General features: G+C 41.4%; 3 protein-coding genes across 7 annotated transcripts; 1 reads left to right on the top strand and 2 right to left on the bottom strand.

Annotated features, from left to right (window-relative positions):
* Nucleotides 1–962: 962 nt before the first annotated feature.
* On the top strand, nucleotides 963–15,023 carry plekhg7 (pleckstrin homology domain containing, family G (with RhoGef domain) member 7). Of its 2 annotated transcripts, XM_031759295.2 has the most exons (17): nucleotides 972–1,305; nucleotides 1,839–2,616; nucleotides 3,306–3,328; nucleotides 5,567–5,685; nucleotides 6,848–6,888; nucleotides 7,254–7,355; nucleotides 7,768–7,917; nucleotides 8,172–8,267; nucleotides 8,598–8,696; nucleotides 9,983–10,096; nucleotides 10,504–10,678; nucleotides 11,694–11,809; nucleotides 13,466–13,553; nucleotides 13,648–13,727; nucleotides 13,834–13,978; nucleotides 14,169–14,266; nucleotides 14,738–15,023. In XM_031759295.2, the coding sequence occupies exons 2-17, from the start codon at nucleotides 1,945–1,947 to the stop codon at nucleotides 14,846–14,848; spliced, it is 2,229 nt and encodes a 742-aa protein (XP_031615155.1). In that variant the 5' UTR covers nucleotides 972–1,305; nucleotides 1,839–1,944; the 3' UTR covers nucleotides 14,849–15,023. The 2 variants fall into 2 exon arrangements, 1 of the variants encoding a protein (XP_031615155.1); XR_005613734.1 differs by lacking the exon at nucleotides 13,648–13,727 and having other exon boundaries at nucleotides 963–1,305; nucleotides 14,738–14,783.
* A 1,400-nt stretch (nucleotides 15,024–16,423) lies between these two features.
* On the bottom strand, nucleotides 16,424–36,794 carry eea1 (early endosome antigen 1). 2 transcript variants are annotated; one of them, XM_031759315.2, is made up of 29 exons: nucleotides 36,402–36,794; nucleotides 33,345–33,422; nucleotides 33,113–33,225; nucleotides 32,938–32,992; nucleotides 32,786–32,851; nucleotides 32,644–32,674; nucleotides 31,561–31,665; nucleotides 31,241–31,362; nucleotides 29,587–29,742; nucleotides 28,551–28,667; nucleotides 26,278–26,616; nucleotides 25,725–25,874; nucleotides 25,226–25,345; nucleotides 24,752–24,955; nucleotides 24,389–24,589; nucleotides 24,134–24,247; nucleotides 23,764–23,919; nucleotides 23,510–23,649; nucleotides 23,073–23,403; nucleotides 22,898–22,999; nucleotides 22,616–22,810; nucleotides 22,253–22,435; nucleotides 21,922–22,107; nucleotides 21,716–21,847; nucleotides 21,296–21,481; nucleotides 20,971–21,209; nucleotides 19,256–19,376; nucleotides 19,049–19,147; nucleotides 16,424–18,967 (listed from the first exon to the last, which is right to left on the bottom strand). In XM_031759315.2, exons 1-29 carry the CDS (start codon nucleotides 36,423–36,425, stop codon nucleotides 18,845–18,847), a joined length of 4,188 nt encoding a protein of 1,395 aa, XP_031615175.2. In that variant the 5' UTR covers nucleotides 36,426–36,794; the 3' UTR covers nucleotides 16,424–18,844. The 2 variants fall into 2 exon arrangements, with proteins under 2 accessions (XP_031615175.2, XP_039470581.1); XM_039614647.1 differs by lacking the exons at nucleotides 32,644–32,674; nucleotides 32,786–32,851; nucleotides 32,938–32,992; ... (1 more) ...; nucleotides 33,345–33,422; nucleotides 36,402–36,794 and adding an exon at nucleotides 32,210–32,618.
* A 107-nt stretch (nucleotides 36,795–36,901) lies between these two features.
* nudt4a (nudix (nucleoside diphosphate linked moiety X)-type motif 4a) lies at nucleotides 36,902–50,839 on the bottom strand. 3 transcript variants are annotated; one of them, XM_031759326.2, is made up of 5 exons: nucleotides 50,364–50,839; nucleotides 46,649–46,759; nucleotides 44,109–44,153; nucleotides 43,766–43,853; nucleotides 36,902–38,480 (listed from the first exon to the last, which is right to left on the bottom strand). In XM_031759326.2, exons 1-5 carry the CDS (start codon nucleotides 50,460–50,462, stop codon nucleotides 38,254–38,256), a joined length of 570 nt encoding a protein of 189 aa, XP_031615186.2. In that variant the 5' UTR covers nucleotides 50,463–50,839; the 3' UTR covers nucleotides 36,902–38,253. The 3 variants fall into 3 exon arrangements, with proteins under 3 accessions (XP_031615186.2, XP_039470598.1, XP_031615190.2); XM_039614664.1 differs by lacking the exon at nucleotides 50,364–50,839 and adding an exon at nucleotides 49,938–49,954; XM_031759330.2 differs by lacking the exon at nucleotides 50,364–50,839 and adding an exon at nucleotides 47,402–47,584.
* Between the last annotated feature and the right edge of the window lie 1,714 nt (nucleotides 50,840–52,553).

Below are 52,553 nucleotides of genomic sequence, written 5' to 3' on the forward strand. Positions count from 1 at the left end.
CGTTTTTAAAGTTTAAAAAAAAAGAGAAAGAAGAGGAGGAGTGAAGCGACTTCCACAGTCGCTAGAGGCCGGGGACTGAGCCTGCCTATTTGCCTGACGCGCTGTGAACTTTATGCAATAATGCGAGAGGTGGAATTGCTTCCTTGTTTATTAAAGTGCTTGAAAAGTTTACAGAGCAATGTGATCGGCTCGCGATTCAAACTCTTAAAACATCACAGGCTCTAATGCAACAAGGGAAACTCGTTGTGCTGCGGTCAACAAAACTACGGCTACCCAGCCCTGCTCTGTCAAAATCAAACCAGTGAATGACAGACTGACAACGCCCTCTTAATGTCACCGCTACCACCCACGTGACTCCTGTTACACATCACCATAGCAACCAAACAAATGAAAACCCAGTGATCATTAAAATTCAATACATTTAGTTATGGCTCCTACAAGGAGAAACGAGCAAAAGATACAGGTAAGCAGATGTGTCATTGGATAATGGCAGGTCATGTATCCTAAAACATTAAGAATCAGAATACTTTCTTAATCCCTAAGGAAATTATGTGGGTTACAGTTCCTCCAAGAAGAAATGGTAAAATAGTAACAGTAACAGACTAAACTCCAAACAATATATATATATATATATATTATATACAATAATATAATATTAATTAGTCAGTGTCAATTGTTGATTTGTCCTGTTCTCATTGTATGACGAATTATGATGTCTGTTTAGTAGCCGTTTGCATACAATGCATACTCTCTCTCTCTTCATGTGTGTGTGCGTGTGTGTGTGTGTGTGTGTGTGGGGGCGGCGCCAGAGGGGGTGTTCGCCCAGGGCGCCAAACAGGCTAGGACCGCCACTGCACAAGGGGAAAAGTGGAGATGAACCAAAACTGGGAGTGGATATTGAAGTAAAATAGTGTTAGGACACAAAAGACTGCGTTTCTAAGCAGGTCTTCATCCGTACCGTAATATACGTAAGAGTAGTGCAACCACATTTTAGGTGCGGCTGGCGGGGCGGCTAGCTTGACTGTGACTTCGTAAGTGAGGGTTCACTTGACCGCGGTGGCTGGAGAGAGAGAGAGAGAGAGAGAGCAGAGCAGTCGCACCTTTCAAAGCTCTGAACAATGAAACGCTCCGCTCCCTCCTTCACTTCTCTCTACACGGACCAGCAGTAGGAGCTCCACTCTGGAGGGAGAATTAAGAAATAAGTTAATATTCGGCCTTGTATCCAGAGATCCAGCAGGACTCCCCTCGGTCAGCCTTCACCGCGAGCGGTCGGTCCGAGTGGTCGCGAGGCACCGGAGGATGAAAGTAAACCAGGCTTGTTAATTTTTTTTCCCTCTTTCGGCGCTTGTGCGGTCTCACTCTTCACGTTAACGTTTATTTATTAAGATAACTCGTTGATGTGGTTAAATCGATATTTTTTGTCTTTATTCCCTTAACCTTTGTCCGCTCGTGGATGTGCCGAGTTAACTGCTCTTTCGGCTTTAAGTAAACAGTGAAAGACAGTGTGAGAGTTCATTAGGACAACGGAATAGTAAAAAAGAGAAAGGCTACATCAATATGCAAACGCAGGAGCAGATGGTAACCTGAGTCAGTAGAGGTAGTGCAAGGTGCGTGGCCTCTTTAGCGCCACATTGCCAAGACCTCTATTGCCACACTGGGCTATGATTCTGCTGTTGGATATGTGAGCTACTCCATCTGTATCGTAAACTATATAAACACACGATGTATTTTCAGGGCTTCTTTAGTGCCAGGCGACTTTTTTAAACTCATATTTGGATGTAGGCTTGTGCCTGGTTTCATTTGCTTTTATCTGATGACTAATTCTCATCTTTTCCCAGGAGAAGTAAAACGATGTGAACAGTGACTGGAATGCAGGATTATCATCTGAGCTCGAGTGGAAGGAGAAAAAAAAATCAGACTATAAGATTACACATTTCCTGATCTATGCAGCCCTACAATGCCTTTGAGGTTACAATGTCTTCGCTAAAGCACGTCATTCTGCAGGATAAGGACACGGACAATGAAAAGAAGCTGGACTGGAGCTACATTGAATGGGCTGAAAATGAAGTTGTCACAACAGGTGTGGCGGATGCTGAGACGCAAACGGACTCGCCATCTTTTGAGCACAAAGAGAGCCAGACCAGTAACCCAGTCATAATGCACATAGATCTCAAACGGACACACTCCAAACTGAGACATTTATCTTTGGTAAACCCAGACAACTCGGCTGCACCTTTCTTTCAGTTTGACCGCCAGGCTCCTGGACGTATCTCCACATCTCCCACCTTGAGGAGGATGAGGAGCACCCGACGTCCTCAAATAGATTTTAGAGAGCCTCAAAGGATGGGGAGCACTCAGGAGGAGCCATCATCTGCAAGCACAGGATCCCCCATAAGTCCCCTGTCACCAGGACACAGAGTAAATTCTCCTCTTGCAGCGAGCCCGCTCTCTGACGGTGAGGCCGATCATCAGCCAGTGTCATCCTCAGGCCAACAGCGAAGCAGATCGCATAGATCAAAGACTTTTGACAACAGTATCACTTCTGTGGAACAAGAATGTCACAGTGCTCATCCTTTTCTTATTAAAGACAATGGATTTCCTGAAGATGAAGTTCAGGTGAGCTTTTACTACGTATTTGTAAATTTAGTGTTTGCATATTTACTCAGGAAAAAGACTATTTTTCATAACCTTCACACAAACCTCTTCCCCATCGCCACACATAAATTTCCTGTAATCTAATGCAGATTTTTTTCTTCTTTTTTGGCAAAGTCTAAAAATTAAATGGTTACACATTCCTTCCTTGAGGAAAACCTTCATTCCCTCAATCGGCCTTGCCTCCCGCAGTGGTCACTCACAATGCGAGCTTTTGACAGCAAATGAATCAGCAGTTACATGCACTGACAGCTCTGACCAAGCCCACTGCCTGGAGAGCCCTGGGAAGTGCTCTCCTCGGGCCCCTATTCACCGCAGTCAGCAGTCACCTAATAATGGAGGGGTCAGTGAGCGATGGAAAAAGATAATGGGGAGATCTATTCATCAGCTCACGGTATTCAAGCGAGCCGATCCTCAATAGAGCACCGGCATTCTCCTCCAATATCAGAGGCTTTTGAATGCAAGCGACCACTTAAAATACTGATTCAAATTTGAATGTCTTTGAAAGTGATATAGTGGTGTTGTTAGCGGCAGGAGGTCTGTGAACCCTCTGCTTGGTCCTGATTGTGGAGCGAGACAGTGCTGATGTGGCGTGTAGTATAACTGCTGATTTGGAAAGATGAGGTCACTAACAAAGTTCTTTTTTCTTACAGGAGAAGGAACCCTGCCATGATAGGTAAGTGTACCTTGGACTGTTTTGCATGTTGTCTGTGTTACCCAGTCGTAAAACTCTTCCTGGAACAGATACAGCTGTCACATATGGTTTCTTTTTTTATTTTTGTCCTTCTGTTTCACCCACTCACAAAAACAACCCAAAATCCGAGTTACAACACGTCAGAGTGCCTCTGAATTGTGTGCTCTCTTGGTGCTTGAGAGCAAGCGAGGATGATTGGACCTTTGCTTTGAGGATCCCTATTGTGCACTCATTGTCACTCGTGTCTTTGTTAATGCTTCATAAGCTTGGTGGGTTAAGTTTTGAGAGTCCTATGGTTATGTATGGGCTAGACAAAGCCTCATTAAGGCTGTTTTCCCTTACTGCTGCCCACACCCCTCCTAATAGGCGTCCAGGCTCTTCCCCTCACCGGATAATTAGGCAGCTATTGTCCCTGTAATTACACCCTGGCACTGTGCCTCTTACAGTGACCGGGCCTTTGCGAGCCTCGGTTGGGACAGTCTTGTTTGGGGGCATCATTATTTCTCTTGTTATGCATGAACAAAGCGGCCATTTTTACGAGTGCTCTCTGTAGCAGAGAGGCGGACAAAGAGAAAGCTTTCTGAGCTGCCACAAACCAACAGGATGTCATTGTGAGGATGCTGTGGAATGAACTGCAAGGCGACACTGGCCTGGTATGAAGAGGTAATTGTACCTTTCGTGCCACATGTCCCCTACATTGCTCAGGTGCTACTGCCGACTGTTATCTGTCTCTCTGTTCAGCATCTTTACATTGATCTGGACGTGGGTGTCGTATCAGTTTACCAGGAAGAAAACGGCCCATCCAGTGAGAGCGAAGAACAGTTGGTGCTTTCACAGTTGAACAAAAGTGTCCTAGAGGAAAAACGTACCAGGTTACCCCCGCTCAGTTGTAGACTTACTTATTCTCCAAGTGTACGAGTTGGCCCTGCAGCCATGCGGCCTACATGTGCACTCGAATTAGTCTCGTAGGGTACTTTTGCAATTGTGCAGGCACAGCAGCAAGAATGCAGGTCCTGTGTGAGGGGATGTGATGTGCCGTGAGGGGAAGAACACTTCCTCCTTCAATCTAATGAAGAAGTTTTACATAAATTGTTCCTGCATTTTCTTCCCCTTGCTTTTACTTCTGCTCCACTGTATTGTATTGTTAATCTAAACAGGGGCATTAGCCCTCATCTGTCAGTCACACTTCCTTATGGTTTTTAGCCACATTGTGTGTTGCTGTTATCTCCCCTTAATCTGTTACTTTCATTACTACTGATTCCTGCTTAAATTCTCCTTTTTGAAGTCAAAGGCACTAAAATATTTAAAAGCCAAACCGCAGAGTGTTGACGTGGGTCACTGACCGCTTGTCGATCAGTGTCAGCATGTTCAAAGTGAGCCTTAGCTTTAGCAAAGTCTGGCTACTTTGCGCCCTTTTTTATAGCTGTATGCAGTCATGTTTAATGACTGCAGTTGTCTATTTAGCATTGGGACGGCTTAATGTCATGCTGTCACCAATCAAGTTCTTCCTTTTGGGCTTTTACAACAAATGAAAACATTTCCATGGCTGTGCCCTTTCTAGATATTTAGCCTGCATATTCCAGGGTCAACTTCCATTGCTTATGAAGATTTATCACTGGGCTTTTAGTTTTTAATTTCAACATGTGAACGTCCATTTTTGCTTTCAGCAGTAATCCCAGAAGTGCAGCAACAGCATAAGGATAAGTCAAAACACTTGAGAACAGTGGCCGTTTAAGCCCTGCCTGAGGCTGAGAGGCAAGCCTGTGTTTTTCCAGCCACAGCCATGCCTCCGTTACTAACTATGAAAAGCAGACCAAGCGGATTATAACTGGCACAAATTGACAGCTTGCCTCCTTCCACACAAATAGGGCGATCCATTAACAAGCATCTATCCACGGATAATCAGACACATAACACTTATCCTATGTTAATCGCCGGGTTGCTGCACAATGCGGATGGTATTTCAGTGGTATCCCAACAATGTAAAACCACAAATAGGAATTCTGTGATTTCCTGTTGCTTGTATGATTTCCATTCTTTTAGAATTTAATACACTTACAATGGAGTAAGAATCATTGAACTGTACATTTCTGATGAGCTTTTCTTCTTAGTATGAAGAACTAGTTTTTGGTTTTTTTGGTTGTTTTGTCTTTTCTTTGTTTGCGTATTTGGATTTTTTTCCATCTTAAATTGTCCACCTGTCTGCTTTTGTGTCCTCAGACTTTATCAGAGGAGACGGAGCTCCGTCGTTGTGAGTTTGCCCGGCTTGGATGTTTCTCCAGGAGATCTTTTCGTGTCCAATGGAGCAGCTGACTTACTAAATGACTCAAACTTCACAGGTACCTCTGTCAGTCCCAGCAGATTGCAGTCTGCCCTCTGTTTAGGTGATGCTTGCTCATGAATTAGTATGTGTCTGTTATTGAGTCAATATGTCTATTGTTGTAATGCTTCACAGCAAAATGAACTTCCTGCTTCCTGCTTGGTTGTATCGTGTCCTTGCTCGTTGTTGTGTTGATCGACTCAAATGTGTGCACAACAGTTAGATTTTTTTTTGTCAGTTTACTTTATGAATTTCCATGAACTTTTTATTTTTAGACGTGGGACTCACCAGGCACGCCACCATGCAATATCACTGCAAATTTTCGGCATGCGATATCCTGAGTATCTGCTAATTACATTTGTATCTGTTTTATCCAGTAACACAAAGATAAAGTTATCTCACTTCACTTATGTTTTTTGGCTGCAAAATGAGGCTGATTATAAACACCATCAATAAAACCTCCCATAAATGTTACCCTAATGCAGAGTCAATCTACTCTCAGTTTGATATCAATCAAGTTTGCTCAGCTAACATTATGTCAGATGATGGTGCATGAGCTGAGCCCTCCTGTTCATAGTATTCTCAGACTATTTAAATTTATGACTAAAATATACTTATTTGATGTTCCTGTTTAGATGCAAGTAAAAATACTACGAAAATACTGCAAAATGTTTTTCCCCCCACTATTACCAATTACTGAAATACTTGAAAGCTACATTGATTAATGTTTAATTTAGTACTTTAATAAAGGTTTGTGTTTTAGCTGAATTTCAAACCTCAAATTAACTTAAACTAACTACTATAATTACTTTTTTATAATGATGTTAATGGTTTTATAGCATTAAATTTATTCAAAGTCGAGATTATTGTAAGTTACATCCTATTTTATTATTACATCTTTGCTAAAAGTGCGGTTTATAACTTTATCTACACACCTGTAGAACAGACCGACTAGAGATAATCTGTAGAAAGTGCTATATAGAGTTATGAATAGACATCAGTCTAGTGTTGCTGTGTCAAAAAGGGAGCATTATTTGTATTTCTAGAATTTGAAAAAGCAAAAGGACAGAATTTGTGTTGGTCACTTTACAAAAAATAAAAGATTTTTTTTTACATTTTCAGTAAGCTGTGACTCAAACTTAAAATGCTCACGCTTCTTTTCACTGTCTCAACTTTTACAGATACCAAGAAGTCAAAGTGGCCTTTTTCGAGGCGTAGTACGGTAAGTGCATTTGTATTTCTGCTAGTCATCGATGTGTGTGACTGGTGCCAGTGGCATGCTTGTAATTTGTTTTGATGTACTTTGTTTTAGGAGTGAGCAGTTGGTTTGGACATTGTTCTCTGACCCACTTCCCAAAGCAGATTAGCGTGTTTCCTCTTATCCCTTTTGGCCCACACAGATTTTTGTAATTGGTCAACACTTGAAATGCAGAACTTGAGCCAAACTTGTTAATTTAGTTTTTGAGACTGCTGGGTTGTTATGTGAACAGATATTAACAACAATTAGGCACACACCCTTTTTTCTTGGCTAGTGCACAGCCCTAAAAATCTGCCTGTGTTGCCTAATTTTTTTTTTTTTTCTTTCAGAGTAAAGGGAAGCCGCAGACATGCACAGTGTCAGATATTGAGAAATATCTCTCAACTGCTCAGATTCAAGACTGGAGAAACTCTGAGCTTCAGAGATATAAGGCAAGAAATGAGCGCTATTAGCTGCTGTTTGTTTTGTAAATCATTATGTTGGTTCTGTATGTTCAGTGACTTTGTGATCCAGGCAAACTACTGTACTTAGCGATCCAGATTTCCAAGTCAAATACAACTCAGTGTTTGCCAGATGACTCAGAAATGAGAAGATGACAGTTACATGGAAGCTCCTACAATGTTTGAATGACACAGACTGTGTAAGAACCAGAATTTCAAGGCAGTGACTACACAAGTCAAACTGTATATGTACACAAACAAATACTGAGATACTCCTGAATCTATAATAGTGGCGGTAGGAAATTTACAGCCATAAAATAAACATGTTTGCTGAGATTTCTGTGGAGGATGCAGTCTTTTCTTTGAGTTATAGCTTCTTGTCTTTTTGTGTATCTGTGAGCAGGACTACTCTCTGGCTGAGTTCCTGCAAGACCAGTCTTCCCAGGTCAGTGCTTCCTCTGACCCTCAGGGCTTCAAGAGACAAGAGACCATCTGGGAGCTCTTCACCAGCGAGTGTGTTTACTTCGTGGATCAGCTCATGGTTCTCAAAGAGGTGACTCTTTCCCTACAGAGCCTCACAATGCACACAATCACAAAAACACACACAGGATCACAAATAAATAGACCAAACCCAAATGAAACTGAACACCTGCTTCTTTGTCTTCTTCTCACTGAATTCCCGCCTTTGGAGTTCGTGTAAAAGTCTCTTTGGATTTTCCCGTCTTTCCAGCAGAGGATTTGAAATTTAATGCTGGCACGAGAGAGGCCTCGGACCTATTCTCTTTCTGCTTTCTTTGTGCCTCTCAGGTGTTTTCGGCTACGCTCACAAACCTGCAGCTGACGAACTGCCTAACAGATATTGACTCATGGAGGCTGTTTGCGAATCTCAATGAGCTTTGCCTGGTGAGAATTGATGCAAATCATTTGCATGAGGAGTTTATGTAAATAATTTTTAACAACAGTTGCCTTCATATCCTTAAAACAACATGGTTTGGTGTCACATCAACATAAGGTTACTATGAAAGAGCTAATGATAAGTCGTTCCAGCTGTATTATTTTAAAATGCTAGCTTTTTATTTAAAGGTTATTTAATGGTGAGCAAAAAAAATCAGAAGATACAAAAATGTGGTGTAAAAAAACTTTGTTAACAATTATCTTAACATAATACCTCAGTGATATTATAACCATGTCACATGGCCCTGTGGTGACATTTGACACTGTTTTCTGCTCCAGGTGAGCTCAGGTTTCCTAAAGAGCTTCCTCCGCGTTATCAAGAACATGTTGGAGATTACTGAGGGTGGCAGGCCCACCCTGCTGGATCTGCTGGGGAAGGCAAGTGTGATTCACATTTGGACTCAGTGACAGCAGTATTCACTAGTCTGCTGATAAGACAATCAAAATAGATAGAAAAAGTATGAATGATATGTTCATCTGGATTAATTATTATATAATCCTTAAAGTATTTTTATAAACAGGTTTATTTTTTTCAAAGATTTGAAGAATAGCTGCATAGTTTGAATTTATTAACCTTAAGCTCTTATTTGGGAAGCATTTTTATTTTTTCCTAGCTATTAAGAAACAGCTGGACCTGATATAACGTGCAGAAAAGCCAAAATGTAATATCCTCGTACAGTTGAGGTCAAACATTTAAGTACACTGATCATGTTTTGGTAATTTTGGGCTTTTATAATTTCTTTGGATTGTTCATTTTCCAGGGTAGGCTGATTGTATAGCATATATCTTTAATGACTTCAAAAAACAAGAACTGGGTACACAAGTTGGACTTTATTTTGGATTTTCTCTAATCCACACAGGATTAAAAATACACATACAGATATTTAGGTGGAATTGGAGTTCATTGAAATTGCTTGGTTTGTCGGCACATACCTGGCCTTTAACCATAGCCACACGAGAGGAATTTGTTCCGAGGCTCCAGTCTGCTATGAACTGGTAACTGCACAAGCGTTTTACATCACCATGGACTGAGAGAAGCTCCTGCTCCAAAATCGACACCTTCAAGCTTGACTAAGATTTCTAGCTGCCCACATAGACAAACCAAATTCCAGGGCACACAGTTTTAGGAGATTAAACTAAATACAACCAATAATCAAGTGTGATAACTAGTACCCAGAAAAGTATCTCCTTAATGCAGATGTTTTTATGAGAACACAAATACACAGCTGACTTTACTTTTTTTTAAAAAAGAGGACGGCCATCAGGATGCTCTCACTGAGCAAATTTAGCACGCTTGCATTTAAACTGTACTTTGAAATCTAAGCATGTGCTTTGTTATTATCTGTTCCATCTTCCTTTCTATCATCACAAGAGTATGTTGAAAATATGGCATCATCCTCAAAGCTCGCAGAGAAGGAAAAAGGTTACCTAACTCTAGTTAAAATTACATAAAACTATTAAAAGTTTAACAGAAACATCACAGGAAAATCTTAGACGCATGTACCTCGACAAACACACATTTCACATTTCTGTGTGTGTGTGTGTGCATACGGATTAGCATCCTCTTTGTACTTTTTTATGATATGTTTATCTGCAGCTTAACAGCTGACGCGACCCAGCAGCCTGTATCCCAGTGTTTGTCTAACGCTACTGTCTGCTGGCAGGCTTTCCAGGAGAGCATATGCCGCTGCCTGCAGACGTACTGCCTCAACTACTCCACGGCTCTTCTGTATCTGGACAGTCTGAAGCCCAGAGAGGACTTTGGGACTTACGTGAAGGTACAGGAGAGGTCTTACTGGTGTGTGTCTGTGTGTGTGAGTGTGCCAGTCAGCACAGTGGGAAGGACGCTGTGTACCATGACAATGCAGGAGGTGTTGTGTGCCAGAGTGAGAGAGGACTCACAGGAGCATTGGTGCCCAAATAGCAAACAATCAGTTCAGTGTCACAGCGGCCTGCCAATGAGAGGAATGTCACCGCTTGTACCTTGTGTAACTTTCCCTGTCATCATGCTGACGTGCTTGCTGGGACTGTCATTGTGTTTTGGTCTTACACATAATTTCTTCTCACACGCATTTCACTGCCCACCCTCTCCCTCCCTTCCCTACAATGTCAAGTCCTTTCAAACATTTGACCTCACTCGTTCTGTCACTGTGCCCACTCTTTGTCCCTCCTTTTTTCTCCTCAGTGGTGTGAGAGGAGCGAGCAGTGCCGAAGGCTTCACCTGCGCGACTTGCTGGTGGCGCCGCTGCAGAGACTAACTCGATACCCGCTGCTGTTGCGGAATATCGCAAAGAGATGTCAGAAGGAGGACGAAACCCGCGGGCTGGAACTTATAGCAGAACAAGTGGACAAATCGATATGTGAGCACTGAATTCGAAAATTCCCTTCTTTTATCAAAATGCTCTCCTCTTGATACAGATTTCGGCTGACCTTATTTGGAGACACTACCTGACTAAATAAGCTTTTACTGTTTCAGGCCTGCTAAATTTAAGCACTCTGCACAGGTCTTGTCACCTTGCAAAATGAATGTTTTGAGTCAGGCGTCTGAGTAATGTTAATCAGCTGATCATGACTCACGTGTTTCTTCAGCACGCCTCTAGAGGTGTTTGCCTCCTGGTGGTTTACAAACATATCTAGATAGAAGGGCTTTTTAAGTGGACGTAAGTCTGTCAACATAAACAGGCCAGCTAGTATCAGTGCCTGTCAGCACACAGGTTGCATGCTTTGGATATCAGCCAGGAGGCCTTGACCATTTATTTTTCACTGCAAGCCTCTGCTTGCAGACCTGTTTTGGCAGTTTATTATATAACTGGAAGGACAGGCTGTGGGAAATGTTCTGCACCCGTCCAACTCAATGTCATGTTGCCGCGTTGAACAAATAACCGTACCAAACGAAACAGCGTGGGGTTCACAAATCTTTAATTAAACCCTGTCCCATAACCATTAAAAAGGCGTGTTTTGCCACGAGGTGTGTTTTACCGCACCTTTTAAAAGGTTATGATTGTGTAAAGCATAGGTGACAATGAGTATTGTAATCACAGCTAGGATGTGTAGACCAAAGTCCTCTGTGGGTGTGGGGGATATTTACTGTAAAAGCAGAGACAGCTGAAATCTCTCACGATATAGTCACGCCCATGTATGGCATCACTGTATAGCATTGTAAATGAAGGTAATCAAGTTCATTATCCACTTTGGTACATTATAAAATGCATATTTTACGTAGGTGTATGTTACATAAAATAAAAGGTACTGGAAATGTAGCAGGAGTTTTTTGTGATGTGTCAGACATGAATGAAGTTGCCAGTAATCAATTTGAGTCTGAGGACCCGTTTTTGTCCTTAATGACATTCAGTCGCCTGTCCTCTCTGTTTACAGGTGATTTAGAAGGAAAGGTCAAATGGCTGGATAACTACCAGAAAGTGAAACAGTTGAGAGATGCCCTGGTTTGGCTGCCTGTATGGGAGAGGGACAAGCGTGCGTTCATCCCTGAGGTCTGTCCTGTGTTTGTGTATATATTGCTATTTGGGTGTGTTTGTGTCTTCAGGAACTGTGTTGAAAGAGCAAAGTTTCACACAGATGTGCCAACACTTGATCCTCCAGTGCCTGATTATCATCAAATAAACTGATCAAATTATCTGAAAATCAGGTCTGAAAAGCATTGAATAGCAGTATTTAGAGTTTTACAGTTAACAAACTTGTTTTACAGTGCACTGTGTCATTTGCTAATGGTTCAGTTTCACACCTTTAAATATTAGCTTCAATTTGAATGGGAGGATGACAGCAGCACTATTCTTCTTTTTTTCCTAAGACAGTGTTTCTTCCCTGTCATTGTAGGTGGATTAACACTTCTGCTTGAATTCCCTTCATATTTTATCTTCACTTTTTCTCCTCTGCGCCGTACATGTGGCAAGGGAACGGGCTTTGCATACAGAGTGGAATAGAAAAAGTACCAAACACTTGGTGTAAGTGAGAGCAGTGAAAAGAAGACAGTTAATTTTCCTTTTTTGGGCAGCTTGACATTTCATAGCACTTATACTAAGGTAATAAGTCTGTCGTCCAGGTGCAGAGCACGCTGTGAAACTGAAAGACTCGGAGACCAAAGGAGAGAAACTTGCATGTGTGTAAATGCACTTATTTTTTTCCCTTTTGTTTTAATGGGACCAGTCCACTCAGCAGTTGTAGGGGCAAAGAGCTTCTGCTGTGAAACCACCTCCCAGTTTGCACTTGGAAGACAGATACCTTCTAAACACATTAAAATATTCCTTTTTCATAAAACTTATAGTTGCTGCTCGATCAATGACCCTGAAACACCTTTTAGTTATGCTGCTACAGGCTTCTGGGAGATTCCCTGTCATACACTGTGACACGCGTTCTCTTCCGAAATTTGTGTTTTGTCCTGTCAGTTTTTTCTCTTCTCTTTCTCCTCACCATGAAGCAGTTCCTTGATAGCTGCCCCTAAGTGAGCCTGGTTCTGATCCGGAGGTTTCTTCTTGTTAAAAGAAAGCTTTTCATACGTGCTTGCTCATAGGGGGACGGTATAATTGTTGGAGTCTTTGCTTTTACATTGTAAGTTATAATTGTAAAGTATAAATTGCCTTGAGGGGGACTGTTGTGGTATGGTGCTGTGTAAGTCATACGTGTAAAGGACTTGTTGCAGATAAGTATCGTGAGCATTTAACTATCATCAGTGCTGACAATACTTATTTGCACCTGTGGTACTGGTATTATCAGCATGTAACCGTAGTTAAATGTGACCACAGTTTTGAACATTTAGTTCGTTCCACCATTGTTATCTGTTTATGTGAACGTGTTTGTTTTTGTGTACTACCTGTTTGCAGCAGCTACCTCTAGCCTTCACACAGACAGCTCATCTGGATTTGAAATACCAAAGATGCATCTTAAATTAGACACGAGAGACTTGCTCTTTCGCTATCATGCGCATACTTATTTATTAATCCAATGGTATGCACTTAAGACGTGCTGTGCTTAAAGGGATATGTACATGTTACTAGTAGAGGGCCAGGGCGCTCATTCAGACATGAAGCCAACACACTGAGTTGCTGTCAGATTAATGGAAAGACCGATGTGTCTGAAAAGCGCTAAAAGGTGAAAATGTTTTCTGATGTGACTCACTGCTTTTCTTTCAGAATCTGAAACATCTTCTGAAGGCTGTCACACTGGATAATCTGATTTCTCACAGGAGTCTGCTGCACGAAGGGAAACTCGTCCTCATAGGTGTGTCAGCTGGCATAAATCCAACACATTTCACACGCTTCCTGCTTCAAATTGACTAAAAACTTTACGCCATCTTTCTGTGGTTAATTCCCAGAGAATGCAAAACTCATAGATGTCTATATGTTCCTCTTTGATGAATTCTTGCTGATTACAAAGATAAAGAGAAACAAAAAGGTGGGTCACTCTTTAACCTTTCCTCACTCTAACCTAGGCTAATGATAGATATTTAGTGCAAGGATGCCTTAACTACATATCCCTCATAACTTGACATCCTGTGCAGAGGTCCATAGGTCCAGAGCAGAATCCTCTGAAAAACCTGGAGCTGGATCAGATGCTGAAGGAGGGATGCACCTTCATGGTTCTCGACCAGCCAATCTCTCTGGATCGACTCCAACTTAGAAACATCGATCAACTTAATGCCTCCTGTAAGTAAAATTTTTAAGATTCTTCTAATTGAGTTTTCCAGCTCTAAACACAATTTAAAAAGAACACATGTTTGTAGCACATCGTAGCAAAGCAGTCAACAGAATCAAAATATCCTTAGGTTACGTCTCTCTGTTTATGTTTGCATGCCATGTGTGTTATTAAATGAAGGTGTTTGTACTTTCTTGACAGCATCGGGGTTGCCTCATTCTTTCATAGTAATGCACCAGAACCGCTACCAACAGTGTATTGGTGCATTCATCCTGCAAGCTGCGTCAGAGGCTGTCAAGGTAGATCAATTCAACTATGAATACCTGAAAAGTTTCCAAAAAGAGCATGCAGGACACAGATCACATTATGTTTAGAAAAACAATGTGTCATAAGTTTATCCAAACATTTCTGCCTTGTGCAAAACATCAGTGCAAGATGTGAACTCTACAGAAAGTGAAACTAAAATATTTAAAATGATTTCTAAATTCAGTTTGTATGCATGTCTGTTCAGATTTATTTATAGTAAAAATTCATAGCCATACATTTGATCTTTTTAAAGGTTTGTGTTATTTTGGTTTAGATAAACAATGTATAGGAAAATAAAAATAAATTGCTGTATTGTTTAATCTTACTTTTGTGAAGCTGTTTAAGACAGCTTACAGCAACAAACATTACAAAGAAATTTTAAGTTAAACAATTTATAATATTATCAGTTATTCAAACTGATAAATCTGATATTTCTCTTTCTAAACACTTGTTTTCCCCCCCAGAGAGCCTGGATGTCAAAGATAGAGGGCGCAGTGACGGCGCTGCTGAAGCAGGACTCTCAGCAGGCTCGAGTAAAGAGCTCCTCACTGTGGCTGGAGTCTTCACAGATATGACCCATCAAGCAGAACTAGAAGCCATGTGAAAATGTTTCTACTGTTAATGTGCACTTCACTGCCCCCTGGTGTCTTGTAAATGACTGCACTAGCACTAGGATGATTTTGTAAACTGTTTGCCTGTGAAGGCAGCTGCTACAGTAGTGTAAAATAAACATCTCATTATGTAGTAAAACGTTGTGTTTAGCGTTCCACACATCATTTCATCCAGTTTTTAAATCGTCTGTGAGCTATTGATCACTTCTGATGTTTCATAATGCTTCATACAGTACTGTGCAAAAGTCTTCAGTCGCCCCTGGTTATTCAATATTTTAAAAATAGGATATAGGTGCATTCTAAAGAGCTTGACAGTTTAGTATGACCACTGCAGCTTAATCTCTTAGGCATGCTTTTTGTAACTTCTTACAGTCCTTAAGGAACAGCTCTCCAGGCTTCTTGAAGGACATTCAAGGCTCTTCTTTGGATGTTTCTCCCTTTTGTTTTCTGTGCAGACAATCCCACACTGCTTCAGTAATGTTGAGGTCCAGGCTCTGGGGAGGCCAAACCATGACTGATTGGGTTGTTGTTTGTTTTAATATCGAGGTATGGTTTTACTGCACTGACAGTATGTTTCATTGTAATGCTGAAAAATGAAGCAGTTGCCAATCAGATGTTTTCCAGATGTTATTGTATAGCAGGTGGTGGTGATGATATTTTCCTGCATTTATAATGGATATATGATTAATTCTGAAAAGATCTCAGACACCACTGGCTGAAATGCAGCCTCCACCGTGGTTTACAGATGGCTGTGGACCTTCACTGCTGCTCCTCTCTCCTGACCTCCTTTTCTTTTACGTTCAAATTGATGACAATTTCAGTCCAGTTCCTGTCTAATTTGAGACACCTCAGCTTTTTCTGTTTGCCTTCTTTTATAATGGCTTCTTGACAGCCACCCTTCACCTGAGACCAGTGCCAGATCAGTATTTGCTGGATTTTCCATCTGCTCTTCTTTTGTCCTCCATTCATCCACTCATTTTTTAAGGACATACTACACAGCATAAGATATACCAAGTTTGCAGCCATGTAGTCTGCTGCCTGTAGATACTACACTGGTTCAGCCCTTTTTATGGTTGAATGATTCATAGCACACTCTTAAGTTGCTTAACAAAAAAATAACATTTGTCTGAAAAAAGTCAGGTTCAAGGACAGGACTGAAAATTAGTAAAAAAGCAACCAGTATCCAAAGGAAAACTTTAAAAGACCTTCAGAAGGCCTGGAAGAGGAAGAAAATTATTATATTAGCAAAATATAAAGAAATGAGGGGTGGTTTGAGACTTTTTGTATTTTATCACTGCATGGATTCGAATTTTGAGACAGGATGGAAGAACATCCAGAATTCATTTAAAAAACTCTACTTGATTAATCAGTGTGGTGGGAAATGTTCACTGAATGAACATCAGGTTCAGATGTGACTTGCTCTTTCAGTCATTTGCCGTTTATCAAAATGTTGGTGCTGCGTGCATTTCTCAAACTTCAGCACTTTTACAGGCTTCGAGAGTCATTCCTGCAGAGCGACAAAAACATGACACAGTAAGATACAAACATACTGCAGGTTTTATTTTACGTTTGCCATGACAATTAGAAAAATCATCCGGTGCATGTGAACATAAATCACTTCCCTCATCCAGCTCCAGTGAGCCAAAGTCACGTCGACGCTGCTAAAGGCGAGCGGTGACATGCAGGATGTTTGCGTCAAAACACACTTTCATAACCGCCAAAGATGATGACTAAACAATGGAGAAACATGTGAGCCACAGGCCAGTAGAGTCATCATGCATGATAAGTGAGAGCAACACAAAGCAAGCCACAATTCAGTGTCTTCACGTCTGTGGTGCCGTTTGGTAAAAATGAGTAAGACACCGATGAATCCGCACACAGTTTCACTGTCATCATGTTTCTACACCCACGAGTGTTATATAGATTTTATTTTTCTCTTTCATTACAAACATTTACAAAGATGACAGCCTTAGTATTAATGAGCAGTTGAGTACAGCGGTGCTAGAAATGCCGAAGCCTGTATAAAGTCGGTGGTCCTACGTTTGTAGCTGAGCTCTCATACGAACAAGCCCAGAATACGATAAGGTGCAAATCATCTCTGTAGAGTTTCGGGTCTGTACACTATAATAGATCAGTCACAAAATCCCTCATCGAATGCAGGCAGAGATACAACATTTGTGATGTCTATCATTTAGAAATAGTGCTTTTCCTGGGCCAATCTGAGGTAGACATAACAAAACCACTGTGAAGCAAAAAGACTGGTGTTTTCAAAAGATGGCAACTGAGACAGACATTCTTTTGTAATGAGGATACAAGCATAAGAGCTAACGTAGTAAGTCTGAAGCAAGCTGCTTGTTACATCGTGACCTTCTCCAGCCTACTGACAACTGCACAAGAGATCTTACCAGGAGCGATCAACAGTTATAAATTAAACAAAGCAGGAATCAACGTTGACATTGTTCTCAGCAGCAGGCACATTGGACAGAGAGCCGTCAGCAACCGCTGCTCCTGAAAGCAGCACCGAAGCCCCCCGAGCAACAAGCCGGAGAGAAGCTGAGATTCTGAGCAGCCGACATTCATACAGTGCATTTCAGCATACACAGCAGGCCTAACACTAAAATACACACTCTGTTACAGCAACTTCACACACACACGCCTCCACGGTTATTGCTTGAAAGCAGAACACGCATACAAAAACACACAACTCCAGCCAGTAGGTCAGTGCTGCTGAGTGGAGACAAGCAGCAAGGAACAAAAAAAATTAACATGCAGGCACCTTTAAGTCTGCAGAAAGCACCACGATTTGAAGAAAATAACACGTTAAGAGAAATGTGGCACAGGAAACAACAAAACAAAAACACGATTTCACATAAAAAAAAAAAGCCTCTCAGATCGCCACATATGTCGTTTTCAAGATAAAAATATGCAACCCTGTGACTTAAAATTGACGACACGTCAAAAAATACTGATATATGAAACAAAGTCAGGGCTTAGACCTCGGCTGTATTCCTGCTGCACACATTCTTTGGTCATGAATACATTAAATCCAACGGACTCACAAACGCTCTGCCGCACAAAGGAAACACACAGTAACTGATCTGAAGGTCTGTACAGAAACACGCTGGTGCACGAGTCTTTTGACGGAGGGTTTTTCTGTGTTTTAAGATTAAAAATCCCTAGAAGGATGTTTAATCATTTCCACTGCACAGTGTTACAGACAACTTTTTTTATAGATTGCTGAAATCCTGAACCCAACAGGGTTTCACAGCCTCGTTTTGCCAGCAACTAATTGTGTACATGTCTGTTTTTACACTTTGAGAGGTGATGTATAAAAAAAATGCAAGATCGCTTAAGTTTTTAAGAGTTTTCTTGCAACAAAAATTAGAACTCACATATCTTTGTGATGGGCCTGCTGCAGAGCTTTGTAGCGATAAAAAGAAAATACTAATTAACTGCATTTACCTTTGCAGGGCAGATTACAACATCACTTTTACAATACTCACTTTTGCAGTGTCTTAACAAATATGCCAAACATTTCACAACGTATGCCTTATAACTACTAGTGGGATACGAACTTAAAAGAAATGGTAGGTGTTTTGATTTTCACTGTCTCCGCTCTCTGGCAGTCCACAGGAGTAGCAAAGGCACAAAAACAGATACAGACAATCCCAACCAGTCCTACCCCGACCCATCGCACGGCTCCGGTGTCTCCTCAGCGAAAATCCCTTTCCTTGTTTCCCTCCACACCAGAGTCAGAGGTCACATTCAGGTGGGAGTCTTTGCACAGGGTCTGTCCTTTATAGTGCACATTAAAAATGACAAAGACATGCCTTCTTCTGCCCATTGGAATAGAAAGGGTAGGGTAGGGATGAAGGGAAGGGTAGGGTAGGGATGGGGGGAGGTAGGAGTGGGCGGGTAAGTGGGGTTAAAGAAATGAGAGGGGGGAAACAGAAAAGAAAATCAGCCTTGGAGCTCCTCGAAGCACGTCTCACACACGCGCACTGGCTTTTTAGAGGACGGAGTGAGGGCGTTCCTTGACGAACACTCGGCACAGAAGATGTTTCCACAATGTCTGCAGTGGTGCTGGACATTCAGAGAGAAGAAGAGGGTAAGGAACGACTCAAACGTGCTCTCTTGTGGGTTAAAAACAAAAATCATACCCACCTTCCTGACTGTGACGGTGAAGCCTTTCCCACAGGCCATGCAGTTCTGCACTTCGTGATCCTCAGCCCACTTTCTGGTCAGACTTTGTGACTGCTTGATCTAAAGGAATCAAGAGAAGCTGGCACAATCAGAGAACGTCTAACTTTATCGCTATGATAAAGAGACTTCTTTTTCATCATCTCATTATTTTAGAGCTTTGGGGCCAACCTGAAGCGACTGGTTCTCTCTGCCGAGCTCCTGCATGGCAGCCGTCGTGTCATCCAGTTTCCTCCTGAGCTCCACCACTTTGGCCTGGAGCTTCTCGATCTCACCTTCACCCTTCACGCACCTGAAACACAACAGCAGAGCCCCAGTGATGTCATCTTATTTAATGGTTCAAGCTTCAAAATGCATTTCCTAAATGGGTAAGACGATTTCACTCGTTAGGAGGTGTGACAGTTTTCTATGACTACACCATCACATGATTATAAAACGCTTTTAAACATCATTTAAAGTTTTCTACTATACCAAGTTTAGCATTCAGTTCGTGATGGGCTCAATTACATGTTTTCATTTGTAAGGTGTCAGTGGTGCTCGTGATGGTCACATCCACAACCACGCAGCTGATCTGCTACCTGTCTGCTGCTCCAGCCGATCGTGGGTTAGGCAAAAGAGGAGGCTTAGGAGTGGAAATGGCTTAAGTGCAGAGGCCACCCAAATCGAATTAACCATCTGCTGTGACGGCACGAGGGATTGTTTTTTTGTTTTTTTCCATTTAGTTAAGCAGCCTCTCATTTGGGCAGCTCAGTTTGTCTGTGCTGCACACTTATTTCTTAAAATAGCCTATTTTCATGGTTATGTTTTTTGGATATTATCTCCATCTTTTTGGGGGCATAATAAAACTCGCATTTTTAGAAAGTGTACCTGTGCCTGTACATCCTTGGTTCTTTGGCTCCTGACAGCTACAGAATTTTACTTTGAAATGAGGCGTATCAGCTTTTCATAGTGTGGAGTTTTATTCCATCCAGCTCAACAATCTTTCTGTTGTTATAACCACATTTTCACCCTGAAACTGATCTGTGGGCAATTTAACAAACACAAGCTCTTGGTTTATTAAAAAAAGGGATTTAAGGGATTTGGTAAATTTGGTGGGTATCCACTTCAGGGTTCTCAGCCATGCAATGCTTCCCTGAATGTCCTGTTACGACCACAGGTACATTTGCTATTTCACAATAAACCTCAGACCTCGACATTCACATTCTCTACTCAGAGCGATTTAAAAATGTGGCGATTATCCGCCTCGGGTTTGGCTCCACCGCTACTTCACATTCTTTCCCAAAATAAATTTCAAGTTAAAGAGTTGAGTTTTGACACACACGGCTCAATGCAAATGTGAACACACAAGTTATCAAAGCAACGTCAAAGGACTGATCCAAACGAAGCAGAACACAAACGTGTGGCGGCTGGAGGAGGCGATGTTGAGGCAAATTTATAGAAACCACAACTGAAATTTCGTTTCACGTCTCAAATAACTGAAGCAACTGAACTTTGAAATAAATGCATGACAGACACAATAAGGAACTTAACATAGCGTGTCTGTCATACATTATAGAAAGAGGATATATTTAGACCTGCACCTGCTGGCTGATATTTATTTTGTTCATTATTTTTTCCTTTTAGAGAATTTCCCACTTACTATGCATAAAAAAACATTGAGCTAATTTAAACTTGTGGACAAAGAGTTTATAAAGCACTAAGGATGGTAACATATAGACAGTATGTTTTTTTTCTTGGAACTGAATAGCTGACCAATAAAATCCTGTGAATAGTTCCAAAAGCAGTGAATTTTCAAGGCGCTCAAAGATATTTCATACCTTTTCAGGTTTTACAGCATCTCTGCTAAGCAAAGTGTCAAAGGTCAAAGGGAAGTAATATCAATTCACCTTTCCAAAAGAGCCCGTCGCTCATCCTGGTTGTTCTGCACGGTGGCCTCCAGCACAGCGATTTCTCCTCTCAGCTCATCCGTCTGTTTCTCGAGTTCGCCGACTCTCCGCTGGCTGCCCTGCCATTCCCTCTTCAACGTGGCTACGTTTTCATTCAGGGCTGTCACCTGCAAACCCATCTTAGCTTCTGTCTCCTCCCCACGTTTCACCTGCTCTTCCCATCTCTTCTTCTCTGCTGCCTTTTGATGGAAGAATTGACCGTGTCAGAGAAAGGAATCAGAAGGGAAGCGCCTAATACTGTATTTCCTGGGATTTGGGAGCCTACCAGCTGATCCTGAGCGTCCCTGATTTGGGCTAGGAGCTGCTCCTCCCTCTCACTCCTGCTGTCCTTGGTGGTCTGGTGCTCCTTCTGCTCCTGCTTGAGAGCACCCTGTGTTGCCTCCACCTGAGCCTGCAGCTCAAGTTTCTGCTGGATCAACAGCTGTTTGGCTTCCTGCAATTCGCCGAGCTCCTGAGAAGACACAATTATGGGCATCAATACACAAATTGGTCAAGTTTCTGGGACAAAAGAAGCAATAAGTCATCTGTCATCTCTTCACAGCTATGATGTCAAATTCCTAGCTAGAATTCAGCCTTGCTGCATCCCTGACACACCAACATGAGAAACATCAGTATGAGATATATCAATATCTAATATCTTAGATCTTAAGACAAGCACCACTACTTGTTAAGCAACGTGACTGACCTTCTCGCTCTTCTCCATTAGTGTTTTTAACTCTGAAGTCAGTCTGCTGTTGTTCTTCTCCAGGATACTCTTTGCTTTGTTCAGCTCCTCCACATTGCTCTTCTCCTTGTCCAGCTCCTCCTTAACTTGACCCTGAATCAGTCGGCACGGTTTAGATTAAATGAACTGATAAGTGTGAACATTTAGGTGTTAATAGTTTCCCAGACCTTTTGCTTCTGTAGCTCCTTCAGGGTTTGCTCCTGCTGTTGGAGCTTCTCGTCCCGTTTGGCGACCTCCTGCTCCAGCGAGCTCCGGCCTGATTTCAAGTCCTGGATCTGGGACTCTAAGCCTGACTGATGGGTTCGATTAGCAGCCAGCTCCTCCTGACCCATGCTCAGTTTCTGCTCTGATGCCTGCACACAGAAGAAGTTTGAAAGTCACTTAGAATCACTCGTCATTCCTGCAAAATCCATTAATATCATTTATAAATGTGAATCTGGGACTGAGAATCATGTGAAACTGCACTATAGCAGCCTCGTCTTGCTTGCATTAATGTACCTTGAGATCTTGACGGAGGGCAGAAACCTCAGAGTCTTTTCCGTACACGTCAGATTGAAGTTTATTGATGTGTTCCTTGCTTTGCTCCAAGGCCTTCTGCAGCTCTGCTGTCCGGCTCTTCTCAGAGGTCAGCTCCTGGCCGAGCCCCGACACCTGTGCCTTCAGCTTATTTTCTTCTTGTGCCTGAAGTTAACAGTTAAAGTAACAAATTCATATATAGACTGTGATGGATTGTCCACTGTTACAAAGCTCAACTCATCGAGAATGGCTTGTTTCAGTATAGAAACACTGACCACAGTTAATGCCGGTGAGGAGATGTACAATGCTTTTTTTTTTCTTTCTTAGTTTAAAGACAGTACTTACTTTCTTGACACCAGCTTCCTTAAGCTCTGTCACTTGGCCATTCAGTTTCTTAATCTCTTCTTCCAAAGATCCTCGGGTCGTCTTCAGTTGCATCCGCAGCTTTTCCAGCTCGTTCTCCTTTTCCCTCAGTGTCTCCTGAGTCTTTGTGTGCTGTTGTTCTAATGAGGTCAGCTGCACTTTTAGCTGTTTCTCTGCCTGACAGTTTCAGAAACAACAGACGTTTAGGTGTTGGATTTTAAAGAGTATAAAATTTGCTATTGCATTTTCTTTTTAGACGCTTACCTCTCTCATCTGCTCCAGCTGTTCTTTGGATTCCTTCATTGCCTTTGTGATGGACTCATTATTTTTCAGAAGCTCCTGTCTTGCTTTTTCATTAGACTTATCCTGGGGAGAGATGGATTCATGTGAGTGATTGTTTCCTAAAAGTTCTCACAGGCTGCAGATTAACCAAACCTACCTTCTCCTCTATAGCTGATTTATGGTTCTTCCTCTCAGTGTCCAGTTGACTCTGACTCTCTTTCAGTGCTTTGTTAGCCTTTCCGAGACTCTCCTGAGTAGCTGCAAGCTCCTTTTGTTGAGCCTTTTTTTCCTCTTGGGCCTTTTGTAACTCTGCTGCCAGACTCTGAGCTTTTTTATCCAGCTCTGCATGTTGAGACTTTCCCTCCTGGGTCACCTTTTCCAGGTTTGCCTTCAAAGTAGTAATCTCCTGCTCGGACTGTGCTAGCTTCTGCTGGACATCACTCAAGGTACCTGCCTTTTTCTTTAATTCCTCCTGCAGACTTGTAGCCCTTGGCAGAGGAAAGACAGGTGGTTAGTCAATAAAACACAGAAACATAGAAAAATCAGTAAAATAAAGTTACTCTGAAAACTAAAAAGAACAGTAGTGTCTCTCACCCTGCTTTCTCAGTTTCCAGTGAGCGTTGTAGCTCCTTGGCTTTCTTTTTAACTTCCGAACTTTCCTTCTGCAGCTGCTGCAGTTCCTGCTGCACCTGATCCCGTGCAGCCTGCATCTCCCCTACCTGTGACTCCAATTTCTATTAGAATAATGCACCACGTTAACTTATAAAAGAAATACATGGATGTACTTTCTAGGTGTTACATCATTCAGATCAAAAATAATTCTCTTAAATCGAGAACTCAACACAGACCTTGCAGAGTCCCTCCAGCTGCTCTATCCGCTGCTCTGAGGCCAGTAACTTATCTTTGCATTCCTTCAGACTGCTTTCCAGCTGTGTGCACTGCTCTTGTCTCTCTTTGAGCCTTTGGGCATGATCCTCCAGGTTCTTCTGAACCTTATTCAGCTCCTACACAAGACAGCAAGGCAGAGTGAAGGACAGCAGCAATAAAAAGGTGAGCAGAGGTGGAACAGATGAAAAAAAAGCACGAAGTCAAGTGAAACTGTGAAAACTGTGTTTTACTGTTTCCATCTTCAAAGGAAAGAAATATGACACATTACAAAGGAAGCAGTAGGGCGCTTTAGCCAAGTTTTAACATCAGTGGTACAGAGAGGAAGCTAACCTGCTGCTTGTCCTGTAGTGCATGTTGGGCAGACTCCAGGCTGTTCTCTAGGTTTGCTTTCTGTGCAGCCTTAGCTGCCTCTGCAGAGAGCAACAGCTCTGTCTTTGCCTTCAGCTGCAGAAAAACAGTCTGTTATTCTCACTATTTAAACTAAAGACACAACATAGTGTGCTTGGATCAGTTAAGCTGCACATATGCAACACACCTATATCAATATCAACACATTACAGTCAGACACAGTTATCAGAGGCTTACCTGAGTATCCAACTGGGCCACTTTCTCCTTGCTCTCCGTGAGCTGGGTGGTGAGTTCAGTGACTGAAGTCTCCAGGGTATGAGCTCGGTCCTGGGCCGAGCGGAGCAGAGTCTTCTGCTCCTGGACCTGCTTGTGTAGATTATCTTGTGCTTGCTTGTTGCTCTCTGATTGGTTCTTGAGCTTGTCTGTCAACTGTGTTACCTTTGAATCCCACACATGAAAAAAAGTTATAAACTCGGGCAATGACTAAGAGCTCAATGCTGGTCTTTCTATATGATGCTATGGTTTTTTTTTCTTCTACACAACAGCAACGGACATGAGGTGAGGCAAACTAGAAGAGTGTGTGTGTGTGTGTGTGCTCACTTGTTCTTGTAGTGCATGGTTTTTCTCTTTAAGCTGGTTAAGGACAGCTGTCTCTCCTTCCCCAGCCTGGATTTTGGCACACAGGTCCTCTCTCTCAGCTTCCAGCTGGCTCACTGTGTCTTTACTCTTCTGAAGCAAAGCTTCCAGGTTCTGTATCTTCTGGTCTTTATCTCCGATCTGACGCAACACCTGCTCCAGGTCATTCTAAAGCAAGACAAGCAAGACTTTTGGTATTTTGTTCATTTTTTAAAAACTGTAAATCCTTTATCTCATTGGGGTTGTGATGTGGGTACACATGGAAAAATGTTGACTTGAGCTGAATCTTTCCGTAAATTATTCCATCATGATGAAGTAAATGGATAGTGCATAATGAAAATCTAATTAATAAATCTTAAACACAGCTGTCTTTTTATGCTTTATGCTTACTGATAATATGACAAATGTTTGAGGTGAGAGTTTACAGAGGAGCCGTACCTGCGCCTCACGGAGTTTGCCGTTGGTGTTTTGCTGCAGTGCCTGCAGCTCCTGGTGCTGCTGCTTGGCTTTCTCCACCTGGTGCTGCAGGTCTGTGCTCTTACTGGCACTCTCCTTCAGCTGAGGCAAAAACACATGAGCATCATTACTAATTTCATTGCTTTCACGCTCTTTTTTTGCCTATACACCTAACATTAGGTAAATTTTTTTTGCCATTTGTTAACCAATCCTCTAAATTATACACCACCTTTCTAAGTCTTTTATCCAGATTTGTGTGGGGGGGTTTTTCTTCTGTTTTGCTTTTTTTAGGTATTTTATCCTGTACATCATAGATTCCTTTGCACTTTAACCGCTCAATTTTAGTCAAATAAACAAATCAAAAATATATTTGACTATTTTTCAATGCACAAAAATCTATCTACGGATATTCTGATGTTCGCTCTTTCCCATTTACTTCAACTTCCCTGTAAGAATCATTAAAGCTCCAGCAGATGCCCACCTGTTCCTCTGCACGGGAGAGTTTGAGCTGCAGGTCGGCTGCTTGCTGCTCACGGTCCTTGAGTTTCTCCCCCGACAGCTGCCTCTGCTCTTTCAATCGACCTTGCACCTCACCCAGCTGCCTCTCTGCCTCCAACAGTTTGGCATGCAGCTAGAAAAGCGCAGAGACGACAGTAAAGAGTAAAGTAGTGAACAAAGGGTGATAAAGGCCAAGAGCAAGAAATGTCAGATATCTAGATACTGCGTTCATTTTTTATTTCTTTCATGGAATGTTATTTGCTGCACTTTAAACCAATATTATAGTTTAAGTCTGTTTATATTAAAATATTTGACACGATATTATGTGTGAAACTGAAATGTAAGTAATAAATTATATTCAGTGTATTTTTTTTAATACTAATTTGCAACAACGTTCATCTAACAGCACTTCATGTTTTGAAGAGACGTTTTAGACAATATATGCAAAAACACATTCTCAAGAGCCTCTGATGTTTTGTTCTCCAACTCTTTCTAACAACACAAGTATTTGTGGCTTCTTTGCCTGCCTGACTCACCTGACTGATCTCAGTCTGCTGCTGAGCACCTTGGTTTTCCTTTTCTTCCCGCTGCTGTTCCAGCTGTTTCCTCTCAACCTTTAGCTCCGCATGCTTCACCTCTAGCTCTGCAATCTCACTCTTCAACTTTGCCACCTCCTCAGCCCTCTCTGTGACCTCCGTCTGGGCTTTGTGCAGGGACGCCTCAGCCCCTGTGGCCCGAGCCTGCAGCTCTTGCACTTCTAATTCCCTTTCCCTCAGGCTTTCTTGGACTTCCTTCTTGGAAGCTTTCTCAGCTCCTAGATGCTCGTCCAGATCTTGATACTCCTTCTCCTTGCGTGCAAGCTTTTCAGACAGGCTCTGCAAGTATAGCAGAAGACAACATCAGTCAGTTATGCAATGTCTGCCAAGACATTTAACCTTGGTGGTGGTGAAGTTTTTCCATAAATCAAATAAAACTTGTGAATGACAAAACAATGGCAAGCAAAAATGACTGCCTTGTGTTACTTCTTGGCGGTGAGCAGGGTCTTATTGAAAAAGACTGATAATGTTACAGCCGCTAATTAAGTCACAGCAGAACATGAACCATTTGTCTTTTCTAAATTAAAACCGTTAGCGTGATAGGAGTTGCACCACGTCATGAACACCCCCCGCCCCGCACCACCATGTGATACAAGCAATGGAAAAGAACAGTGGCCTGTCAAGAGTCAAGAATAAAGTGAGGTATGCCATTTCTAGAGGATGGTTTACAACACAGAGCTGCACCGGACTCGCTCTGGCTGCAAACTTGGCAACAGGGCGACAAAGAAAAAAATGTTGTTAATAGTGAAGCGACCCCTCATCTGGGACTCTCCTCAGCTCTTTCTGGGATAGTGGCGCGGCTGCCCCTCTGTTGGTCTTTCTTGGTCTCTTGTGTTCTGGGGGCCTCTGGATGTCTGGAGTTTTGATCTCCTCCATACCTGCTTCATGCCCTGGAGGACGGGCAGTGGCCCCCCACACCCTCTAGCAGATCATTACATGAAGGAACCTTTTTAAAACAAGCGTTCATGCTCACAGGTGCACACACGGGTGATCACACACACAAACTACACCCTTTTTGGCTCCTACCTCAAAGCACACACTGCGCTGTCGATCTCACGTGCTGCACAATAATGTTTAATATTTAGTATTTACTGTCATATTCCCATATATCATTGTGATCTTGTTTATTACTCTCGTTTTCTTCTGTTTGCTTTCTTTTTTCTTTCTCAACAGGTGATCCAGGTGATCGATATATGTATTTTTTGTCTGCTTATTCTGTTGGTTTTTGTTTTTTGCCCTTTTTCCCCGTCCCTCTTCTCAGTTTTTTTTTTTTTTTTTTTTTCCCCTTTCCTCTTTCTTTCTCCCTTTCTTTCCACCAGTCAAGTCTGTCCCGTATTCAGCAAGTGAAAATAAAATAAACAATAAAAGGTGAATCAAATGGACCATTACGGCAAGGCTGGGATGGTCCATTTGGTAAAGTAAATCCGTTGGGCATCTTTCTTCGCCTTTAGACAATAATTCTGATGGCAAAAGAACCAAACGGGACAGGTTAAAAAAAAAAAAAATAGTGAAGCCTGCCGCTAACTAGGAAGGGTGACAGGGGATCTGGATTTCACAGACATCCAAGAACCCTCGTTAGATTTCTGACCCCCACTCTGCATTTATGCATTTCCTTCCTTCTCCATGTTTTTGCTTTTCTCCTCTCGCTCACCTCCTCCTGTCTCTCACCATCTGCTCAACCTTTTTTTTGCCCCTTTCTATTCTCATGAGATATATATCTGTATCAAGTCTCAGGTGTCCCGTTGTTAGGAGAAGCACAGGGCAGGGGCAACGTGCTGGAGATCCACTTCTCTAATCCCCTTCTTACCAAAAGGCTGGACGACTGCTGTTGAGAATTTAATCTCTGGCTACATTTCCCCAGTTCCCGTTACACCAGTGCTGTTACCTGTGACTGTGTTTCACCCCCAGTGATAGAGCCTGCAGTGCAGCGCTGGTTTAATTATAGTGCCGCGTGTAAGTTTTGCCAACATGTCTGGGTTGTCAAAGACAGTTGGTGACAGCAGGGTATTGTGATGAGACCTGATGCTGAGCAACAGAGGAAGGTTTACAGCAGCTGCTGAGGCTGAGTAATGTTATTGTGGGAAAAAGTAAATCCTACACATTCTTGCAGTGCAACAGATGTAACGGTAGACACGTTTGCACCTGTACCTATTCGGCCAGAATAGCTACAACAGCTGTAGCTGTTTGGTTCTGGTGTGGTGAGCATGTGTTACCTGACTTTGCTGCTGCAAGTTATTCAAATTGCTCTGCAACTCATGGATCTGTTGCGTGTAGACGGCTGCTTCCTGAGGACCCTTCTCCAGCTCTGCCTTCAGTTGGGAAATGGTCGTCTGCAGTCCAGTAAAAAAGACACATTAGACTCTTTCTCAAAAACATTAAATGTATATTGAAGAAACAGAAGCAGCACTGTAAAGGACTGGCATAAAATAAAAACACAGACGAGTAACGACTAGGCTTCACTTCCACAAAAGCCAATAAGTAAAAAAAATAAATTCACACACTAATAAAAGTAAAGAAACCTCAGACAAAAACAAAACAAAGCTCCAAAGAAATGTAACTAAATTTGGGGGCCAACTTGTTTACCTCCAGTTTACGAATCTTGAGTATTGTGAGTGTTGCGGAGGGGTGCAGTGTGTGAGAAGCAGAAGAAGGAAGAAAGGGAAAGAAACAGAGGGACAAAAGTGAGTCATGAAACAACAGCAGCAGCACAGAGCTGCTGAGCTGAGAGAATAAAAATCAGAATATTTCACACAAACCCGTGTTTAATATGCTAAAACGACAGCAAGTTGGAGACAGCTGGCAAATTCCTAACAGCGCTGCTCGTCAACTATATCCAAGAGCTATTATATAATTAAAACCCAGACCTCTAAATATTCTCAAAATCTGCTTTTTTCAGTGTGTAAAAAATATGAGTAGGTCTTTAGGATCATTTGCAGAAAGAGAGGTTCAGGGCCCGCGGCTGCCTGATGGAGCTCTAAAAATAGTCCTCTCCTTCTGGGAGAAAAATGCAGGAAATAGGGCTGAATTATTCACCATGCGTTAATTAAAGGCTGAACTAGGCACAAAGCCCAAAGAACATCTGAACTTTTTCATAACTTATTTCAAAACGGTTTCTTGTCTTTGGTGAACTGTGAAAAGTAAGTCAAATTAAACTTTTTCAAATATTTACACAGAACATGAAAACGATCGTTTTTATGTGATTGTGACAGTCGAGAGCGTCAAACACAACAGGTGTTTCGGCTTTCTAACCTCTGAGGTAGTATAATTAGCCTGCAGTTGCTCGTAATGGTTTTTGAGGCGCTCTGACTCTTCCTCCCTCTCACGGGTCATGTTGTCCATCAGCGTTTGCACCTGGACCAGCTCCTTCTGCAGAACCTCGACATCCTCAACGCCCGGTCGCTGCAGCTGGGGGGCAGAGAAAAAAACACTATGTTTTAAAAAAAAAGAGGAAAAAAGGACTGGGTGACAACAAGTCAAGCAAAAGACAAAAGTTATATGAAATTCACCAGGCGTGCACACTTTAACATGCTTTTGAACAGCACCAGTATGATGTTCTGACTTCAGTAAATCCAAGAGTCTACAGTTCAGTGGTTTTAGGATTAAATCTACTGTTTGGTCCATTATTGGATAATGACACAGTTTCTGTGATTTTGCCTCCACACACCAGTACAGCTGATTCTAAATCAAACTGTGAATATGTGACTGAAGTAAGCCATACATGCCCATGCCATACCACTGTGTCCACCATGTTTGACAGCAAATGTTTGCTTCAGCATCGTGAGCTGTATCGCTCATCCTCCACACTTTTCTCTTCCCATCATTCAGTTTTCATCAGGCCGAAGATTTGTTTGGATTTTTTTTAAGAGCAGTCTACTCTGGTCTTCCTGGTCCTGAGTGTAACCAGTGGTTTGCACCTTGTTGTAAACACTCTCCATTTACACTCATGAAGGCATCTCTTGATTGTAGACTCTGACAATGATACTCCTACCTCCTCGAGAATGTTTTGACTTGGTTAGGTGTTGCAAAGTGTTTTGTTTTTTTAAACTAAGAACAAATTTGCAATTAGCTATCTTCTGAGGTCTTTCAGACCTTTTGAGCTGGCTAGTGTATTTCTTCTTTCTTCTTAAGAATGTACCAGATTGTTGATTTGGCCACTTTTAAAAGTTTTACTCTCTCTCTAATGCTTTTATCTGGGTTTTTAAACCTAATTATAGCCTCCCTCACTTGCGCCAAAATCTCTATGGACCTGATATTGAGAGTTTGAATGAAAGGCTATCAAAGCTACGATCAATGCCTGAAATCAACTCGAGATTCTTTACCTGCTTAGTTTGTCGTGGAATAATCAGAGAACAGGCCTCACCTGACCATGAAGCTATTTATCAATTTTCCAATTGTTTTGATCTTATGAAAATGGGGGAATATGAATAAAAATGGCTGTCATTTCTAAACAGGTAATGCAAATTTTTCATTAAGCCCTTTAAATTAAAGCTGTAAGTCTACACTTATATCACATATTGATAGTTTGATTTAAAATCCACTGAAATGATGTAGAGACACAAAATAAAGGACCTAGCTGCACTTTTGGGTGAAGCTTCCTTAAACCACTTGGAACAGTTAACACCCGTTCAGGCCAGACGGCATAGGACAATGAGCATAATTATACGTTTGAACCACACGACTCTACTGCCGGGGCCAGTTTACTTTTTTTGGTGATAAAACTTTTTTAAGATTCCATTTTTTTTCAACACATCTTTGACAAATGTGTGGACAGGGCCTGTGTTGATCCTTCAGGAACACAGCTCAGAGTCAAACTGAATTCACTGTGGAGGTCAAACTCTAAAGAAAACATTTACTCGTGAGAACAGAATAAATAACAAAAGGTACTTGGAGCGCATTGTTGTACCAGCTCTGTTTGGAGTCGCTCGTTCTCCTCCTTCGCTTCCTGCAGTTGTTCGTTCAACTTTGCTAATCTCTGGTCAGCAGCCTCCCGGAGGCTTTTCTCCTCATCGTAACGGGACTTCAAATCTGTTGGATTCAGTAATGGAAAAAATAAAAACAAACAAAAATTTTTTATCAGATTTATCCGAGAAAATACTCATTCCTTGAGGCTGGGTTGAAAAAAAAAATCTGAATAAAGACAAATGGATTTGTAAAAGACAAATAAATAAATAATGACGTAGACCCACAGACACAGGCCTCCCAGTTGTCCGGCCGAACACTAACCTACTATCTCTGTGGCCAGCTGGGCAGCCTTCTGCTCAAACAGGTCTTTCATCTGTTTGATGTTGAACTTCTCTGTCTCAGCTTCATTCAGCTTCCTTTCAAGTACTGAAAAACAGCATGACATATTAGCGACTGATGATCTGCTGTCTAGTTACATGTGCACTTTAAGGGTCCTGTGATGGCTGCACTTACAGCCACACAGTGGTAATATCCACCATGTTAGTGTAGAGCAGGGGTGTCAAACTCCAGGCCTCGAGGGCCGGTGTCCTGCAGATTTTAGATCTCACCCAGGTCAACACACCTGAATCAAATGATTAGTTCATTAACAGGCTTCTGGAGAACTTCAAGACATGTTGAGGAGGTAATTTAGCCATTTAAATCAGCTTTCTTTGATCAAGGACACATCTAAAACCTGCAGGACACCGGCCCTCGAGGCCTGGAGTTCGACACCTGTGGTGTAGAGGCTTATAAGTAACATTGCATTCACATTTGTCTTTCTTTAAATATAGGAATTAATTTACAGGACAATAAATAACTGGTTTTGGTTTAGAATTAATTCACATATCCACATAACACTGCATTCTAAAATAAGTGCGCACATTTTAGTTTACACTGTTATGTATGATTAATCTTTTGTTTTCTGAGTTACCTTAGTTGCAGCTGTTCCAGTCCCTTGATTAAGGAGCCAAGAGGTGGAAAAGGGGCGGAGCGAGCTTTAAAGGAAAACTGCAAATTGGTTCATGCCATAACTCGGGACCATGGGAGGGGATTGGAGTTCATTATGTTTGGTTTAGTTAGGTTTTGTGTGTTTTACCCCTTCTCGTGTTTTTTGTGGGCTGATCAGCCACTATTTAAGTTTCCTCTTTGTCTCGTTAAGTTAGGTCAGTTTGTTTGAGTTATCAGTAGTGTTGTCAATTTTGAGTAGAGTTCTGTTATTTTGACCTCTTTTATGGGCCCAAGATTTTGATTCTTTTTGCATGATTTAACCAATTATGTTTTTTAGGTTAAATAAAAAATCATTTCTTTGGACTTTAACCTGTGCCTAAGTCTCTTTCACTGCTCGGTCCATCACAGGTCCCCTACCTGAGTCATCTGCGCTCATCTGCCCATCGTTCTGCGGACGTGAGGGAATGAGAGAAACACTCATTAGCATCATGTTTTATATTCACAAAGTCACCTCTTCATTAAAACATGTTTGTTTGTTTTTTAATCTTGAAGCATTTACCTGCTTCAGGTGTCCTTGGACTTTGTCTAACTCTTTTTTTAGCTCCCCAGAGAACCATCTTTCCTCCTAACCATGAAAAACACACTCATAAGTCAAGTTTGCAGAATCATTTACACCGCTCGCTAACAGGTACTGTTTAAACGCAGCTATACCTTGAGAGAAGCGTGCAGGTCCTGGACCTCCTGCCGCAGCATTGTGAGGTCTTCCCTAAAAGAGAAAAAAATACCATGTTGATTTAAAAAAAAAAAAAAACTAAATTAAACACTGCCACAAACATACTGAGGTCAGTCTCTATGCTTTGATCATAAATGCTAATACCCGTCTCACCTAGTGGGGGCCACGTGAGCAGGGAGCTCTCCGGTATCATGGAACAGCTCATAGTGCTTGAACAGCTCCTCTGCAGAGTTGTGAGACTTCATGCACTGAGGACAGATGAAGCCCTGCACACAGAAGCATGTCATCATTGAAATCTGCTTCAGTTAAAAAAAACATATGACAGCAAAAACTAAAAAAACATAAGTGGAAGTTCTAAGTTAAAAGCAAAGTGCATCCACATTACCTCAGATGTCTGATCGTGGTTAAGGTCGGTGCTGGGCTGCTCTGACTCTGCATTCTGGGACCCTCCCTTCCCAGGAGTCTGGTGAACAGTTAATAAGTCTTTTATGTTGAAGCTCAATACCTCAATGTGACAAAATTAAAAGTCCAAAACTTATAACAATGTGATCTATTGAAATCACATTGTTATAAGTATTAACAACGCCATTTGTTTTAAGATTTAAAATATAACTGAGGTGACTCGTGTTTCTCTTCATCTGTAATATTTATAGTAGTTAATAATCTCTAACAAAGGCACATATCTGTCTATGTAAAGTCTTACATATTAAAGAACCTAAAGTCACATTTACCCATACATTCAATCCGTGAGTTCTTCTATGCACCTCTAAGCAAATTATCTTCATCACTTCCACAGCCAAGCTAACATTCATGTCTTTTGACTGTAGGAGGAACATGCAAACTCCACATAGAAAGGTCCCAGCCAACCAGGAGATTCAAACCCTGAATCTTCTTACTGTGTAACAGTGCTAACCAATGCATAACCTGACCATGTGGAACTAGGATTGTGTTAAGGCACTGATCTGGAGCTTCGACACTTCTTCAAGGGAAGATTTTTAGAACGCCAAGAGTCATTCTAGCCCTAACTGCTAAGGCCAAAGTAAGCTATCGGGCACCTGGGCTTCATGATAAAGAGGCAAGACAGAAGCCTTTCTAGCAAGAAACACGTGAAAGCTGCCTGGAGAAAGAAATGACCTCGACTGTGAGAAACAACATCTAACTAACCAAGAAGGAACTATTTGATCTCAATGCTAAGTGTCATGTCAGGAGCACACTTTGTAATCTGGCTAGGAAATATTTTTTACATTTCCCCATGATTGATTTTCCCTGTACAGTCCCTATCAGTGCTTCCAGCATTTCACATGTATGACGCTGTGGTGCTGGTGTGGTTATGCTTCAGTCACAGATTCGGTTTTAAAAGCAGCAATGATTTGCCTAGACTACCTGCCTTTCCTGTGTTATTGCATATCAATAACTATTTGACATATGTGTTTACAAATTTTCTGTGACTTCATGAAATGTGCAAGGCTTTAGCCCACTGGCCTGAAAAACAAACACATTAGCTAGGTGTTCCGCAGGTTTTCCATTCACAAAAAGGATTTATTGGTGCAGGTGATATGAATGAAAGAAGTCAAAATTAGTGTTTGTGCAAGTTGGGCATTCAGCAAAGACTGACCCAAGCTTGTTTAAAGGCTGACAAAACACTTAAGGGTTGGGTTGCATTACGGAGCAACCTTTGACCCTAGTTCAATAAACAGTGTGTGTGTGTGTGTGTGTGTGTGTGTGTGTGTGTGTGTGTGTGTGTGTTATGTAATATTACTAGCCTCAAAAATATATACATACATTAAAAAATACACAAAATTTAATTATACTACTGGCCTTCTTCAATAATAGCAACTGCATTACCAGTGGAATTATTATTATTATACATTGTTTTGAAATGGACTGGAAATACAATATCTGTCATCTTAGTACACTTTTAAACTGCTGTTAAAACCTGTTGAAATCTCCTAAAGGTCAGGGGTGGTGTTGCAACTGTGACATGACAAAGTTATAAAATGAACTGCAATCAGTATCTTGTAGCCTGATAAGAATTTGAACCTATAAAATTACCTGAGTGTCTAATCACTCTGTAAATAAGGTGGTTCAAAAGCAACTTCTCTTACATAAAAAGGGGTGAGATGTGAACTGTCTTCTCTAAACAGAGTATGTCTCCCTTTAGTCCTATTAACCCATAATAATAGCCACAAGGTGGTGACGGTTACAAAGCTGCTACTTCTTATTTTGGCTGCTCCCTTTAGTACTCGCCATAGGGGATCATCCACCTTCATCTTACCCTAGCCATACTATCCCCCTCTGTTGCACCAACCCTCTGCATGTACTCAACATATCCAAACTATATCAGCCTTTTCTCTCTAACTTTGTCTCCAAACCACTCAACCTGGAGACCTGCAGGTTGAGTGGCCTTTTTGTCAGTCCCACTGTCTCTTATTACCATCTTATAATAGGACTTTTCAGTCTTCCTGCCATGCTTCTGTCCCAAATCAGCCCTGACATTTATCTCCACCCTGCCTGCACTTTTCTTCACCTCTCTGTTCGCGGTCTCCGGGTATGTTTAACCTCTTCTGCCTTAACAATTTCCCGTCCTTGCAGCTTCGCTGTTAATGATTACAAGGCTACAGATAATGTGTAAAAACACAGAACAACACAGTACTAAGTGCTTTAAAAATGGACCGACCTAAATAAAAACGGAATGGGTAAAGATTTTTTTTTTTTAATCGTGATCTAACCAATGTATACAAACTAACGCGAGGAGCGATGCCTTGTGGTAAATGTAGTCTTCTAAGAAGCTAGCCAAGTAGCTGACCTCTGCTCATTACTCTCACAATTAACTTTAAAGACAAGCAGCCAGTTTAATTAACCCTGCCAGCATGAACAGTTTGGGTGTTTACTTGGTTAAAACACGTGTTTCTACGTTGTGGTCAGCCAGATGACAACACTTCCCAACACTAGTAGGTAGCTAACGTCACTGTTAGCATGTGACGAGAAGACGATGAATTAACCTACTCCTGTAACATAGCTAGCTAACGGAAAGTACGAATAGAAACTGTGTCAGTGACCAAATATATCAGCTTTTAAAGCTCTCCCATAATGGAATAACCCTTGAGAGGTATAAAATCTAAGTATATTATAATCCACAGACTAGTTTCATTCCTGTCCACTTTAGCATGCTCGTTTTATCCAAGTTAGCATTTAATGGTTAGCTGTGTCAGCCCAACGCAAGGAGCGCTCGATGTATTCACTCCGACCTGCAGGAACTTCAGCCTACCAGTTCTCACTAGCTAAACGTAAACCCCGCCCATCAGCGATACGTTCGGTATCAAAACATTCGTCTCCACCACGAAACCAGACATAGACAGGCCTGTGTCTTCTGAGGAAAACGTCTCCAGTTGACTAAACAAAAATCGATCCTGATAATTGCTTTGTCCCCCGGATAGCTTACCATTTGCAGTATCCGTCTGAGCATAGCCTCGATTGTGTTTTGTCCCGTCAAGAAATCCTGTCAGTTTTCAAAATGCCAAGTTTACGTCTGTGAACGGCGAACACCTGACCGGACTCGGGGAACAGCAGCGACGGTTGGGCGGGTCATGGAGAGGATGGCTCAGCACCAGGAGGATACACAACCTGGTGAAATTCAGGATTACACACAAGAGCCGTCATGCTCTGGAGCACTCAATACACTCAATAAAAATCTGTCACAATAGTAATTATCTTTAAACGGTGTTTATTTAAATATTTTGCACACAATAGAATATCCCAGTCACACATGGACGATGAGGAAAGATGTTAGATGGGCTTTCCTGCCAATGGTACCCTAGGAAGTTAAATTATGACCTTATTTGAGCTTCCCCCCCCCCCCTCCCCCCCTAGGAGTTAAAGGACCATGCACAATACAACGCTTTGAAGTAGGCACCATCAAAAATAATCACATAAAGAAACGGATTTCCACGATCTACAGTTTATTTCTCCAAAAACAAACGACTCTGTTTGATTTTTAACTGTGCACGTTTGGGGATTTGCTTCAGTTTTTTTTTTCCCCCCTTCTTTGCATACTTAATTTAATTTTCCATTTCTATGCTTTGTGCTTGTGGTTGGACTGTACCATTGCCACCAGAGGGAGTAGTCTACAGCCTGGTATTAATGGTATAGTCCAAACACTAAGCCCAAACTAAAGACAGGGAGAAAAAAGATGAAAAACTTACTTTTAAAAAAATATATAAATATATGATTATGTTCTGAAGCAAAAGCCTAAATGTGGACAATTAAAAAGCAACAAATAAAAACAATAATATTGACTTGTGAAGAAACTGGATTAAAGTTTAAAGCAAAGCATCAAATAGAATCAGATGGCCATAATTCCTGTCATACTTTTCGGTCCATGTTTCCCAGCGGAACATAAATTCAGTCACTGTGCACCCTCGGTCGTAAAAGCAAACCCACATTTTTCTTCTGTCCTATGGAGCCCGGCTTCCAAAAACTGGGTTGTTTTGACAGCATGTATAAGGCTTGATTTGTTCTGTTCATTTACTTTGTGTTTGTGAAGGCACTTAATGGGAGACTTTGTGCAGGATTTGTCAGAGTCTTCTAAGGCATTTCTGCAGATACACTATATAAAACATTTGCTTAATACACTAGATTATAGTTTTTCTGAGGATATGTGCCATTTCTTGTTTGATTCAGTTCACTATATAGAAGTTTTTCTCTAATTTACTCAGTTTTCACTCACATTGAGAGCATTCAAATATATACACACATGATTTAAGGCTTGTTCAGTGTCACTAGTGCTTAGAGATGATACGGTGTGCGCTGAGGAAGTAATAACAATGCCGTCCACACTTGTTGCAGACTTTACCTCATCTCTTTTAGCAGAATTCCTCACAAACTTCCCAAGGTAGCAGTTTGTAAAGTCCATCGACAGACTTGCAGCTACTCTTTTTCAAACATCTTGCAGAGGCACATTGTTTGGCACTGAGTCACTGTGGGAATAAGGCTTCCTCCAGGAGCCAACACTTCCCCATACCGCCTCCAGGAAATCACCAGCACACTGTGTGCGCCACCAGTCAAATATACAACATCTAAGACTAAACAGGCCTTTATATTGCATAATCAGTGCACTGCAGTCTGCCTAAAATTGAAAAGGAAATGCTTTACAGGAATTTAAAAAAAAAATACATTAAAAAAAAAGTCTTAAATACATTTGAAAAACATTTTCAGTGTCACTTCAAATCAGTCTCAAGAAGTTCAGCTGAAAATTCATTTCCTCTCAGAAGACCTGCTCTCTGCCATTATGGCTTTTATCTGCTGACTAGGTCTGAGCAGTGTGTGGAGCAAACAACATAGTGGGGTGCGTCGTCATCTGTCATGTGGGAGCTCAGGCCATTGCCGTTAGCTGGGCCACACATGGGAGTGCAGGTGGGATTACAGGTGCCCTTAAGTCTGTGTAGGTACTCTGCATGGACAGGCTTGTGGCTCTGCAGCACCCTTATGGCTTCATCGACCTTGAACCACTTCCTCTTCCTTCCTGTGAAGAGATTCAAGAAAAGATGAATTGTTTGCATGTGGCTCACACGATCAGTGTTGTGTTGAATGACACTTTCCCACACATTGTATTGAAGTCCGTAACACGTCCATCCTGATGGATACATAACTGCTAAGATGATATTGATAAATATTCTTAAAAGATCACAATAAGGTCTTGATTAAGGTAATCTAAACAAGGAACAAGAAACAAAACATTTCTCAGCATATGATTGCAACATTTCAGATATTAGGTCACAGGAAACCAGAAGCTCGTCCATCCCTTCTGCTCATTTCTCAGTTGGCACATCCTCGATTCCTTTCCTCATCTCCTTGCATCTTGGGCCCTCCCACCAGAAATGTGATCACAGGAGGAGAGGAAGAAAGATGAGGAGAGAGGAGATGAGGCAACAGGGTATTAGCAAAATGACACATCTTTGTTTCACAACTGTCATTTTAAAGCAGTTGATATCATTTTATGATCTTGGCAAGCTATATACTTTTAAAAAATATTAAAGAACACTCTAAAAACACATCAGAGAAAAAAAAAAATCATGCCGCACATCTATACCGATATGGACTGGGTTAGGAATTATGTGTTAGGAACGAAACCATGCCATATCGTTTGATGGAAATGAAAATTATCAACGTACAGTGGGCTTAATTCAAGACACCCCACATCAAAGTGAAAAGATTCTGCAGCATACTAGTCTATTTACCCGAAATGTCACTGCAGCAACTCAAAATAGAACTCCGTAATTTGTATGGCCCCCACATGCTTGTATGCATGCCTGACAATGTGTGCACAACAGATGGTGTCCTGGGGGATCTTCTCACAAGTTGGACCAGCACATCACTGAGCTCCTGCACAGTCTGAGATGCAACCTGGCAGCGTCGGATGGACTGAAACATAATGTCCCAGAAGTGTTCGAGTGGATTTAGGTCAGACAAGCATGGGAGCCAGTCACTGGTATCAGTTCCTTCGTCCACCAGGAACTGCCTGCATACTCTTACTATTGCACCATGAGGAACCCTGACCCGCTGCACCAGCATTGGGTCTGACAATGAATATTATCCCGATATCTAATAGTCAGGGTGCTGTTGCCTACCCCATAGAGCTATGCCTCTCCACACTTTCACTAACCCACCACTAATCATGTTAAACAATGTTACAGGCAGCATAACACTCTCCACAGCTTCTGCAGACCTCTTCACGTCTGTCACACGTGGTCAATGGTGGACCAACCAATTCTGGTGTTTTATGGCAAATGCCAGTTGGGCTCCACAATGGCAGGCAGTGAGCGCAGGGTCCACTAGACGATGTTGAAGTCTGTTTCTGATTGTTTGGTCAAAGGTATTTACACCCGTCACCGGCTGGAAGTCATGTTGTAAAGCTCCATCCTGTTCACAAAGGAGCAGGTACTGGTCCTGCTGGTGCTCTCCCTCTATCCAGCTCTCATAGACTAATTGTCTGTCCTTCAGGATATGGTATCCTGGAGGATTTGGACTACATGTGAAACTACATGTGAAAGGTGTTCTCTGATGCATCCATCGGAGTGTGAATGTAGTTAAAAAGTGCTTGTGAGAATGGGTGTGTTTGGGTGAATGTGGCATGTTGTATAGAGCGCGTTGGGTACTCCGGGAGAGTAAAAAAGCACTATATAAGAATCCATTTACTTAACTGACCAGATTAATACCCTAAAAGTTTAACTGGTAGCAGGTAAAAACTCTTCAGAGAAAGAAACACAATGATATACCGGCGAATCCTAGATAATTGCTGCTCAGACAAACCTTCACTCTTCCGTGTCCTTCAGATGCAACTAAAACATTTTTTAGCGTGATATAGTGAAAATAACTTGCACAGTGGAGATGAGGCGCAAATCAGAAAGAAAAAAAAGATAAAAGCCCCATAATGAAGCTCTTGATTTGAGCACCATGGGTCGTGCACAGGAAATCAGCGTAACAAACAAATCCAAAAAAGGCACAAGACAGAAAACAGGAAAGGGCAAAGTATCCAAAATACAAACAAGGCAGAGTTAGCAGGAACTAGCTGTGGCAAAGATTAACAAAAGGAGCGTGCGTACTGCAAAGACTCAGTGTTTAGATGATTAGGGTCAAGTAGTGCTCAAAATGCATGAGATTGAAAATGGAGGAGACTCAGACCGCACCCAGTCCATAGGTGCAAACATAGAAATATAACACTATTTTTAAACTGAGCAAAGACTTCTTGAACAAATTTTGGATACTAATATCCACAAAGCAAACCACACTGTGTGTTAATTGTATTTAAAATGCTCCAAAGGGCACGCCACCATTAAGCAAACATTGTATAATTTGTCACAGAGAGCCTGAATAAGTGCTGAGTGAGACTGCTGAACGAAAGGATAACTAAAAGATCATTTTATTCACCACACACAAAAATAAACTGTGCATGTCATGGCACCAGTGGGTGTCGGTGTGGACATGGGCATGCTTCAGACAGCCCTAAACCCTTCCTAAAAAAAGTATCTTCCATAAAAATGATCTGTCCAGTAAAGCGACAGCTGGAAGTTATTTATACTTTATTCAAACTCATCTCCTCCCATTCAATTCCAGCACTTTGCTAAAGGAATTTGCCATGCTCTGTGATAACTGGAGCCTGGTGTGATGGTGTGATGATGACAAGGAGGAGGATGCATTCACTTCATGTTGGCACCCTGAAGAGCGCCACCACTACCAGCATTTAAGGAGGCGGTTGAGTCAATTCAACCTGTAGTAGTAAACCCTTTCTGTTCAGTCGCAACCCTTGTGTAGGGCAAAAGAGGACAAGTAAGGGGGGGTGCTGTAGTGAATGATGATAAGTGGAAAACAGCTGGGCACAGCAAACACTCCTCCCCCTTATGAACAGGCTAAACTCTTACTTCTGTGGGTGAAGGGAGTAAACGGCCACAACCACATTTTCCAGTCCAGTTAGAAATAGTTTACAAGTTACTCAATCCCGGGAAAAGTATTCCATTTAAAATATCAGCCTGTGAAAACAACCATGAAAACATATCTAAACATAAACAGCCACCTTACGTGCGTTACAGTTTAGAAAAACATTCTATGTTAACTTAAAGTCAACATAGATTTTGGCGACATGTAACGAACCGCTTGCTATATTAGAGATCTCCATTCAAGCATACTTAATGTCTGACCTACATGTAATCACAACATACACTCACCAGCAACTTCACCAGTCACACCAGGCTAGTACCAGGCTGGACCCCCTTTGTCTTCAGAACTGCCTAAACCCTTTGTGGCATTGATTCAAATGATGCTCAGTTGGTATCAAGGGGTAAACGTGATGAGGAAATATCTCCCACACATTTACACCAGCAGCAGCAGCCTGAACTGCTGACACAAGGCAGAATGGATCAGTGCTTTCATGACGTTTATGTCAAATTTTGACCCTGCTGCCCGCAGAAATTAAGACTCATCAGACCAGATGTTTTTCCAATCTCATGTTGTCTACTTTTGTTGTCTACTTTTGTTGTCTACTTTTGGTGAACCTGAGTGAATTGTAGCTTTTTCTGTTCTTAGCTGACTGGCTGAGTGCCACTTTTTAGCTGTAAAGTCTAGAGATGGTTGTGTGGAACAATCCCAGCAGATCAGCGGCTTCTGAAACACTCAGATCCACCCGACACCAACAACCATAATACATTCAAATCACTTAAAAAAAACAAAAAAACAAAAACAAACCATGTTTGTTCCCCATTCTGATGCTCGGTTTGAACTTGAGCAGGTCATCCTGACTATGTCTACGTGCCTAAATGCACTTGGTTGCTGCCATCTGATTGGTTGATTAGATGAGCATTAATGAGCAGTTGAACAGGTATACTAATATAAATCAATTTAAACCAGTTTGTTTACAATTCAGGCTGAATTTGTGAAAAAAATAAAATAAACTCTACAGCTAAATGAAGTGTTGAACTGCCCTGTGGAAAGTCATGAGCACAGTTGCAAGTCATTTTATTTTGACAGTCAGCCAACACAGGATGAAGGAAGAGGCAAAAAGACAATACGGCCATTGTAAAAGACATAATCTGGGAAACTGCTACTCAGTTCATGAATCTGTTATTCATGTTTTCCATAAAACAGACACATGGGCAGACATGTTCAATCGTCCAATTGTTCTGTTAGGAATTTTAGATCAGGGGTGTCAAACCTAAGGCCCGGGGGCCAAAATCGGCCGGGTAAGGACTCCAAACAAGCCCACTTGATGGTTTTGGAAAACATGAAGGATGGCTTTGGAAAACATGAAGGATGGCTTAAACTGTGGACTATTATCTGCATTTTAATAAGTTTTACTTTATTTCCTACGGACAAAGACCTACCCCAATGCCATTCATATTACACCAAAGTAAAAGTTCGAAAAGTTCGAAAAGTTAATCAAATTAATCGAAAAGTTCCTGTTTTTATCTACAATAGAAATTTCTGGGTTTTTTTACAATGGGTCCACAGTAACAGAAACATTTCTCCATTTCAGTTCTTTCTAAATGACAAACTTTTGAAATTGCACTTCTTTTTTTAGTATTAAGACATCTGAGGGATTTAATGTGTAGTTAAACTTCCTTAAGTGGATTGGAAGTGGGGGTTTCAGTCTTCCGCTCCATTCAAGATCAAAGCTGTATGTGGCCCTCGGTGTAAAATGAGTTTGCCATCCCTGATTTAGATCAAATGAATCAGTGGAGCTGTTACAGGGGCATTCCTCGTTGTGTTTTGTTCCTCTTCATTCTGCTTATGGAGTCATCTTATGTGTGCCAGCTTCAAAGGCAGCAGATCATCTGAAGACTGTATATGAGTTTATAATCCCTTTCACATTTATGTGAATCAAAAATTTTGAACCTGGTGAGGCATGTAAAAACAAAAAAAAACAAAAACCCTTGTCAAAATGTATGATCTTAAGCCAAGATCTTGAACTAGAAGACCGAAAGCCCCGAAACTCAACCCTGAAACAGACCTTGTAATGCAAAAAAGTTGCTAAAACCTTTTGCTTGCTTTTGTTTTGTTTTGTTTTTTCAATAAATCACAGGATCTCAAAAAACATGCATATGAGGCATGCCTGTAAAAAAGCATCTGCAGATTTGAAATTGTACTCTAATGTTGTGATGGGATTTAAAATTGGGCAAGAAAACCCTCAAACATCTTGTTACCACAGGAATATTTTTCACTCTTTTCCCCTCATAACTTACTTTTGTGACCCTTGGCTGCTAGAATAAGATAAGATTAATAAGATACTATAAGACAAAGAGGGACACAGAGGCATACCAATGTTCACAGAGTCTTCCCAGTCTTCCAGCATCTCTGTCACCACGAGGGTGTAGACATAAGTCCTGTGCTTTCTGTCTTGATTATGCTGCAAAGGTTTACATGAAGAGAAAATGAATTTATGTTTTTCTGACAAACCACCAACACAGTGCGTGCAAAGCCTTCATTAAAAAAGGCAAAAACTGTGATTAGCCGTACCATTTCTTTTATAGAAACTGCATAAACTAAACAAGTTGATTGTCTGACCACAGACATACAAAAACGCTAGGTGCAGTAGTAGGATGATTTTATACAGCACTGTGTATCGTGACATGATTACAAATTACAATTTTTCATAACATACCTCGAAAATCCCAAGCAGTCTGCCGAGCTTTCCCTTTACACCAGCCTGCACACATAAATCAGAGTCATGCAATATTATTAAATGTGACTGTCCACAAGTTAAAATTCATGGACATTATATATTCTAAAACTTTAGAAATGATATATCGTGTGATGAAAAAGAATGTTCCAATTTGTATTTTAAGTATGTTTCAACTAAGAGATGGAAAATATGATTTGAGGGGGTCTTATAAGTTTGAAATACCTAAAGTGAGAACCAATGTTAAGTATAGATGTGTGTCAGTTTTGGGAGTTAAATTATGGAATGGACTTAATGATGAACTGAAGATGTGTTTTTCTTGGTCATTCTTCAGGAGGATTTTAAAAATTTGTATTATACAAGGTTATAGAAATTTGGTTTGTTAAAAATTTTTTGTGATGGTTTAAAAATTTTTTTTGATTTATCATTGTTTTCTTTTCAAACTGTTATACAACTTATTTATCAATGCTATTTATTTTCTTGGTTAAGGATTTGATTATTTCTATGGGGGTAAGGGATAGGATAAGTATAAGCCACAAGGCTTCAGCCTATTCCTTTTTCGGTTACTATTTGAGTACTTTTATGTAAAATTATAATTTGTTGTGTTGTTGTTGACTGAAATAAATTTCAATTCATTCAATTCATTCATTCAAGTCATAATCTATGATATTCAGGGCTGATGAAACTGTCCTTTCAACACACAGTGCAGCGAGATCACTCGGATTCACGTCATATATGATCCCAGGTAGACATAAACATAGTCTAAATGACAGAAACACGAGACAGGGGGGCTTAACTCAAGTATAGTACACAGTTAGGACACAGCTATCATTTACAGTATCAAACCATAACAGACATCCCAGTCATTGCTGTAATGTCTTCCAGACATGCTTAAAAAAAAGCACACTAAAATGCACACAATGGCCTACAAGGCTTTACAAATTTATGCACAAATAAAAGTTAACAAATGAGGCTCAACCCGCTTTGAATCACCTTTATCCTGATCCGCGTCAGCTCCGTGAGGTACAGGATGTGGGCAACTGGACCCCCTTCCCAAATGTCACTGCCATACTTCAAAGCTGTCAGCACACTGCTATCCATGTCAGATGTTCACAGCTCACTTTGCTGTGAACAATCTGGCCAGCCACCAGCAGCCTCCTTTCTTAAACCACAGCATGATAAGCTGGCTATCCATGCATCACTGCCACATATTTCTACTTCTGATCTGGATTTTTGGCTGGTAGAACAACAGGAGCGACTTGTACTGTGAACAGCGATGACACTTCTGACAAAGATTTACTGTATTCACTTTCAGTTTAATGTGTCTGTCCTTTGAGCCCATGATGCATACATTGCAATCAGAATATATGATACTGACATGGAAATTAGGCCCCCAGTATTCAAAGTCATGAAATGTCATGATTTTTTTTTTTTTTTATCTTCCACTTAAATAATGCGATAATTCCTTGGAAAACCAATAAACATTATCAGCTGACAACTGATAAAATTCCCTATCCTTATTATTTTTTAACACTATGATAACTTTGTGTCACTTCCAATATTATTGGAGCCAAAAATGGTTACTAATTTCAAGGAAACTTCAGAATGCTGCTTTTTACATTGTGCTCTCCATGAAAAATAACACTGTCTCTGTGAGAGGTGATTATGCAAATGTCTGGAGCTTCCTCTCATTTCTTTACATTTTGATTTTCGACCAATAGTTCTCCAGGCTTTATTCAAAGGACTTTTTGTTTGTTTGTTTCGACATTAGCTGCTTTTTCACTCATTTAAGTCAGCTTCTTGTACCTCATCATTTTCATATGAAAGTTTTTGGTTTGTTAAGGCAAACCTGTGAATAATTCAAGCATAGGAAAGGCAAATAACAGGCAACTTAGCAAAGATCCCATTTTTAATTGTATCTTTAGCCACTTCGTGTCCTTTCGCAAAAACAAAATCATTTGTATGCATTTCTTTAGTTTATGAAAAATGATAGCACAGCTTGAAAAACACAAAACAGCATTTTTACACTAATAAATAGAGAAAACTGGACAAGTTTACAACTAAAAACAAAAAAAATGTGTCTACAGCAGTTAGTGGCAATCTGTTTAACATGGTAGATTCAGATTCACCATGTAATACATGACATGAAAATGAACCCAAACACACTGCCAGTGCAGTAAAATCAAACCTGGATATGAAAACAAACAATGAAACACCATCAGTCATGGATTTGCCCCCTCAGACTTCAACATTATTAAAGCAGTGGAAGATCATCTTGACAGAGAACGGTATAAAAGGCGGTCAACATCCAAGATGAGCTTTAAATGTCCTTCAATAAAAACACGTATTCCCACGTATGTTTCAATAACTCACTGCACCTATTTCCTATTTTGCAAAATATAAAGAAATGAGGTGTCGTTCATCACTTTGCGCAGTACTGTATAGATCCTAGGCTTTAACCAACAATGCATGCAAACAATAGAAACGTCTTTATGGGTTTAATTAAAGAACAATCAATTCACCTCTTCATACACCTCCCTGACAGCAGCTCCACAGGGCTCCTCATCAGGCTCCATTCCCCCTCCTGGCACGATCCACTGGTCTGGATGGCGACTGCTGCTCACCAACAGCACCTGCCAAGGAGAGAGAGCCCTCCGTCAGGCCTCTGCTACTGAGGATGGGGTGCAAAAAGCACAGCAACAGCATGCCCGAGTTCAGAGTCCGTCAGCACGGACACGGTGGCCAAACGAACTGCTCGTCATTCAGCAGACGCATTTCGAACATCTCGCATATCATTCCGGTCATTCACTTCATTTACTTAATGCAACATGAGCGCTGTGCGGATGGTGCTGCTCTGCGTGTCACACCCTTTGGCACATAATTAAATAGACGAATGAGAACAACTAATGTAATGATTCATGTATCGGCCTGTTTTTAGTTGTCAGTGCTTTTAATGAAGGATAATTCATAATCTGGAGTCTATTTACAGTACGGCCAGCTTTAGATTTTCTAGTAGTACCAACATCAAATGTTATATTTATTCCCACTGCATTTGAAGAAGTACAAATCAACATTTTAACCCAAAGAAATATCCTAAAGCTGCACACTATTCTTAACTGCTGTCCAGCCAATGCAGTTTGGTGTTTTGATGACGCAGTTACTTGACCTTAAACCCAATCCGGCATCACTGACCCACACTGAGTTCATGTAGGACTGCCTTCTGAAACCTTAACACAGGGCAGCCAACTCACTCTCCAGCCACAGCTAACACTCACGTGGGTTAAAAACGCCAGTCGAATCAACCCTTTGCACATTAAACGCAGCTGTCACAGCAGAGGTTTCCCCACTGGTAAGATCTTTCTGCTCACACTCAAAAATGGAAGCAACTTTGTGAAGCGCCTAATGACAACATCTTCAGACCATCAAAGCAGATCTCTTTGGGTAAAAAATGCTTAATATCATTTATCACCCAATATATATGGGTGATATATACCCAATGTATATGAGTGTAACTGTGGCGGGGCGTGGCCTACGGTGCAGTGCAGGGAAGGCGGACGCACCTGCATGGCATCTGCAATCCACGCCCCGCCACATAACACTTTCTCACTCTGCTCCTTTATTTACAAACTCTCTATAAACCATGTGATTTATTTTTAACAGTGCAACTCTGTCCATATCTATGAGTGAATAAAATGCTAAGTTATTAAGGTAAAACTCATTTCAATGTCCGAGTTCATACTCGTCCACAGCAGACACATCTTTCTACGCATTTACTCTGCTCAGTGAGCTAATTCATCTATCCATGGCATTGCCAAAATCTTAAATGTATGTGTTTACTCCACATCATGGCTTCAGCTTTCTATGGCTACTCACATTAAGCCACAAAGAGGAAGGCCAATTATTTTAGCTGGTTCTGTATTCCAAGCGACACATCTCAAACCTATTAAACTAATCCGTGCAGGGTCCAGGGGACTGTAGAAACACTGCAAGTTGCCTCCGTGACACAAATCCACACAACACACACATGCATGCGCAATTTCACACAAACGGCATGTGAAGCACGTAGGCACTTGTACAGACACAGCTACTCGCACACAGACAACAGGCTTTCCAAAAACCACCAGATCAGCAGTTACCTCTCTGTATCAAAACAAAGAGCTTAGGAGAGGAGGTTAATGACCCCGACAGGCACCAAACACGATCGGGGGAAAGTGAGGAAGCGTTTGGAGTGGGCAGAACCACGACAGCTTTACAGTCTGATCCCAGTCCGGCCAAACTCTACGGGCTGAACGATGTGTTAATGCCTTTCAAAACAAGCTAAATTTAAAGGCAACCTTTGTCTCAGTGAATGCCTTACTTAAGGATTCACTGGTTGTAAAATACTTATATTGGTGTCTAAAAAATAGCATTTTATCAGCAAATAATAATAAGAATACATTTTATCTATAGGCACCTTTTCAAGTAGGAAGTACAAACTTAAAAATAATGTGATTTAAAAGGAAGCCAGTGAAACTGTTGAAAGACAGGAGTGATATGTTCTGTGGAAAGGGTTCAGGTAATGACAAGAGCAGCGGCATTTTGGACCAGCTGAACTCTAGAGGGAAGTCTGTGTGGATACAATTACAATAATCAATACCAGATGCAACCAGTCAAAATAAAAACTTTGACAGACCTTCAGAAAGCCTGGAGAACTATTTCTCAAGACAAGGCAGGCTTTGTGGAATAAAATATAAGGAAATCGGTTACGGATCAAGACTTTCGAACAGAAATGTGTGGTTACATAGCTGTGGACATTTAAAAATAAATAAATAAATGTATAACATATCAAATGTTGTGAAACCATAAATCAGAGTTCCTCTGTTCTTATTAATACTTCAGCAAAAGCTGTCACAGCTTTCGATTCACCAGTCAACAACAGGCATTTTTGGTCTTGTGTCCAGTGGCTGTAGAAGGTACACTGACTGTGCAAAATAATCCAGATGTTACTGTAATTAGCATGTTCTCCCTGTACAGATCACTGGTGCATCTCAGAGCCAACACAGAGACAGTCCCAGCGTCTCAGCCATGCGACCACATGCTCAGGTTCGAGTCCAATCTGTGCCTCTTTCCTCCATGCCCTCCCCCTCTCCACTCCATTCTGTGAGAGTGATAAGCTGCTTCTGCTCAGCTCTGCTGTTTCATTAAAGCGATGGTTGGGACTTTCAGTCAATCACTTAAAACTGATTGTTATGGATTTCAAACTCTTGTTTGGTTTTTATATGTACCCATTTTCAGTGATCTCAACTATAAAAGCAGGAAACTAAATAGGCATATAATTCATTTCTTTCTCTCTTTGCCTGCCATATTTTTCAGGTAACCTATATAACCTGACAACGGCATAATAAAACTGGAAATTCTGTAGTGTGCCACCCCAATATTTTTGGTGACCTCCATACGGCCATCCCTATGAAAATATTCAGGAGGCGCCCCCTGGTAGGGGCACAGGCACAAGGAGCAGGAAAGGAAATCTGTCAGGGAATAGCAAGTGGCTGTACCTTGTTTCTATAAATTGCAACTGATGGGTCACTTGGAGTTTAGCACACTGTAACAGCCACTCAGCCCCCTACTCATCCTATCACATGTGGCCCAGAGCTAGTCTGCGTCACTAGGCAGACACATTTAGACCCAGCACAAAACAACGGTAATATTAACAAACTTAAAACTTTCTTATCCAAACTGGAGCATCACTGAATAATAATTAGTGTTTCAATCAATGTCTGTGCTTGTTATATGAGATACATCAGAACCTACGTACATGTACTGTATACTTACAGATTTCCATGAATGACAAAATGATAGGTGACTGATTACATGTAAGTAGTTAAACCTTCATATTCAGCACTCTAATTTAAAGACAAACATTTCTTTCACGTCAGTAAAATGGCTGAGAACATTTGCTTTATGGTTGCATCATCATTTGAATCCAAAAAGTAGAACCAACTGGCCTCAGGAGTAGCAGGTATCTCAGCAAAAGTAGATTTAGTAAAACAGCATCAGCTGATGGGTGTTGGAAAACAAACTCCTCAATTAAAGACGAGCCACGTGAACGCGCTCCCCACACACGGAAAGTCAGCCAGACGCGCGATAAAGCAGGCTGCTGTACTGTCAGGCACAGCGGTTAATTTGGGACTGTGTCAAAAATAGAGCGTGTTAATAAAAGCCCTCTCCTCCTGCAAATGGTTTAACTTCACAGCTTACCTCGTCCTCCGTTTCGTTTTTGAAACACAGACACGCCGCTCTCCTCTTGAACCCTTCGACATCGTACGTCCTGGTCTGGTTGGGCTTAAACTTCATCATATAGAGGCCTTTTTTTCCGGAGGCAGGGAAGTGTTGGGAAATCGGGCTTCAACCAGTCGCTGAATAAAGTGCTTTCAGTAATATCCAACAATATCGCAGCTTGGCTTCTTCAGACACTTCCAGACAAACCATGCAGCTGGCCCATTCATTCCTGCGCTCCGAGCGCGCGTCAGGCTGCATCTGGTGTTGTGCTGTACCTGCCCTGCTGCTTTAGTGCCGCTGTCAACACGCAGACTGGCTCACATCACGCTGTGGTGGCTGAGCTGCGACCAGCTGACCTGAGAGCTGCGCAGCAACAAGCCCGTCAGTCCCCACCTTACATCCGTGTTTATCACTGCCGCGAGCGACGCACAGGCCAAACAGAAACGAGTCTCCTTTATGGAAGAGAAAAGGTGACTGAGCTGCAAGATGGAGTTGCTGTTAAAAATCTCCAAATCCAGCCAGGATTGACTTGAAGAGCGTGTTAATACCCATGATAATAAGTGCACTGATTAATTTTTAATGCAGAAAACAGAAGGATCCAAACATTTCATGTCACAAATAACACAGAAAAGGTAAGTTATTTTTTAAAGGCGAAATGGCACACAGATGATTTTAGTAATTCTGATTGATTTATTTATTTATTTATTGCACGAGCACGTGAGTAAAACGCTTATCTGTTACGTCTTGATTCTTGAGATAGTCAAATTTCACCTTTGAGCCATGTGGCTTCAGGAATAAACGAACAAAACTAAAAAAAAATGTAGGCGTGCGTAAAACTTTCTAAGCTCGGGGTGCCCTCTAGTGGTAGTAGGCAGTCCTTATTTACCTGTATTCACCTGTGGAAACAATGTGTTTAAAAAAAAAAGGGTTGGTGTGTCTGTATTATTAGTGACTGTCCAAATCAGAACCAATGATGAACGGCAGCCGCTCCTGTTTGAAAACGCTTAAGCTAAACAAATAGTCTTGATTATTATGATTGAGCCTAACATATATCCAAAGTTGTACTGACTCATACTAGGATTAAAAAGGTTTTTGAAAAGTTAAGAACTGAACCATGTTTTGCAAACACAGGTATTAAAATATCAGGAGTACAGTGTGCCAGAAGTTTTCCAGGTCAGAGGAAACTACTCGGAAGACAGAGATCCAAGCCAGATTCATGTGGCAAGTGGCACGATCACTGAAGATTTTAGGCACCATGATTTTCTTACTGCTTTTAACCCTGACTGTAATTCTCAATAATGCCAGTCACAGCTATGAGAACGTCATGAATTTGATTTTGTGTGGACTAAACTAGCAAATAAATGTTAATATTAAGATAATCTTGCAGTGAACTGAAGTAGACTGAAATGGTCTCAGTGGAAAGGTGGCTGTCAACAAGTCTTTCTTAAGGAAGAGAAAGAGGGAGAAAAGGTTGAGGCATGCCAAATAGCACAGGACCGTAAATCAGTGGCAACAGGTTTGACGGAGGGATGACTCCTAATGTGAAATCTTTGGTTCAAACCGTATTCAGTGTGTTCAGAGGTGGTGATGAGAGAGGTACAACAGTGCTTTAAGCTTTCTGCAAAACACAACAGAGAATGTCTTGATGCATTCTCAATCATCCAGGAAAGTACATCTCCAAAAAGTTGATTCTGTTCATCTGGACGTAGCGTTTTGTGGGAGAAATGTTTCGTCACTCATCCAAGTGACTTCTTCAGTCTCAGCTGACTGCAGGTTTCCCCAATCTTATAAACAGTACATTTGCATAATGACTGAAACCAGCTGAAGAAGTGACTTGGATGAGTGACGAAACGTTTCTCCCACAAAACGCTACGTCCAGATGAACAGAATCAACTTTTTGGAGATTTACTTTCCTGGATGATTGAGAATGCATCGAGACACTTTAACCCACTTTTGCAAGGACGGCCTAAAGCTTGTATGTCAGTACGAACAAACAGCACGTAAGATGGTGGACTACAGGAACCACCTGAGATTCAGCCTCAGATGCCGACAAAACCGGATTGCTCCTAAAAGTCTGCAAATGAGCTCTTCAGTTAAAGGCTTCCGGGCAACAAAAATCCTCCAGAAGGCACAGCATCAGTTGCTTAATGAACGGGAGAAGCAAACAAA

The sequence above is a fragment of the Oreochromis aureus genome, linkage group 7 (genome assembly GCF_013358895.1).
Source record: "Oreochromis aureus strain Israel breed Guangdong linkage group 7, ZZ_aureus, whole genome shotgun sequence".
Taxonomy (NCBI): Eukaryota; Metazoa; Chordata; class Actinopteri; order Cichliformes; family Cichlidae; genus Oreochromis; species Oreochromis aureus.

Coding starts and splice junctions, on each gene's coding strand:
- plekhg7 (XM_031759295.2), top strand. CDS start 1,945: ATGCAGCCCTACAATGCCTTTGAGGTTACAATGTCTTCGCTAAAGCAC. Junction 7,918..8,171: donor AGCTCATGGTTCTCAAAGAG/GTGACTCTTTCC, acceptor TGTGCCTCTCAG/GTGTTTTCGGCTACGCTCAC. Junction 13,728..13,833: donor AGATAAAGAGAAACAAAAAG/GTGGGTCACTCT, acceptor CATCCTGTGCAG/AGGTCCATAGGTCCAGAGCA.
- eea1 (XM_031759315.2), bottom strand. CDS start 36,425: ATGCTCAGACGGATACTGCAAATG. Junction 24,956..25,225: donor GCAAACTCCGTGAGGCGCAG/GTACGGCTCCTC, acceptor GTCTTGCTTTAG/AATGACCTGGAGCAGGTGTT. Junction 19,377..20,970: donor CGACGGGCTCTTTTGGAAAG/GTGAATTGATAT, acceptor GTTGTGTTTCAG/GTGCGTGAAGGGTGAAGGTG.
- nudt4a (XM_031759326.2), bottom strand. CDS start 50,462: ATGATGAAGTTTAAGCCCAACCAGACCAGGACGTACGATGTCGAAGGG. Junction 43,854..44,108: donor GACTGCTTGGGATTTTCGAG/GTATGTTATGAA, acceptor AAACCTTTGCAG/CATAATCAAGACAGAAAGCA. Junction 38,481..43,765: donor GGAAGACTCTGTGAACATTG/GTATGCCTCTGT, acceptor ATCTCTTCACAG/GAAGGAAGAGGAAGTGGTTC.